General features: G+C 57.5%; 4 protein-coding genes across 4 annotated transcripts; 1 reads left to right on the plus strand and 3 right to left on the minus strand.

Moving 5' to 3' along the window:
* Positions 1–338: 338 nt before the first annotated feature.
* On the minus strand, positions 339–3604 carry LOC128329357 (succinate--CoA ligase [ADP-forming] subunit beta, mitochondrial-like). Its single transcript, XM_053260393.1, has 2 exons — positions 1734–3604; positions 339–1499 (listed from the first exon to the last, which is right to left on the minus strand). The coding sequence occupies exons 1-2, from the start codon at positions 2028–2030 to the stop codon at positions 642–644; spliced, it is 1155 nt and encodes a 384-aa protein (XP_053116368.1). The 5' UTR covers positions 2031–3604; the 3' UTR covers positions 339–641.
* A 24-nt stretch (positions 3605–3628) lies between these two features.
* LOC128329358 (succinate--CoA ligase [ADP-forming] subunit beta, mitochondrial-like) lies at positions 3629–6045 on the plus strand. The gene has a single exon (XM_053260394.1). It carries the CDS (start codon positions 3705–3707, stop codon positions 5085–5087), a length of 1383 nt encoding a protein of 460 aa, XP_053116369.1. The 5' UTR covers positions 3629–3704; the 3' UTR covers positions 5088–6045.
* A 270-nt stretch (positions 6046–6315) lies between these two features.
* On the minus strand, positions 6316–36771 carry LOC128331391 (zinc finger protein 628-like). The gene is made up of 13 exons (XM_053264736.1): positions 36506–36771; positions 35097–35223; positions 33310–33444; positions 31071–32112; positions 30191–30272; positions 23962–24056; positions 20444–20641; positions 19907–20040; positions 19518–19757; positions 18159–18275; positions 15865–15969; positions 14939–15040; positions 6316–12437 (listed from the first exon to the last, which is right to left on the minus strand). The coding sequence occupies exons 1-13, from the start codon at positions 36527–36529 to the stop codon at positions 11044–11046; spliced, it is 3795 nt and encodes a 1264-aa protein (XP_053120711.1). The 5' UTR covers positions 36530–36771; the 3' UTR covers positions 6316–11043.
* Positions 36772–42605: 5834 nt separating this feature from the next.
* LOC128329361 (high affinity immunoglobulin epsilon receptor subunit beta-like) lies at positions 42606–51334 on the minus strand. The gene is made up of 7 exons (XM_053260398.1): positions 50604–51334; positions 49515–49788; positions 48351–48464; positions 47707–47760; positions 46887–47087; positions 46251–46349; positions 42606–45065 (listed from the first exon to the last, which is right to left on the minus strand). Exons 2-7 carry the CDS (start codon positions 49767–49769, stop codon positions 44979–44981), a joined length of 810 nt encoding a protein of 269 aa, XP_053116373.1. The 5' UTR covers positions 49770–49788; positions 50604–51334; the 3' UTR covers positions 42606–44978.
* Positions 51335–56496: the final 5162 nt, after the last annotated feature.

The following is a 56496-nucleotide window of genomic DNA, read 5'->3' on the forward strand; positions in this document are numbered from 1 at the left end:
CCCTGGATGGGAAGTGACTAAAGAGTTAACCCCCTTCTCCCCTTTCCCCTCCCAATCTGGACCAGGCGTCAGCATCTGCAGTTTAACAAGGCAGGAGGAGCCACATGTGGAAAGACGATGGTGTGCTTTTTGAACATCAAATCTAGTTTATAGGAATTAACTGTTTGTACAAAGAGAAGGATGGATTCTGGTTTATTCACCCCTCTGCAGAACATAATCCTCTTGAATATTCTGCACCATTTTTTCCCATCAGCCTGTGTGAACCAAACTCTGCACCTGGGTCTTAGAGAAGCCCCTGTGACACTGTCACATCCACACTGTGACAAATACAACAAATCTCACCAACTTCAGATTTTTATTGGGAAGAAAACATGTTTCAGCTTTAAGCACTTTTTGACAAGGAACAAACCAATCAACTTAATTTCTGGAGCCGCGGACAGGAATAAATATGAGCAAGACAATACCTTAACAAGAACAGTGGTCATTTGGAATATCACCCTGAAAACAGAGATCAGATCTATGTGCAATTGTTGAGGCATTAAAACCTCCACACATAAAACAGAGAGAGAGAGAGATCAGAGGACAGTTGGTTACAGAAAGGCCCAGACCATGCGGGGCTGTGAGCCAGGGGACCTGTTGGGTCAGGCTGGCAGCTGGAACTTCACGTCCACTTGCACTTGCTTGGCCAGCGTCATGATCTCAGAGATTTTCACAGCCATTCTTGCAGCCGTGTCCAGATCGTCACAGGGAAGAATCTTCAGCTCACTCTCCCTGATGGCAGCTTTGGCATCCTCCACTCGGGTACCCTGTAACCGTATAACGATGGGGATTTTCAGCTCCAGGTCTTTGGCCGCCATGATTATACCATGTGCAATTACATCACATCGCATCAGACCTCCAAAAATATTCACCAGGATCGCCTGGACCTTTTCGTCTGAAGTGATCAGCTTGAAGGCCTCCGTGACTTGCTCCACGGTCGCTCCTCCCCCCACGTTCAGGTAGTTGGCTGGGGTGCCGCCGTGGAATTTAATGATGTCCATCGTGGCCATCGCCAGGCCGGCTCCGTTGACCAGGCAGCCGATGTTCCCTTCCAAGCCAATGTAATTGAGCTCAGCATTCACAGCCTCTCGGTCTCTGTCATCTTCCTGGGTCCAGTCCTGAAGTTCAAAGAGTTTCTTCTGACGGAAACCCGAATTGCTATCAAAAATTATCTTCGCATCAATACACATGACTCTCCCCGTTGTGTCTTCCGCCATGGGGTTAATTTCTAACATAAGGGCATCGTATTTAATAAAGAGGTTGTATAACTTAATTATATTTTCAGCAGCTTCATGTACCAGCTTAGGAGGAAATCCCATTTTCTGGGCAAAACTTCGGGCCTTCTCCTTTCTGATGCCTTCCACAATGTCAACAGGCTCCTTAAGGATCCCCTCCGGATTCTCTGCAGCGTCCTCTTCAATATTCATGCCACCCTGAGAACTGCCAATCAGGACGGGACCCTGAAAGGATATTTCCATCGTTATTGCAAAATAATACTCTCTCCTAAGAAATTTACGCTCACAGATCATGACTTGGTTGCATATCCGTCCCCTTTCTCCTGTCTGATCGGTGAAGAGCTTCTTCCCAATCATTTGGGAGGAGATCTCTCTGGCCTCCTCTGGGGAACAGACTAGCCTCACTCCTCCCTTGAGGCCCCCTTCGAAAGTGCCTTTCCCCCGTCCACCTGCTAACACCTGGGCCTTCACCACGAGGTCCTCCGTGCCGATTTCCTTGGCCGCCTTGTACGCTTCCTCCGGTGTCCTGGCAACCAAGCCCTTTGGGACAGCCACGCCGGCTTCCTTCAGGAGTTTCATGCTCAGGTATTCATGCAGCCATAAGTTCCTTTGCTGCTGCCACTGCTGCCCTTGAAGCCCAGGGCTGCTCCAGAGGCCTGGACGTCTGCCCAGCCCCTTGGCAGTGGCCCTCAGGGCAGCCGGGCAGCCGCTTCTCCCCACCAGCCTCACTGCTCTCACGGCCTGGCTGGAGATCATGGAGGTGGCCCTCCCTTCCGGGCTCCCGGTTCCTCTCTGGGCTCTCTTCTCCAACTGATCTTCCAACTGCCTGTTTTAGAAATAATCCCCCCAAGTTCCCGCTGCAACTGGCCTCCCCATTGGCCAGCGCCAAGATTCCGTGATGGCATCAGCACCCGGACCACCCTGCAGCCTTCCCCCATTTCAATCATCCATCTATTCATTTTCATCTATTTGTTTGTTTAATGGATTTTTATACCTCCCCATAAACAAATATCTGGGTGCTTTACAATGTAAAAGCACAAACCACCACCAAAACATCAAATCAATTAAAACATTTCAAAATATAAGAACTTCAAAACTTAGAACTATGGATTTAAAGCTTGATTAAACAGGTTTGTTTTCAGGCTTTTCTTTAAAGCCTCCAGAGATGGGGAGGTCCTAATTTTGATTGGGAGCGAGCATGTGCCAAAATTCTGGGGAAACCCTGGAAAAGGTCACCAAACGAGCTGGTGAAAACCACAACTGGACCTCCTCCTGGCTCAATATGTTCATAGGTAAATAAAGGAACCCAAAGATTAATGGAATCCAGTGTATACAGATTTATTAGAACCATCCATTCAATTAATTGCACACCCACAGGCAGGGGCAGCTGGGCCCAATGAGCTGGGGGGGCTCCATTTGCGTCTCCCTCTCTCGCCCCACTCTATCCCAGCATTAAAGAGAGCCCCATTGCCCACAGACTGGCCATCTGTCAGGTAGAGCGGCACAATTAACCGTGCAGCTCTACCTCTGATGAACAGACAGCCTGCAGGCAGCGCACAGGCGGGGGGGGGGGCGGAATGTGGGGCAGGAAGGAGAGGCTGCTGCACCTCTTTTGGTGCCCCCCACCTGACCCCGGTTCATTAGGACGAGCCGCTCTTGTCCTCAGGTGAATTCATTCAGGTGGGATTCATTGAATCTGCGGTACTAATCACAGTGTGTCCATTTGATTTCACTCATGTCTTGGCTATGTGCCTGTATGAATGTAGATGTAGATGACTTTAGAGAGGAAGACGGGTATGTTATTTGCTTTTAATATAAAGTTTTGTAACTCTATATTATGCCTTCCAAATTCTAAGAAACGGCAGTTTCTTATAAAAACAAAACCAGACAATTAAGACACCATGCCAATATGTGGCAACCCAAATGGAAGCAACCAGGAGAGTAAGAACCGGCTCAGCAGCAGACAGAGAGCCCCTGTGAAAACCAGCTCAGCGATGCCACGCCTGCACAGCAACCTCTCTACCCAGGATGGGAAACAGAGACCTACGAGGCCAGCCATGCCTCCCTGAATGGGGAGGGCCATATCAGGGCACCATTGCTGGGAAGGCCTCAACCCTCGCCTCAGTTTAGCTAGTGAGGAGACCCCCAGAGTGGGTTGCAAGGACGAGCAGCACTATCTGGATGGGCACAGCCCTGTTTTGTTGCATTAGTTGGGGAGCCCTTTGGGGCAGGGACCTGTGGAGAGAGCAATATAAACAGTGGTCATAAAACGGTGGCCGGGGTGATGATGTCACCATGGAGTCTTGGTACTGGCCAATAGGAAGGCCAGTTACAGAAGGGACTTGGGGAAATTCTTTTTTAAACAGGCAGTTGGAAGATCAGTTGGAGAGGAGAGAGTGGAAAGCAAGCGGGGCAAGGAGGGCCACCTCCATGATCTCCAGCCAGGCCATGAGAGTGGTGAGGCTGGTGGGGAGGAGTGGAGGAGGCCAGGCTGCCCTGAGGGCCACTGCCAAGGGGCTGGGCAGACGTCCAGGCCTCTGGAGCAGCCCTGGGCTTCAAGGGCAGCAACGAAGGAACTTGTCACTGCATGAGTACCTGAGCATGGAACTCCTGAAGGAAGCCGGCGTGGCTGTCCCAAAGGGCTTGGTTGCCAGGACACCGGAGGAAGCGTACAAGGCGGCCAAGGAAATCGGCACGGAGGACCTCGTGGTGAAGGCCCAGGTGTTAGCAGGTGGACGGGGGAAAGGCACTTTCGAAGGGGGCCTCAAGGGAGGAGTGAGGCTAGTCTGTTCCCCAGAGGAGGCCAGAGAGATCTCCTCCCAAATGATTGGGAAGAAGCTCTTCACCAAGCAGACAGGAGAAAGGGGACGGATATGCAACGAGGTCTTGATCTGTGAGCGCAGAGATCCAAAGAAAGAATACTACTTTGCAATAACGATGGAAACATCCTCTCAGGGTCCCGTCCTGATTGGCAGTTCTCAGGGCGGTGTTAACATTGAAGATGTTGCCGCAGAGAATCCTGAAGCCCTCGTTAAGGAGCCTGTCGACATTGTGGAAGGCATCAGAAAGGAGCAGGCCCTTCGAGTCGCCCAGAAGATGGGATTCCCACCACCGCTGGTAGACGAAGCTGCTGATAATATAGTTAAGTTATACAACCTCTTTATTAAATACGATGCCACCATGGTAGAAATTAACCCCATGGCGGAAGATTCCACAGGGAGAGTCATGTGTATTGACGCCAAGATCAATTTCGATAGCAATTCAGCTTTCCGTCAGAAGAAAATCTTCGCACTGCAGGACTGGACCCAGGAGGACGCTAGAGAGAAGGAGGCCGCCAGTGCAAACCTCAATTACATTGGCCTGGAAGGGAACATCGGCTGCCTGGTAAACGGAGCCGGCCTGGCGATGGCCACGATGGACATCATCAAACTCCACGGCGGCACCCCAGCCAACTTCCTTGACGTGGGAGGAGGAGCGACAGCCGGGCAAGTCATGGAGGCCTTTAAGCTGATTACTGCAGACAAAAAGGTCCAGGCCATCTTGGTGAACATTTTCGGGGGCATTATGCGGTGCGATATCATTGCCCAAGGTGTCATTATGGCAACCCAAGATTTGGAGCTAAAAATACCTGTCGTCGTCCGGTTAAAGGGTACCCGAGTGGAGGATGCCAAAGCTTTGATTGCCAAGAGCGGGCTAAAGATCCTGTCCTGTGAAGATCTGGATGCAGCAGCCAAAATGGTTGTGACCCTCTCCGAAATCATAACCCTGGCTAAACAAGTGCAGGTGGACGTGACATTCCAGCTGCCCAGCTGAGAGAGCAGACACGGCCGGCACCCGCCTGCAACGCAGCCCCCAAGCTCTCCTGCGAGGGGAGGAGGTTTCCGTTAGCTTTATTTCCATGTTGATGTTCTCGTGAAAGGACTCTCTCGCTCACATTTATTCCTGCCTGCAGCTTCTCTCCCTCCACTTTGCAGCTGCAGAATGAAGAGCTGAAAGGAACCGGTGTCATCAGGTGATGACACATGGAAGGACCTGACTTTGGAGCTGTCAGTCAGCAGGGTCAATGCTCAGCAGGGTGGGGCTCGCACAGGCACTGGCGAAAGGGCTCCAGGGACCACAGCCAACAATCCTTGTGATGAGCAGCACAGAAGAAGATGCCCCAAAGGGCTTTCCTGTGGGGATCTTTATTCTGCAGCAGGGTGAATAGCACCTGAGGATAGCCGCTACCATGCACGGCCTGCGTCCTTCTAGACTGAATGCTTTCTGGACCAAGAATTATTGGAATGGGGTCCAAGTGAAACACTTGAGCGGCATCTTTTCTGGTCCCTGTTGCAGAATGCCATCATGAGGTTTTGCATTTGAACAAATGAAGCATATTCTTCCATTGCTGTGCAGGTGTTAGGGCGTGAGGCAGGGGTGGGGGGGAGAGTAGAGCTGAGGAAGGCAGGGCAGACCGAGACGGGGAAGGGATGGTCCTCAGCTGACCCATGGACCTGCTGGAAACTTCACTTGGGGCCTGCAGCAAAGAGCTGAACTGAGGACCGTGAGTTGCAGGAGGGAGAAATGGTTCTTTTATTGCCAGTGTCGGATTTGTGGACCAGCTAGAGACGATCTGTCTTGCACAGTGGAGAGACATTTGCAAGGATTATTAGTTGGGGTGTTTTGGTTATAGTTTGACCAGGCTTCAATTGTATTAGAGCTGCAGATAAGAATTTGCAATAACCTCACTGCTTGTGTTTTGGTTCTAATAAAAATACCTCTGCATTGGTGACACCAACGACTCTTCCCTGTCCATAGCAAACCTGACCCCACAACGCATCACCCTGGAGTCGTCCCCTGCAGTCCTGGGCAATCTGTGGGCAATCTTGTGGGCTCTCTGGCCACCCAGGCCTGCTGAATGCCCAGTACCTGCCCTCAGGCGCCTGGGCCAAAGCAGAAGGCACAGATTTATTAAATTTTACTTATTTCACATATCTCTATACCACCCAAAACGTGCGCCTCTGGGCGGTTTACGATTAAACTCATTTAAACATTAAACTCATTAACATTAAAATCATTTAAAACCCAACATTAAACACTAATACAATTATAAGTCTAATTAAAAGCCTGGCTGAACAAATGTGTCTTCAGAGCCTTTTTTGAAGTTGCCAGCGATGGGGAGGCTCTTATTTCCCAGCAGGAAGCGCATTCCAAAGTCCAGGGGCAGCAACAGAGAAAGCCCGTCCCCAAGAAGACGCCCAACGAGCCAGTGGCAAACGTAGACATATTTCTCCAGATGAGCTTGTTGGGCGATGGGGCTCATGGTGAAGAAGACGTTCTCCTAAATACCCAGGACTAAGCTGTTTGGGGTTTTATCGGTTCTAACCAGCACTTTGTATTTTGCCCTGAAATGTTATCTGCAGCCCGTGTACCTCTTTCAATATAGGAGTCATATGGTCTCTCTCCCAATTGCACAGGCCTCCAAAATGGCCACCGCGCCGGAGGGGGAAGGCTGAACGGCCGGTGGCAACATAAAGGGAACTCAGCCGGGGAAGGGGGAACCTCCACAGACACACACACCCCGCCACCTCCAACAACTCCCCCAAAGGAGGCAAGTAAAAAAAAACAACCTCAAACCTGTTTGCACAACCCTAGAGATAACCCAGAGACCAGCCTGGCTGCTGCCTTCTGGACCAACTGCAGTTTCCAGACTACACACAAGCACAGCCCCACACAGAGCGCAATGCCGAAGTTCAGTCTGGAGATCTCAGTCTGGAGATCACCAGCAAATGTAGCACTGTTCTGAGGTCGGTTATCTCAAGAAACGGACGCAGCTGGCATATCAGCCGAGGCTGATGGGAGGCACTTCTGGCCGTGGCCTCAGCATGAGACACCAGGGAGAAGCTCTGATCCAGAAGCACCCCCAGACTGCGTACTTTCCAGGGCCGTGGGACCCCATCCAGAACTGGCAGACCAAAATCATCTCCTGAATTCAAACGCCACACAATAAGGTAAAGGTAAAGTGTGCTGTCAAATTTGACCCCTGGCGCCCACAGAGCCCTGTGGTTTTCTTTGGCAGAATACAGGAGGGGTTGACCATTGCTGTCTCCCATGCAGTCTGAGATGATGCCTTTCAGCATCTTCCTAGATCGCTGCTGCCCAGTATAGTACTAGCAGCGGGGATTTGAACCGGTAACCTTCTGCTTCTTAGTCAAGCATTTCCCCGCTGTGCCTCTTATCTGGATTGCTTGTTATCCCTCATCCATCCCATCACCGCCTCCAGGCAGGCATTTAGGGAGGTCATGCCTTCTCCCGATGAGGATGACATGGAGAAATAGATCTGGGCGCACCAAATCTCCTGGTGATCTCTCCCAGTGGCTTCATGTAGATGTTAAACAGCATCGGAGACAATATGGAGCCCTGAGGCTCCATGATGACCTGCAAATGCAGCAGGACCATTCACAGAAAAGTCTGGCTGCTGGAGCAGACCAAGGTGGGTCCATCTGGGCCAATGTCCTGCTTCCCGCAGTGGCCCGATAGAGTGTCCTGGAAAGCCCACCAGCAAGGCTTGAAGACAACAGCCCTGTGTCTTGTCCAAGAGCAACTGGCCATTCAGAGGCAGGCTGCTCCTGAACATGGAGGTTCTGCCAATAGCTACTCAGAGATTTGGTTCTATCCCTCTGGGACTCCCTATTTTGAAGAGGGGCTAAAAGAGCCCCTGCCTGGCAACCCCTGAGGAAAGCTTGGGGGGGGACCCTCACCTGAGGCCCTGGGGAGCTGCTGCTGCTGCCAGTCAGAGCAGGCCATAGTGAGCTGGATGGCCGAAGGGCCTGGCTCAGCACAAGGCAAAGCCTGATGTTCTAGGCATGTGGAGAAGGAGGCCCATCTGTTAGCCAGCAGCGTAAAACGTGTATGCAGGAAAGCTTTGCAAACTGTGTTGCTGGGCAGCCGGCTTTAAACGGGCGTTTGACTGCTGCCAAGGATCAGCCCAGGAGCTGGAGACGGGCTTGGGCAGGGCAGGTCTCTGAAGAGGAGGGGCTGCTGGGGAGCAGGCGGGCCACCCCTCCCACCCGTCCGGCTCCCTCGGCACAGACCTTGCCCACCCACCCACACACCCCGCTAGCTGCAGGAGCCCCTCCGGCCCTCTCCTCCCTGGCCTCGGAGGGGGCCCCCTGCCTCACCTGGGATCCCCCCTGCGAGGCGAGGCAAGGAAGGGGAGCAGCCTTGTTGGGGTCCAGCGGGGCCAGCTGCCTCCAGGGGGCTCTCAGGGCAGGCAGGCTGCAGCCCCCCCACCCCCGAGAAGCCTTTCACCATTTCAAAGCCAGCCAGGGTCACAGCACCCTTGGACACCTGCCCCCCCACTCACCCACCCGGTCATGGGAGCCCAGAGCGGTGTACTACATCCTTGAGTTTCTCCTCACAACAACCCTGTGAAGTAGGTTTGGCTGAGAGAGAAGTGACTGGCCCAGAGTTACCCAGCAAGTCCCACAAGGCTGAATGGGGATTTGAACTCGGGTCTCCCCGGTCCTAGTCCAGCACTCTAGCCGCTACACCACGCTGGCTCTCTACCACAGGCCTTCTGCCTGTGCTCTGCCCCTGAGCAGAAGCCGTTCCTGGGTGGGGGCCTTACATAGGAACCTAGGAAGCTGCCTTATACCGAGCCAGAGCAGCCCATCTCACTCAGGATTGTCTTCACAGACTGGCAGCGGCTTCTCCAGGTCTCTCCCAACCCAATCTTGGAGATGCCCCCAGGGAGGGGACTGGGAACCTTCCGCAGGCAAGCAGGCAGGGGCAATTCCCCCTTATCCCCTGCGGGGACCCTCTTCCAGGGCTCACACACGCAGTCTCCCATTCAAGGGCAAACCAAGGCAGACCCTGCTTGGCAAAGGGGACAATCTCCTGCTCACTGCCACAAGGCCAGGTGTACTCCCCGGCAGCTCCTCGGGGAGCAAGACTACATACACCCCAATCTGTGACGGGCAAACACATCCGCTCCGTTTATTCAGGTCTGCTAAGACACAGAGCGAGGCCATGGCGGCTGGCTGCTCCCGCCTGGGAATCCTGCTGGCCTCCGGCTTTTGCTCCCGCTTCAAGCCTGCGTGGCTAGAAATGCACCTGTTGAGCAGGTTTCACAGGTGCATAACCGCTGAGTACTCAGAGACCTTTTTCGTGTGCCTTGCATTGCCTCGCCCTCCTCAAGATAACCCTGCAAGGTAGGATTCTCTCCCTAGGATGGATGCGGAGGTGGGAGGGACCGAGGGCACCCAGGGAGTCCGTGGCAGAGGCAAGACCCCAACCAGGGATTAACCACTCTGCTACGCTACCTCCAAATCTTTCTTAAAAGTGAAAGCAGAGGCTGTTGCTGAATCCAATGCTTGGCCCATCACCGCCACACGCACAGAGGCCGCGATGGGGCTTCTCCAGGCGCATGCAGCCGAGGTGGCTGGTGGCACCCGCCTCTTCCGGCTCTCAGTGGGAGGGCGGGGAGGCGCTTTGGAGCTCGCTGCCACATGGGTGGAGGGAGAGGGGCTCGCGAGCAGATTCACCCACCTGGCAGAAAAAGAAGGCGGGCCTTCTGCTTCATAAAGAAGCCACAAAGCTTGGGACAAGCCGGTCAGCTTTGCTCGGGGCCCACCCAGAGAGCTCCATCGCTGACATGGGGAAGAAACAAGCGCTTGCCTTTCACCAGAGAGCTCGCTCCCCCCCCCCCCACCTTTTAAGGTCCGTGCGGACAGCGAGGGAAGCCTCAACTGAACAGCCACGGAGGAGACACTGCAAAACCAGAACAGCCCTGGGCCAGAGAGAGAGATTCTCTGCTGGCCCTTCCAGTCCGATTCTGAAAGCGGATTCGGCTCTGGGCCACCCCGGCTCCCTGCGCCCTGAACTCCCCTGGACGCTCAGTTCTGGTCTTTGTTGACACCCAGCTCTCAGGGGGCGACACCTGGAGCCTCCCCAGAACCAACCCAAGTCCAGTGGCCAGGGATCCCCCTCTGCCCGACGCGGCACCCCCTGGGCCAGCAGCAGGTCCCCTCTGCCTCTTGCCCGAACTCAGAGACCACATCCTTTGCTGCGGAGTCACTGTAGGTTTATTGGCGGCCAGTTCACCTTCCATGTTGTGCTAGGAGGGAAGTTGGTTTCGGATCGATATCTGCACTACATTTCCGGTCACTGGGCCGCTTGGCTGGACACCCTCCTTTTCGTTTTCTGCTGCACCTACAGATCGACGTTTCAGCCACTCAGTCCCTACACTGGTCTTTTCTCTCCTCTCCTCTGATGCACTAACATCTCATTTTCAGCTTTAAAGCTTTGCCCAGCTGAATCATCCCGCCTTGGCTGCTGCCTGAGTTCGTTCGAACGTCCTCTGGCCTCGAAGTGGGGTCACCCTTTCTCCCTCCCCCCCCACCCCCTTGAAAACCAGTGGCCTTCGCAAGGACCCCTCCAGCTCTGGCTCCCCCACTGGGTAAGTGCTAAACTACCCCACAAGGAGACACAGCAGCTCCGGCTTGTTAGAGTAGCGAGACCACCAGGGGAAACGCGGCAGTCCACTGGGGCCAGGCCAACGGCAGCAGCGGCTTCCTCCAAGCACAGGGCCACAGTCCACACATTTGCGCTTCAGAGCCAAGATCTGGGTCGCGGAGATGTCTCTCCTGCTGCGAGACCAGCCAGAGTCCTTGGTGTGCGCAAGCGCCGCTGTGTCTGTCTTCCCCCAGCCGGCCTGCTCCCCATCCCCAGGAGGTCCGTCTGGCCCAGCGGGCCAGGGAGAAGAGGAGCCTCCCTGAGGCTCCCCACGCTAAGGACCAGCCCCGCCGAGGTCCAGCTCCTGGTAGCCGGCCTCCTGCTTCAGCTTGCTCAGGGTTTCCAGGGGCACCTGCAGGGGGGAGCAGGGCAGCAGGAGGGGGTGCATCTGGAGGAAGGGGTTCACGTTCTCGCCGTCGTCATCGTCCCGGTAGCAGGGCAGCAGGCGGTCGTCGGCATGGGCCGCCTGGTGGGCCTTCAGCTCCTTCCTCTGGTTGAAGATGGCCCCGCACTCGGTGCAGGGGTAGACCCGCTCCACGGTGTGGGTCAGGTGGTGCGTCCGCAGGTTCCCTTTGTACTTGAAGCTCTTGCCGCACTCCAGGCAGGAGAAGGGGCGCTCGCCCGTGTGGATGCGCTGGTGCTTCATCAGGGTGGTCTTCAGGTTGAAGGTCTTGCCGCACTCGCCACAGACAAAGGGCCGCTCCCCGGTGTGGATGCGCTGGTGGGTGATGAGGGTGCCCTTGCGGTTGAAGCTCTTGCCGCACTCCAGGCAGGTGAAGGGCTTCTCCCCGGTGTGGATACGCTGGTGCTTGATCAGCTCCCCATTGTGGCTGAAGCACTTCCCGCAGTCGGAGCAGGCGAAGGGGCGCTCCCCGGTGTGGATGCGCTGGTGCCGGGTGAGGTCCCCGTTCCGGCTGAAGCTCTTGCCGCACTCCGAGCAGCCAAAGGGCCGGTCGCCCACGTGGATCTTCTGGTGGAGGATGAAGGTCTTCTTGGCGCAGAAGCCCTTCCCGCACTCGCCACAGACAAAGGGCCGCTCGCCCCGGTGGATCTTCTGGTGGGTGATGAAGTTGGCCTTGCGGTTGAAGGCTTCGCCGCACTCCTCGCACGAGTAGGGCTTCTCCCCCGTGTGGATGCGCTGGTGGAGGATGAAGGTCTGCTTGGAGCAGAAGCTCTTCCCGCAGACCGTGCACTCGAAGGGCTTCTCCCCCGTGTGGATGCGCAGGTGGCGCATCAGGTCCCCCTTCTGGCTGAAGCTCTTGCCGCACTCCGTGCAGGGGAAGGGCTTCTCCCCCGTGTGCACCCGCAGGTGGGTGATCAGGTTGCCCCGGTGCTGGAACCGCTTCCCACACACGCTGCAGGCAAAAGGCCGCTCGGCCGGCTGGCTCTTGGGGCGCTTGGTGGGCTCGCCGGCTGCTGGGGGCGCCTTCTCCCCAGAGGCCCCAGCCGGCCCCAGAGGAGGCAGCTTCCTTCCCAGCATCGGTGCTGGAGCTTTCTGGGTGCCTGGGCTGCTCTCCTGGCTGGCCTGTGGCCACTGGTCTGCACTGCTCCTGGGGGGACTCGGAGCGGGGGCAGCCCCCACCCGCTTCTGCAACCCTGCCGGGCCTGTTTTGCCACCGTCAGTCTCTGTGGTGCTCCTCCGCACATCTGGCTCAGCGGGGCCACCTCCTGGGGAAAGAGAGGAGAACAAACTAGATTTCTGAGTCCAGACAAGAGAAGGGCACAGGATTCAGCGGGAACCAAAAAGGGGGCCTTTTCAGCGCCACGAAGAACATCCAGGATGTGACCTTTTAAAACAGGGGATGATGAGAAGGAGAGTTCTCGGAGAAGGAGAATCGCCTTTTGCCAATCCGACTTCCCTAGACATGAACCTATTTGGTTCGAGTGGCAGAAAGAGAGCACACACTCCCCGGCAACTTTTGACCGAGGCACACACGCGTGACAGACAGAGAGTCACTTCTGGTTTAGCTGCTGCTCAGGAGGAAACATCTCGCGGGGCCTGCTGCCCCCGCGGCCCCCGCCCCCCCCCACACACACACACCTGAGGTACACAGAAAGCATCCTGAGCAGGTGCAATCTTGCCATGAGGCACAAGGCGCCACTGGGGTGGCAGATCTGGGATACTGTGAAGGGAGCCAGAGAGGGAGGGGGAGAACCCCCCCCTCCTCCAGGATTTGCTCCTGCAGATAAGCAGCTCCGGTTCACTGCAACGAGGTTTATGCAGGACGACGACAAGGCTTTCTGGGTTACATCAAGCTTCATATTAAGATCAGTATTAATATTAAGTTTGTGGGAATGTTGGTATTCTCACCTCAGGCACCAAGATCCCTTGGGTTTGTCTAGGACCCAGGGGTGTCAGACTCAATCGGAGGGTGGGCCAGATTCAATTCCGATGCACCCCTGCGGGGCCACACATAGCCTCACACTACCTTCTGTCTTCCTCCCCCTGCCACTTTCTTCCTCTCTCCACTCTTCCCCCCACCCCTGCCACCTAAATTAACTGAATGTACTACTTTTACACTAGATTATGCTCAGGGAAAGGAAGATATTTATTTATCTATCTATCTATCTATCTATCTATCTATCTATCTATCTATCTATCTATTTATTTATTTATTTATTTATAGGAAAAAAAATCTGAAAATAACCATCACATTTTAACTCTGTTCGCAACAGGTTTTTAACACTCAATAATTAGATCAATAATTCCAAAACAAGAAAAGCAGAACCCAAGAGAAAAGGTGCCCCACGCGGTCTTCTGACTTTGGCTTGCTCCTCCCCTCCTCCTCTGTCCCCCCCCCTCCTGGGCTAGTGCTTTGCGCCCACCACAAGGGAGGAGGCTGGCAGCAGGGGTGGGAGCAAGCAGCTCATGGCTTCTGCTTTGGCACATGGCGGGAGGCAGGGGGAGAGAAACCAGCCGGCCTATAGGGAGACATGCCTCTTCTTTGGCATGCGGTGTGGCAGGGGGGACGCAAGAGCTTATTTGAGGGCTGCTTCATGTGGGCCAGTCAGCCCTTGGGCTGGCACTCTGACACCATGGGTCTAGGCAGTGGGGAGGGAAGTGGAAGAGCAGGGTGTGGGGGAGTGTGTGAATCAGAATACAAAGCTGGGGAAGGATTCACAAAACACAAGAAATAATCGCAACTGGTGCTGGGTGTGTGTGTGTGTGTGCGCGCGCAACGTAGAGAGACACACACACATGGAGAAAGAAACCAGGAGATGCCTGACTTCAACCATCTATCCAGAGAGAAGGGGAGCCAAAGGAAGAGGGGACCAGTGGTCGCTCCAATTCTTTTCATCTGGGTGCGGAATGAGTTCTGTTCTGGGCGGCAGGATCAAGGCAGTGTGTGCGCACACCTGCAGTCAGAGTGGGGCCTTCCTGATTCAACCCGAGTGGGATCTAAAGTTAAATGAGCGGACAGCAAAACAACCTTCGGCACGTGCACACATGCCTTAGAGGGAACGCTGGAAGGGACCTGTCTTGGGAAGTCTACACCAGTGGCAAGAAGGGCTCCCAACCCCTTTCCACAGCCTTTCAGGAACTGCTGGGGGGGGGCACTGCTGGCCCAGGGGGTCCTGCCCTCCCTCTCAGCTGGAGTGTCACGGAACCAAAGCGGATGGCGTTGTGACATCGGCATATTCACTCCACGCCGCCCAGCTGGCCAAGATCAGCAGCCAACCTCCTCGCCAGCAGGAAGGTGTGCCGGTGCTACTGTCAGATCTCTTCGCTGCGCAGGGCGGAGGCTGGCGTGCAATTCCCTGCGATCCATCCTTCAACTGCAAAGGCCCCGCGACATCAGAAAACGTGTCCCGGGGGACAGACTTCTGTATTGCACACGGCCCTTCCAGGGGATGGAGGACTGGAGAAAAGGCCCAGCCCACCCTCTGTGCTGCATGCAGCACGGGACCCTCTTCCGGGCCCGAGCGCATCTGGCTAGCACTGAGCCACTATTCCCCGGAGGGGAGAGTGGTCCCGCTGAAAAAATAAAAACCCGGGCCTCCCTTGAAGCGTAGGGTTCGCTCCCGGGAGCTTCTGCTTGTCTTCCAGGCACCAGCACAGCCACACGGCGGCCAAGGCTCCCTCTCACGGCACGCAGCCCCCGCCTCTTGGAAAGCCAGGCTGCAAAAGCCCCCGCAGGGCTCTGCGGCAAGAGAGGAGCGCGACGCACCTGCCCAGAGGCTGCCGGGAGCTGCCACTCGGTCTGGGGGGCAGCCAAAGCCTTCGTCATCTTCCGGCTCCATCTTCACAATAACGTCGGGTCTGATGTCAGCTGTGGGGGGGTTAAGAGCGCAGGGTGAGCGGCGCACACAGGGAGGGGCCGAGATGCGGCTGCCCCGTCTCCAGCACTGCAGCCACACCGGAGGAGGACGGCAGGGGAGAAGAGCCTCCAGTGCCCCCAACTCCCAGCCATTTCTTGACAAAACTGCTTCGGGGTTGCGGGTGGGGGTGGTGGGAGAGGCGCCTTCAGCTGCCCCCTCCTCTGGGGATGTGCACAGAGCCGGCGGGGAGTGGCTCACACACCTTGAAGGGCGGGAGAGAGCCCCCTTCCCCTTCCCGCCACGCTCCCCCCGCTGGAGCTCCATTTTAAAAGTGTCTGTCGGGGCGACAGCGGACCTCTCTGCCGCCCCGCGTCCTCTTTGGCCAGAAATAACAGCAAGTCCCCCGTGCACGTGCCCAACATGCGCGCATGTGCCGTGTGCAAGCGCACCAGGTACTCCCAGTTACTCTAGCCAAAGAGGACGCAGGGCCGCAGGGAGGTACGCTGCCGCCCCCCCAGACATTTCTAAAACGGAGCGCCAGCGGGGGGAACGTGGCAGGAGGGGTAAGGGCACCCTCCCCCGCCTATGAACCGGTACAGATACCCTCAAAAGGGCCTCCAAACAGGTCCGTGCACATCCCTCCCCTCTGCCCCTGCGATCCTCCCGAAAGGGGCCAGGAGACAGAGTGTGCTCATCAAAAATGGCTGCCTGCCCAGCACAAGCAACTGCCTGGGCGCATCTTGCAGTCCATCCAGTGTGGGGTACACCAGACAGCCCCTCCCCTCCCCACCCCCCCACCCCAAGTGCCTCGCAGAGCCCCGGCGGCTCAACTCACAGGAGTCCGTGTCACGGCTGGATTCTCCATCGCTGAAATCCCAGGGCCCTTCCTCGTACGAATCATCCTCCGGCTCCGTCTTAATCACCACCTCCCGCTTCACGCCTGAAGCAGAATGAGAAGGGCTCTCGTGACCCACGGCTCGGCTCTGGGGCTGCAGGCACAGACGGCCACTCCTGCCTTCAGCAGCTCTCTCCGAACATGTTCTCTACTCCAGGGGTTCTCAAACTTGGGTCCGCAGAGGCTGCTGGGTTTCAGCTCCCACAATCCTTTAGCCATTGTGGCTGGAAGTTGTGGGAGCTGAAGTCCAACTACAATTGGGGACCCAAGAGTGAGAAGGCCTGCTCTGGGGAGGGCTGCATTCCTTCAGGCCATGCATGTGGGAGGCTGCAGTGTTTCCTTCCTGCTTTTTCATAGCCAGCCTGAGTTTAAAGAAGCTCCCCACCGCACTCAGATGAGCATATGAAGCAGGCCCACCACAGCCCATCTAGTCCAGCATCCTGTTTCGCACAGTGGCCCACCAGATGCTGCTAGAAGCCTAAAGGCAGGAGCTGAAAGGAGCGTGCCCGCTCTCCTGCTGTTACTGCCCTGCAACTGGTACTCAGAGGCACCCTGCCTTTCAGGCTGGAGGTGGCCCACAGCCCTCCAACTAGTAGCCGTTGATAGACCTCTCCTCCATGAAGTCATCCAAACCCCTCTTAAAGCCATCCAGGTTGTTGGCCGTCACCACATCCTGTGGCAAAGAGTTCCACAAGTGGATCATGCGTTGTGTGAAAAAGTACTTCCGTTGGTTGGTCCTAGACCTCCTGGCAATCAATTTCATGGAGTGACCCCTGATCCTAGTGTTGTGTGGGAGGGAAAAGAATCTCTCTCTCTCCACTTTCTCCACACCATGCAGGATTTTACAGACCTCTATCATTTCTCCCCGCAGTCGTCTTTTTTCTAAATTAAAAAGCCTCAGGTGTTGTAGTCGTGCCTCATAAGAAAGGTGCTGTAGGCCCTTGATCACCTGGGTTGCCCTCTTCTGCACCTTCTCCAGTTCTATAATGCCCTTTTTAAGATGTGGTGACCAGAACTGTATGCAGTACTCCAGGTGTGGCTGCACCATAGATTTGTATAAGGGCATTATAATATTAGCAGTTTTATTTTCAATCCCCCTCTGATTGATTCCTAGCATAGAATTAGCTTTTCTCACAGCTTTGGCACACTGAGATGACACTTTCAATGAGCTGTCCCAGCAGTGTATATGTGAAACTGGGGTTTTATGCCCTGATATGCATCACTCTACCCTTGCTTGCATTGAACCGCATTTGCCATTTTGTCGCCCACTCCCCCAGTTTGGAGAGATTCTTTTGGAGCTCCTCACAATCTGTTCTGGGTTTCACTACCCTAAATAGTCCACTGCTACGCTATGGATGGAGAGGCCTGTCACATTCCCAGAGTTAATGGCTCCAAGGTGTCTGAATCCCAAAGACGACCTCTTCTTGCATCTTCTCTGTATGTTGAGGGGTAAATATACCCCATTTCTTATTAGCCATTTAGAACAAATGCTAAGAACATAGGAAGTTGCCATATACTGAGTCAGACCCTTGGTCCATCTAGCTCAGGATTGTCTACCCAGACTGGCAGCGGATGCTCCAAGGCTGCAGGCAGGAGTCTCTCTCAGCCTTGTCTTGGAGATGCTGCCAGGGAGGGAACTTGGAACTTAGATGCTCTTCCCAGAGCGGTTCCATCCCCTAAGAAGAGGAATCTCTTGCAGTGCTCACACTTCTAGTTTCCCATTCAAGTGCAAGGCAGGGCATGCCCTGCTTAGCAAAGGGGACCATTCCTTCTTGCTCCCACAAGACCAGCTCTCCAAGTTTTTGTACTATTGTTTTTGCTTTTTGTACTATTATTGCTATTTTTTGTCATCATGGCTATAATTACTATTTGGTACTATACTGTACTAGTATGCTTTTTGTACTAGTATTCCTGGGTCTGTTTTTTTATTCAGTTGCATTATAGCTTCCCACAGCAGGGAAAAGCCCGTCACCTGCACAGCCCGTCTCTGAACTGTGCACAAGGAGCCACCCCACTGTTGGGAAACCCCCAAGTACTGGGGAGGGCGATCATGCTGCCCAGGAAGGCCAACGTCCCTGTCTGGCCCCACAGTCCTAACTGCTGCTGGAAGAAGGGAGGGCCCCGCCCCTGTGGGAGAGGAAATGTGGGGGGCCACAGCCTGGCCATGACTCTCCCCCTCCCCACTCCCTTCTCCACCCCACTCACCCAGAAAGAGAGGTATTGGTCCGGCTCACCTGCTGGGGGGCGAGGGGGCGTCTCCCTCTCCCCCTCTGGGCCCTCTGGACAGCCAATGGAGAGCTCCTCCTCGGGCTCCACTTTCACCACAACCTGGTGGTCGGGGGCAGCCCAGCCTGGGGAGGAAAGAAGCGCAGGCAATGCGGTCACCAGGCTCGCCTCCTGGGCCCACTTCTAGCCTGCAGGCAGGACACAAAGTGCAGACCCAGCCAGCGATTGAGCAGGCGTTAAAACCAGCAGCAGCCACCGGCTGACTGCGCCCCGTCTCAGCGACCTCCTGCCTGGCTTCCCAACGCCCAGGGTGGCAAACCTAGGGAACTGCCTGCTACCCAGTCAGAGCCTTGGTCCATCCAGCTCAGTATTGTCCGCACAGACTGGCAGCGGCTTCTCCAAGGCTTCTCCGGCAGGATTCTCTCATAAGAACGCAAAAACAACCTTGCTGCTGGATCAGGCCCTGCAAGGAGGCCCATCGAGTCCAGCATCCTGTTTCACACAGTGGCCCACCAGACGCCACTGGGAGCCTACAGGCAGGAGTGGCGGGCAGGCCCTCTCTCCTGCTGCAACTCCCATTACTCCCCACTCTCTCAGCCCTGTCTTGGAGATGCTGCTGCCAGGGAGGGAACTGGGCACCTTCTGCTCTTCCCAGAGTGGCTCCATCCCCTGAGGGGAATCTCTTGCAGTGCTGCTCACACTTCTAGTCTCCCTTTCACATGCAAACCAGGGCAGACCCTGCTTAACAAAGGGGATAATTCCATGGGTGGAAAGCGTCAGGCATGGAAGCAGCCACCAGCCTATCCCGGCTGGCCACAAGACCGGCCCTCCGCCCCTCCCACAGATGACCACAGAGTGTCCTGCTGCTGAGCCCCCTGCCGGCCACACGAAGGGCCAGCCTCTGCTCCTCCTCTGCTGGCTCCAAAGCCAAGAGGGCGGCGGCTCCATCGCCAGCTCAAGGTGAGGCCCAAACGGGTCACGGCTGTCGTCACCGGACCAGATGCAGCTGCAGGGGCCAGCGGCAAAGGGCAGGCGAGCCCCCCTCCTCCACGGCGGAGCATCCAGCCACTCCAGAAGCTGACAGTGAAGCTCTCTCCAAAGGCAGGGGGAGTAACGTGCAGGGGCAGAGACCGGAGGCACGGCCCCCCCCCCGACACACACACACAGATGCCCCGAAGACCGTCTTGCTGGTGGCCCCCACCTGGGCTGGAGGGCTCCGAGATCCCGTCTGCCATCTCTTCGGGGAGCCCCGCCCGCCTGCCTGCCTGCCTGCCCGCCCCACGGCCCTCTCTGGCTCCTCCGGGAAGGACGCCGGGAGCTCTACATCAGCACAGCCTTCCTGGGACAGGAAAGAGAGCAAGACTCACCGGACGGAAAGCGGCCGCCTGCAGCCAAGGCCAGGTCCCCGGAGCCAGGCCCCACGGACAGGGCGTCTGCAGCGAGGCCCAGCGCAGAAGCAGACCCCTCGCTGCCTCTGGGGCGCTTGCTCCCTCGTAAGCATCCAGAGGGCTGCCGCTTGCCCAGCGAGGCAGAACCCCGCTCACCTGACAAGGTGCTTTCCTCTCTGGCGGGGCTCAGAATATCCTCTCTCCCAGCTGGGGGGGAACCTGCAAAAGCACTTGGGTTGGGATCCGTCCTCTTATGTGTGATCCTGGGCCATGCGAAGGCAGAGCCGGCCGCTCAGCCCAAGGCAGCCTTCGAAGGCAGCCCCAGCCCAGACCCCTCGGCGCCTCCCGCCCCCAGCGCCCCCACTCACCAGGCAGGGCCAGCTGGCGAGAGCTCGGGGGCCTCTCTGGCGCCCCGGCAGCCCTACGCATGGCAAGCCGAGGTGGCCCTGGCCACTGGGGGGGCGGCAGCGGCGGCAGCAGGCTCTCTCGTGTGCCAGGACATCACAGGCGCCCTGGAGGCTGGCGGGGGCAGGGAGGCCCTCTCACGCGGCGGCTTCTTCAGCACGGCCCCACGGCATCCCTGCAAGCAAGGGGGAGACACAGGAGGTCCAGGCGCAGCCGTCCGGCTTCCTGCTCCCCCTTTGCCACCCTCATCCCCAGAGTGACTTCAGCACCGGGGGGGGGGGCAGGGGAGAGTGTGTGGGGCGCCGGAAGGCAGAGGCGGCAAGAGAAGCAGCCCGGCTCCCTCCCAGCAGAGTGGGGTCCGAGGGGGCTCGGCTGTGGCGGGGCAGAGGGGGGAGCCGCTCTCTCCCGCTCCCCACACAAGAATCCCCTCACATGGGGGGACTCGGACTTCGAGGCTGCCTCTCTCGCTTGCAACACTTCAGAAGCCCCGTTAAAAATACAATGCAGGCGGAAGCACGGCAGGAGGACGGCCCAAGGAGGCGAAGGACGAGGGCAGCTTCTCTGCAGCAGCAGCACCCAAACGCCAGGCCTTGGAATGGGCCAGGAGCGGCTGCGTTGCCCGCTTCACTGAGACCGGCAGACCCAGGCCCTCAAGGGCAGCTGGCTGTTGGTGGCGGGGTGGGGTGGGGGGGCTTTCTCTGCAGTGCAAAGCCGGCAGACGAAGGCCAGCAAGCGCTGGGTTCGAATCCAGCTCCACCTCCAGGAAGCTCACTGGGGGTTCCTTGGCCATCCACACACTCTCCAGCCTAGCCCAGCTTGCCGGGCTGCCGAGAAGTGGGGGAGGCCATTCCACCCCCACCCCCTTTGCCCTCGTCAACAAGCTGAAGACGCAGCCCAAAGGGTTTATAAACAACTTGCTTTAAGCACTTCGCTAGCATAAGCTTTACTGCTCTGCCCGCTTTGCAGGAGAGCAAGAGGAGCAAGATCCACGGGGGGGGGGGCTTTTCCGGGTCGGCTCTTTTGTCCCATGCTGGATGCTACAGCCTGAGGCAGAGACATCAGCCATCAACTGGGCCCCATCTGACACCGCAACGTGCAATTCGGTCACAGCATCACGTGACTTGACACTGTAGAGGTCAACGCGGCCCGTGGGGGTAGAGGACTCCAGGGGCCCCTTTGCCCAGGGGACCTCCATAACTCACACGGGCACCTAGGAACCCGGCATGGTCACCCTCCCCAAACGGAGCCCGCCGTGCTTCCAAAACCTGGATGCAAAGGCAGGTCAGAACAGGAGGGAGCCCCAGGGCATTTCCCACACGTGGCTTTCAGCGTGTTCACGTATCGGCCAGATTTGCCATGGAGTGCCTGCGAGCGAGCGGGGAGCACTTCACACACGATTTGGGTTTTTCGATCATGTTAAGGGTGTAGCCCGATTCATATCCAGGGTAAAAAAAAATCCACTTTTTGCATTGGTTGGGGAGGGGACAACTTTGAACTTGCAGTAAAGTCTGCTGTATGAACAACGCCCAGGGTGCATTCTTTCTATCACGCCACTTCACAGCAGGGGTTCTCAAACTTGGCCACTGTGGCTGGGGATGAAGGGGGTGGGAATCCAGCAACAACTGGGGACCCATGTTTGAGCCCCTCTGTGTGAGAGAACAGAAGGCAGGTCTGTGCCCCAGAGGAGCCTACAATCTAAACTGCACCAGCAGATCTATCAGGGATGAGTGCAGGCAGCACCCGGGACTATAGGACACGCCCGAGCTCCGTTTCAGGCAGGGAAAGAGGCAACAAAACAGGACGCGACAGAGACAAAAGCCCTCCCCCCCTCCAAAAAAATGGGGGGGGTCAACTGTCCAGACATAGGAATTGGGGGGAGGGCTGGCTTGGCAATAACAGACGTGAGAAGGAGCTTGGGGCTGCAACTGAACGCAAGTCAGCAAAGGACATGCAAAGAGCGATGCCTGTTATGTCAGCAGGTGTGCAATCTGCACACCGTGTACACACGGAGATCTGAACACATGTGCAACCACTCACACACCATGTCTAGCACATGCCTAACAGCACACTTCCTCTCTGCGCCCTGCACTGCAGGGGCTGGACCCAGGTTCCCTTTGAAACAAGCGCAGGCTGCATGGGCAAGCCCAAAAGAGCAAGAGCCCCAGGCCACATCTGCAGGAGCATGCCCAGTTCTGGGCAATCTGGAAGGAGGCCAGAGGCAGGCAAGGAAGCTGCCTTACACGGAGTCAGGCCCTTGGTCCATCCAGCTGAGTATTGTCTGCACTGACTGGCAGCAACTCTTCTGGGCTGCCTTACACGGAGAGGCCATCCGTGGGTGTGGGCTGCGGTGCCATCAACATGCTGATGACACCCAGCTCTGTCTTTTAAGCCAGCAGACACCAGAGAGGCAGCGGATGCTCTGAACCGGGACTTGGAGGCTGTTCTGGATGGGATGGGGGCAAACAGGCTGAAACTCAATCCAGGTAAAACGGAAGGTTGAACTGAACATCCGAGTAATGAGGCAATTCTGCTCTTGGACGGAGTCACACTCCCTCTGAAAGACAAAGTCCACAGCTTGGGGGTGCTTCTGGACCCAACACTGTCCTTGGAGGTGCAGGGGGCGGCAGTGTGCAGAAGCGCCTTTTACCAACTATGGCTGGCACGCCAGTTGCAACCCTACTTGGAGAAGTCAGACCTGACCTCACTCACTCACGTGCCAGTAACATCCAGATTGGACTACTGCAATGCGCTCTACATGGGGCTGCCCTTGAAGACTGTTCAGAAGCTTCAGCTGGTCCACAATGCTGCTGCAAGGATGCTCGTGGGCGCAAGTCACTTCAGGAGTGTCACAGCCATCCTTGGTTACCGGTCCACTTCTGGGCGAGACTCAAGGTGCTGGTCTTGACCTTTAAAGCTCTACACGGCTTGAGGCCGGGGTACCTGTCGGACCGCATTTGCCCATCGGAACCTGCCAGGGCCCTCCTTTCAGCCCCTGCTCATGGCCCCGCCACTAACAGGGTGGTGGGGACTAGCCTTTCTGGTTGTGGCCCCTCACCTTCTGAACACCCACCCTCAATGCTTTTAAAAAACAACTAAAAACATATCTTTTTAAAGAGGCTTTTAATGCTCCATCTTTGGTTATATCTGGTAGGTGCTTTAGTTCTTATGGTTCTCAATTTTTAGCTTTTAAAATAACTTTTAATCTGAAACTTAATTCTGATTGTGGTTTTTAACCTGACTTTTTTGTTTACTTAATTTGGTTAATTTTATTACTTTTATTGTATTTCCTATCTATTTTATGGTTGTGAGCCAGCCCAAGCCGTAGTTTTAAATAGATACAGACAGAGATACAGAGATGGCTGCAGGCCAGAGTCTTTCCGAGCCCACCTGGAGATGCTGCCGGGGCCTGACCCTGTCCGGGGCCTTCTGCGGGGGGGGGGGGGGGGGGCGGCCGCTGGAAAACAAGCCCTGCGAGGGGTGGCGAAAGGAGCCGAGTATGTTCAGTCTCGGGGGTGGGGGGGGGCATGAAGGGCGATGCTGCAGCCTGCAGGGGGGTCGCGCCAAGCCTTGAGATTGTTTTTAATGAAAGGCGGTATAGAAACCTAACAATAAAAGCCGGAGGGCCGAGCAGGCCGAGGGAGGAGACAGCGGCGGGCCGCAGAGCTCTGCCCCGGGGAGCTTGCAGCTCGCCTGGGCCTGGGGGCGGGGAGGAGGCGTTTTCCCGGCTGCCCCCAGGCGGTGACCCCCGCCAGCTCCACCCAGGGAGGGGGGACACTGCTGCTGTTGCTGCTGCCGGCATCCCTCCCGCCCCGGCCCCCCCGCCAGGACTCGCAGGGCAGCACGCGGCGCGCGGGGGGGGGGGCGGCTGCTGCTGCTGGCGGGGGAGACTGGCTGCAGCCCCTCCCCGAGGCCGCGGTGGGGCAGTCTGCGAGGTCGAGGGGGGGGAGCTGGGGGAGCCTCTCCGTCCGCCCTCCCCGAGGGGCCTGGGGGGCGCAGTCTCGGGCGGAGCAGCACCTACCTGGCCGGGCTCTCCAGGGCGGCGGGCTGGAGGCGGGGGGGGGGGCACACCAAGCCCTGGCCCCGGTGCTGCTGCTGCTGCTGCTGCGCCCGCCGCTACCCGGAGGAGGACGGGGGGGGGAGCCAGGCCGCCCCCGCCTGCCGCTCGCTGCCCGCCTTTGTTGTATGTGGGAGGCGGAGAGGAGACTACAGCTCCCGGCAGCCCCTGCGCTCTCCGCTCCCCCGCCCGGCGCCCGCAGTCCCCCCCCCCCCCCGTCGAGGAGAGGCGGGGCCTGGTCTGCGCCCCCCCCCGCGCGCCACAGAGAAGGAGAGGGGAGGGGCGCCAGAGGACCCCCTCGCCGGGGGGGGGCGTTCCTCGCCGCCGCCCCGCGCAGGATCAAGAAGTCGTCCCCCCCACCCAGCTTCACGCCCCGCAGACGGAGAGCCCCCGAGGGGGCGGAGCAGGCCACGATCCGGGCACGCACGGGGGGCCGCGGCGGGCGGGCAGGCGGGGCGCCCCTCCCCCTCCCGGCCTCCGCCTCCTCCTCGCTCAGCCCCGCGGCGGCCCCTCCGGGCTCCCCCTCCCGGCAGGGGCGGGCAAAGAACACACAGCCCCCCCCCCCGCTCCGACGGGGCGCTCTCCCCGCCAGGCGCCAGCCCTACTGCGGGCGGGGGGCCTGGGGGGGAGGGAGGGAGGCCCCCGCGAACTCCAGGTGCTGCTGCCTCGGCGGGGCGGGGGACTCGGCAAGCCCGTGATCCGCAGTCCCCGGCAGACGGAAGGCCAAGACCCAGCCTCGCCCCCCCCCCCCGCAAAAAAAGAAGAAGCCAGAAGAAGCCCCTCTTTCTGCGCGGGCGTCGTCTTCGGGGGGCGGCTTGGAAAGGAAGGACTCGCACAACACTAGAACCAGGGCTCACGCCAGGAAATGGCTTGCCAGCAGGTCTAGGACCAACCAACGGAAGTACTTTTTCACACAACGCATGATCCACTGGTGGAACTCTCTGCCACCGGATGTGGTGACAGCCAACAACCTGGAAGGCTTTAAGAGGGGTTTGGATGACTTCGTGGAGGAGAGGTCTATCAATGGCTACTAGTCGGAGGGCTGTGGGCCACCTCCTGCCTCAAGGGCAGGGTGCCTCTGAGTACCAGTTGCAGGGGAGTAACAGCAGGAGGGAGGGCATGCCCTCAACTCCTGCCTGTGGCTTCCAGCGGCATCTGGTGGGCCACTGTGCGAAACAGGATGCTGGACTAGATGGGCCTCCTTGCAGGGCCTGATCCAGCAGGGCTGTTCTTATGACTCCTGCTGCGGCATGGAGAGGAGGAGGATGCCCTGCTCGCCGCTGAGGTTTGCGCCCGCGGGGCTGCAGCAGCCCCAGCGCCGTCGTCTGGGGCGAGGAGAAGAAGAACTGCGCGCTGCGGATGGCCGGGGGCGCTGCTGCCTTCCGAGTCCAGCAGCCCGTCTCGCGAGGCCCCCCATCGCTCCGCGGAGAAGGGAAAGAAAGGTGTTTGCCTGCTGCAGACACCCTGAAGCCCCATTGTCACCTCCCCCTGAGCTCCAATATTTGGAGCTCCAATATTTATATACCTCCTTCCCACCATGAAAGCCCCCGAAGTGGTTTACACAGATAAAAATCAGTCTCATTTGCCCAGATGTGCCCTCAGGTCACCGGCTGGCTGGCTGGCAGGATCGGAGCCTGGGCTTCCAGAGGAGGAGGAGGGCTTCCACACGTGGTCCTTCCTGTACATCCACTAACATAAGAGGGGTTCTCTTACCCAAGAGAGCTGCCCCTGCCATATGAGGGGAGGGGGTGGCTGCTAGGGAGTGGGCCCTTTTGGTGGTGACACCCCCTCCATGGAACAGCCCCTCCGAGAGGCTCGCCTGGCGCAGAGTCACTTTGTTCTTTTAGACGCCAGGTGAAGACCTTTTTGTCCACTCAGCCTTTTAAAACCTGGTTATATACAGTGAGGGAAATAAGTATTGGATCCCCTGCTGATTTTGTCCGTTTGCCCTCTGACACAGAAACGACCAGGCTATAATTGGAATGGTAGGTTTATTGTAGCTGTGAGAGACAGAATAACAACAAACAAACCCTCAAAAGCCCAGTGCCCAAAAGTCAGCGATGGATTTGCATGGTAGTGAGGGAAATAAGTATTCGATCCCTTCACAAAAGATGTCTTAGTCCTTGGTGGCAAAACCCTTGTTGGCAATCACAGAGGTCAGACGTTTCTTGTAGTTGGCCACCAGGTTTGCACACAACCCAGGAGGGATGTTGTCCCACTCCTCTTTGCAGATCCTCTCCAAGTCAGAAAGGTTTCGAGGCTGATGTTTGGCAACCCGAACCTTCAGGTCCCTCCACAGATTTCCTATGGGATTCAGGTCTGGAGACTGGCTGGGCCACTCCAGGACCTTCATGTGCTTCTTCTGGAGCCACACCTTTGTTGCCTTGGCTGTGTGTTTTGGGTCGTTGTCATGCTGGAATACCCATCCACGACCCATTCTCAATGCCCTGGCTGAGGGAAGGAGGTGCTCACCCAAGATCTGACGGTACATGGTCCCGTCCATCGTCCCTTCGATGCGGTGAAGGTGTCCTGTCCCCTTAGCAGAAAAACACCCCAAAGCATAATGTGTCCACCTCCATGTTTGACGGTGGGGATGGTGTTCTTGGGCTCGTAGGCAGCATTCCTCCTCCTCCACACACGGCGAGTTGAGTTGATGCCAAAGAGCTCGATTTTGGTCTCATTTGACCACAACACTTTCGCCCAGTTCTCCTCTGGATCATTCAGATGTGCATTGGCAAACTGCAGACGGGCCTGTACATGTGCTGCCTTGAGCAGGGGGACCTTGCGGGCACTGCAAGATTTCAGTCCTTCACGGCGTAGTGTGTTACCAATTGTTTTCTTGGTGACTATGGTTCCAGCTGCCCTGAGATCATTGACAAGTTCCCCCCGTGTAGTTCTGGGCTGCTTTGTCACTGTTCTCATGATCATGATCACCTCCACGAGGTGAGATCTTGCATGGAGCCCCAGACCGAGGGAGATTGACAGTTATTTTGTGTTTCTTCCATTTGCGAGTGATCGTGCCAACTGTAGTCACCTTCTCACCAAGCTGCTTGGCGATAGTCCTGTAGCCCAGTCCAGCCTTGTGCAGGTCTACAACCTTGTCCCTGACATCCTTCGACAGCTCTTTGGTCTTGGGCATGGTGGTGAGTTTGGAAGCTGAGTGATTGCTTGCTTCTATGGACGGGTGTCTTTTATACAGGTACTGTAACAAGCTGGGATTAGGAGCACTCCCTTACAGAGGGTGTTCCTCATCTCAGCTCGTGACCTGCATATAGTGAAAAGACACCTGGGAGCCTGAAATCTTGCTGGTTGATAGGGGATCGAATACTTATTTCCCTCACTACAATGCACATCCATCGCTGACTTTTGGGCACTGGGCTTCTGGGGGTTTGTTTGTTGTTATTCTGTCTCTCACAGCTACGATAAACCTACCATTCCAATTATAGCCTGGTCATTTCTGTGTCAGAGGGCAAACGGACAAAATCAGCAGGGGATCAAATACTTATTTCCCTGTATATAACTGTATATAAACAGTTAAAAACACTTATACATATTAAGAGTTTAAAAACAAATTTTTAAAGTGTATTGTATTTGTTGTGTGTGTCTTGTGATTTGTTTGTCTTGTCTTAGGTATTTTTATTGGATGTTTTTTAACATTGAGCCACCCAGAGAACAATTTGTTTTGGGGTAGCTAACAAATAAAAATTTCCTTATTTTATTTATTATTATACTGCTTTTCCATAACTTAAATTGTAATGTGTGGTTGTACATTTCCAAAGAAACCTGGCCTTGTCACCTGAATTAAAACATAAGATCACAGCTAAGCCAAGAGGGCACCCAGGGTCCACTTTATTTATTTATTTATTTATTTATTTATCTATCTATCTATCTATCTATCTATCTATCATCATCATCATCAATTTATTAATTTGATTTCTATACTGCCCCACATGGCCTGGGGTCCTCCGTGCTGTGAAATGCCGTTCCTTCAGCGGGTGCTGCTGTCTCCCCAAGCCCAACAGAAGCCGGGCTCCTCCTGGCAGCAGGCACATGGGTGGGGTGGGTGGCCCCTCCAGGGCAGCAATGCCTTGGCCAGTCCCAGCACTGCACCACCCCCGCCCTCTCTCTTGCAACCAGAAGAGCCCCCTCCCCACCTTTAAAAAAGGCCACCCACAAGACAAGGGGAGGAGGCGGCCCAGTGGGAGGGGCCTGCTGAGACCAGGCAAGGACTGGCTGGTGGTGGCCTCTCAAGTTTGCGACCTGGAAGCCCAGGGCGGGGGCAGCCATGCCTCCTCCCCCCCAAAAAAATGCCAGAGGGGGCTTGAGCCAGTTCGGGTTAAAGCGTACCCCTCGGGAAGCAGCCGTGGGCCACTGCCCCTCTCCTGTCTCTCCAGGCATGGCCTTTGCCATCACCCTGCATGGGGAGCCAGGAAGGAAAGCGTCCCCCTCCCAAACAGGGGAGGGAGGGGGTTCCCCGTGGGCTCCCCTGGGGTGCTGCTTTTCTCCTCCAGGTCCTGTAGTTCCACCCGTGGGAGGGGAGCCGCTAAATCGGTGAGCACAAGGGAGCAGAGTCAGGGCTGGTTTCAGCCTGTGGGCGGGGGGGGGGGGTCGTGCTGGGCTGGGTCTGTTCAGAACAGCAACAGGAGGGGAGAGGCAGAGCGCGGTCTCAGAGGCCATCCTCCTGTGAGACAGGCTTTCAGATACTGAGGACGCCAGAGCTGCCGGACCGGGCCCTTTCGGTGTGGAAAGCAGGGGGTCTATCCCATACGTTGTCCCTGGACATAGGAAGCTTCCCTGCCCTGAGTCAGGACTTTGGACCACCTAGCCCGGTATTGTCTACTACCCTGACTGGCAGCAGCCCTTGCAGCTCTTCCCCAGCTCTGCTACCCAAGAACCTCGCAGCTGGAAACTGAACCTCGCACCTTCTGGATGCAAAGTGCACAGTGAATCCCTGGGGTTAATGCTACACAGTGAGAAGTTCCCCCTTTTCTCCATCCTAAATCTCCTGCCACTCAGCTTCATTGGGTGACGCTGCATCACCCCTGCAATGAAAATGAGGCAAGGAGAAGGGGCTTGGAGGCTTCCTTGTGGTCTAGATGGTTGCCAGCCCAGCTGAGGTCGAGGGGCAGCCAAGGGACCTCCCCACTCCTTAGCCCAAAGGCAATTAGCTGTACAAAAGGGCCCCCAAGCCTGATTTTGCAGGAGGCCCCAAGATTTTCTAGGGCCAGCCCTGAGCAGAGTAGTTTGCTTTTTGTGCAGGTTCACCCGGCACGTAATGCCTAGAAAAAGAACTGTTTTGAAAAGAGTTTGATTAGAAGGGGATAAAGCTTTATTAAACAAAGTGCACAATACTGCAAATTGTGCCTGCAGAACTCACAAGATGCGACTGCGGCAACATATCGGCAATACTGGAATTGGTATCATTGGAGGAGTGAGCTGAGAGGCTCACGTGTGGAGCTTTTTGCATTGGAAAAATTAAATGTCCCCCCCCCCGCAAAAAAAAAAAAAAAAAAGGAAAACACCTCAGCCACATATGCTACTATATATGTTCTATGTGTGGGAAAGGATCGATGTTTTTGCTCCAGGCATTTGTAAGATATTCCTTGCATCCAATTTGGTATTCCAAGCAATTCTGGGTTCAGGTTTCGCCAAAACCAGAGCAAGGCTTTCTGGAGAAACTGCATGACAGAGATTGTCGCCCTCCTCAGCCGTGCAGAGTGGTGGGGAGCAGCCCACCAGATTCACGTGGGGACACGTGGGCGGGGGGGGCACAGTAGCTCTGCAGAGACGCAGCGGCCGGGGCTGCAGGTTCCATCCCCGGCACCTCCAGGGCAAAGAGGCTCCATGGGGAGCTGCCGCCGCTGCCGCCACCGCCGCCGCCAGTCAAGGAAGCCAGAGAGCAGGGAGGCGCAGCAGTCCCCGGCCGCTGCTTACAGCCCTTCAGACACACACAGGGCACCGGGGCGCCGCTGGCGAGCAGAGCAGGGCTTTTGCAGGCCGGAGGTCCCCAGCGCAATCCCTGGCGGCAGAGCAGGGGACAGAAGGCCCCGCCCAAGGCAGCCGGCAGCGGGCACCAGACAGACCAGGCGGGCACCGCCAGGGGACCCATGCCCCCCTCCGCCTAAGGCGGCTCCAGAAGCTGGCGTGGACCACCTCAGAGGCGCCTCCGCAGACGGCCCAGGAAACGCTGCACCAGGGCCTCCACCAAGCAGGGGGGCGGCTGGCTGTCGACAAGGGGGGCGAAAGCCAGGAGGGGGGCCCTGGCCGGCTGTTGCCTTGAAAGGGGGGTGGGGCACGAGAAGAGAGAGTGAGTGCTTGCTTAGCGGGGCACAGACTCACCTGCCAAGAACCCAGAGGTGGGGCACTGAAGGGTCAGCTGAGCGGGAGGGGTGCAGACAGCCCACCCCCCCAACCCCTGCCCTTGGAAGGGGGAAGTTCTTCCAGAGCTCCCTGGCCCAGAATGCCCCTGCCCCTTCCCCCAGCCTCTTTCCATCAGCCTCCCAAAAGCTGGGGATTGCCAAGAGCGGCTGCGTTTTACCCCGGGGGGGGGGGTCTCAGGAGGGCTAGGAAGTCCATTCTGCACCACAGGAATGGTCTGGGAGGCCGGCCCAGAAGGGTTGGTCACTTCGAGTGGGCGCGGGGGGAAGCCCGCATCAGTCCTTTGCAGCCGCACAGAGGCCAAGAAGCGCACCCCAGCCCCACCGCCGGGGCCCCCCCGAATGGCACCGTGCCTGCCCACTGGCTGGCCAAGGAGGCCTGCCCCACGGCCCATGCTTGACGGCTGCGCTCGCCTCAGGAAGGCTGAGCGGAAACCGTGAGCAGGCGCAGGGAGGAGCCCCCCCCCGCCCCAGAGGAGCTCTGGGGCCGATGCCCTCCTCTCCGCAGGACTCCTCTTCTCCCAGGGCCCCTCGGACTGAGCCTCGCTGCCTTCCTAGGAGGCCGAGAGAGCGACTAGCCCAGGGAGGCGGGTGGCTGAGCAGGGACTTGGCCCCAGCTCTGGGGGGCCCTCGCCCGCCCCTCGGGGTGTCCCCGGGCCAGCCCAGAGCAGGTGCGGCAGGCGCGCTCCCTAGGGCTCCCCGGCTTCCTGCTTGACCTCCTGCTTGAGCTGCTGCTCTCCGCTGCCGCCGTGGGAGGCCTGGTGCTGGCGAAGCTTCTCCTGGGAGCGGAAGCCGCGGCCGCAGTGCTGGCAGGCCGAGGGCCGGGCGCGGAGGTGCAGCCGGCGGTGAGCCATGAGGCTGGCCTTGGTGGGGAAGCTGCGCTCGCACTCGGGGCAGGCGAAGGACAGCTCGCCCGTGTGCAGCCGCTGGTGGGCCAGGAGGTTGCCCCGGCGGCTGAAGCTCCTCTGGCAGGTGGGGCAGGAGTAGCCCCGCTCCTGGGCGTGCCGCAGCCCCTGGTGGACCTGGAGGCTCTCCTTCCAGCTGAAGCGCTCCCCGCACTGGCGGCAGGCAAAGGGCCGCTCCTCCTGGTGGGCCGCCCGGTGCTCCCGCAGCTCCGCCGGGCTGCCCAAGGCCGCGCTGCAGATGGGGCACTGGTGGGCCGGACCCCCGCCGTGCTCGCCCTTGTGGGCCAGCAGCTGCCCCCTGTGCTGGAAGACCAGCCCACAGAGCCCGCAAGGGTGGCCCCCCTTGGCCGTGTGGGCCGCCCGGTGGCGGAGCAGGTCCCCCCTGAGGCAGCAGACGGCGGGGCACCGGCTGCAGCTGTGCCGGCTCTTGCCGCGGTGCTTCTTGTGGGCCAGGAGGTTGAGGCGGGAGCGGAAGCACTTCCCGCAGGCCGGGCAGACCAAGGGGCCTTTCCCCGGCTCCCCGGCATGGAGACGGGCCTGGTGGCCGCTCAGGGCCTCGATCTCCTCGAAGGTCTCCCCGCACTCGGTGCAGATCAGCAGCTCCTCGCAGCTCACGGTCCCGGGCTCCAAGGAGCCCCCGCCCGCCCACGAGGGGCCCTGCAGGACGCTCCTCAGGTCCGTCAGCTTCACCTCACACCAGCTGGGGCACCTTTCAAGGGAGCGGAAGTCTGGCCCCGGGACGCGCCCCTCGGGGAAGGCGGTGGGGCTCCAGGACCCAGGGGCCACCGCCTCCTCCTTGATCACCTGCGGCTGGACGCTCCCGCCCCAGTCTGCTGTGGGGAGAAGGGACAGGAAGGCCACAGGTGAGGAGGGCGCGGCCAAGGCAGGAGCGCTAAAGCCCTCTGGTTGGGTTGCAAGGGTGGCAGCCCGTCACAGGAGCCGAAGGGCAGCCACCTCCCCAGGGCCTCTGGGGAGAGGCGGGGTCTGACCCTGGCGCTCGCTCCCAGAGGGGAAGCCAACTCCTCCTCCCTTGGGCCACAGGCCGGCGGTTGGCTTTCCTCTGCAGAAGCGACCCAGGCTCTCTCTGCACACTGTGCACAGCAGAGGAAACCCGGCAAGCACCCAATTCAATGCTGCCCCTCCCTTGTGCTGCCCCTAGACATTTTGCCAAGTCGTTTAATTGTACTTGGAGGACTGGGCAGCCAACTTTTCCGCTCCAAAGGGGCATCTGCACGTCAGCACCCAGGACTGCACAGGGGAGCAAGAAGCAGCCTTCTCTGCTTCTCGCCCCTTTGTTGCGGGGGGGGGCTCTGCCAGGGCTCCCCCCCCCGCAGGGAGAGATCCCCAGATGTTGTTGACTACAACTGCCATAGGAGGGAGTTGCAGCCAGCAGCATCGGGGAGCCCTGCAAGGGGAACACTCTCCAGGCTTCCCCATCCGATGGATCAGCTCATGACTAATGACTCCTGTTCCAACCGGCCTCCCGTGGCTCTTCTCCCACGTGGGAGACTCTGGGACCCCACTTGAAGCCAGCCGCATCTCAGAGCCGCCACTTCAAGGCAGCCACGGGTGAGAAGGGCCGCTGGGGAGGTCTCCGGACCGGGGGAGCAGCGCTGCTGGGGATCCAGCCGCAGGCCAGAGCAGAAGACGCGGCGTCTGCCCAGCACCGCCCAGAGTGAGACACCTGCCAGTTCTGCATCAGAAGGGAAGAGGCCGCCGGAGGCCAGTCCGAGAAAGCGAGGCAGGGGGGCAGCCGGCACCACTGGTCAAGGGCGGCCTGTGCAGAGGCTGGAGGCACCTGGGGAGGGGGCTCGGAGGGGCGGCATATGGGGCAGGAGCCCCACACCCAGCCGCGGAGGAATCTACCGCCGGCGGCCACCTGCTCCTCCTAGAGCAGCCAGGATTGGCCAGCTGGCCTCCCTCCCTGCCAGCTCCCACCTTCTTGCCTCCCACTTGCGTCAAAAGGCCCCCCCCCCCCGGCTCAAGCTCCTGCCCTTTCGGGGGGGGTGTTTAAGGTCAGCGCCACTCACCAGGACTGGGGCCCCCACAGGCTTCTCTCTCCTCCGCTCTGCTGCTGCTGCTGCTGGGGGGGGGATCCACCACGCACGGCTCCTCCCCTTGCTCCATCTTGCATAGGAGTGCCGGTTTGGGGGGAGGCACAGACCCTGCATGTGGGAGGGAGGGAGGGAGACGCCCGGCTGAGTCTGTGGCCGCTGCAGCAGCCCCGGGAGAAACCGGCCAGCAGTGGGCCTTGAGGGGGCCTTCCTCAGAGTTTCCAACTCAATTGGAGCCCCCAGCCTCCCCCCCCCCGCCCCCCCCCCCCGCGCACACACACACACACACACTCTTTGGCCTGAAGTGCCTGGGCAACACCTGAAAAACTGCCCTTGGGAGCCACAGCTGAGCATACCGGCACTTCTGGTTGCGCCAAAGCTCCCACCAGGAAGATTCCTCTGATCCCCACCCCCCACCCCACCCCCCATCCCGCGCAGCCCTGAGGATTGAGATCCTGGCCTTGCTCAGCGTCCCCAAAGTGCTTTCCAATGTGAGTCCCTCCAGAGTAGCTCACGGCCACTCCCATTTTACAGGGGGACAACTGAGGCCCACAGAGTGTGGCCTGCCTGCAGCTGCCCAGTAAGGGGTGCCCCCCCCCACATTTCTCGCCTCTATTGGGGATACATCTGAGGGTACCAATTCTGATAAGGGCTGAGGCCTTATCATCAAGTCACCATGGCCAGGAAAACCCTTGGGAAGCAGCCTGCAACGAGGCTACAGCAAGCTGCCCGCTGGGCTTGCATCAGACCCTTCAGATCGCTTTCCTGATTAAACCCGACCACAGGGTCACTACGGATCTCCCAAGGGTGCTTCCGTCCTTCCTGTGTTGTGACACGGCAGTCCCTGCGCTGACAGCAAAGGGCCGTCCACATTTCCGAAGCCTTCTTTCGGCTTTTCTCTTTGCGTTCTATCTAGTGCTACAACTTTGCCATGAACCTTCCCGCCTTTTACGATCTCCTGGAGAGGTCCCGCTACAGTTGCCACCGGCTCACTTGGTGGCGACTTGGGACTGGGCCTTCTCTGTGGCTGCCCCAGGGCTTTGGAATATGCTCCCTGCTGAAATCAGAGCATCTCCTTCTCTGTTTGTTTTCAGGAAGGCCCTCAAGACTTTCCTGTTCTCACAAGCTTTTAGTTAGAATTTTAATAATTTGTTTTATATTGTTTTTATCGTGTCTTATGTATTTTAACCTGTGGCTTTAATGCTGGGATTCGTACATCGCCTAGAGATTTATATTATCAGGCGGTATTAAAATATGATACATAAATACATAAATAAAATAAGTCCATTGCAGAAAAATAGCTGTAATTTCCTGTTGTAGGAGTTTGAGATTCTAGGGATGGTTTCCAATACGACCCTGCCCAGCCGAAGCATTTTGCCCCTGCTGAGGTGTTTTGTCTGGAAAGCGCCCAGGAGACCAATTTCTGCACCAATCTCCATGACTCGTTTGAGGACATTGTACACTGCTTTGGGGGCAGAGCGTGTGGTGTACAGAATTCAAAATAAATAACGACGGCAGTGGATTATACACAAACATCGTTATTTATTTTGAAATCTACCTCTTTGCTGTCTTAAAAGCTCTGTGCCCTGTGGCTGAAACAGAACTGGGCACCAGCCCCCAGCGGCCTCCAACATGTTGAGCCCCACCCAGCTCTCAGCTCTGGTCCCTCGAAACTGTTCTGCAGAGCAGGGCAGCCAGAGGACTCCTGGGCAAGGTCTGCTCGAACGGCAGGGCCGGGCAGATGCGCAGCCCCAGATCCTCACCCAGGGAGGCCACCAGCTCAAAGGTGTCCTCCATGACATCCTGGTAAAGCTCCTTCTGCCACTCGGCCAGCTGGGCCCACTCCTCTGGGGAGAAGTAGACGGCCACGTCCTCAAACACCACTGGGATCTGGAAGAGAGAGGATCGGGGCCCCTTCAGTCACCCGCCACCTGCAGGGGGGCAGCAGGCGCTGGCGGCGCTCACAGGCACCCCGGACCAGGACCCGCCTGTCGGGGGCTGCCTGCCATGCCCAGGTGCCGGCCCACTGCGCCTCTGAATCCCAGTTTCAGGGAGCAATGGGGGGGGCAGGCCCATCTGCGGCCGGTGGGCTTCCTGCTGGGGCATCTGAGGGGCCACAGTGGGAGACAGGAGGCTGGACCAGAGGGATCTGGCGAGATCGTCCAGGAGGCCCTTCTGAGGCTCTTCCATCCCTTCCAGTGTTTCAGGCAAGGTGGCCCCTCCCTCGGGGCTTGTGGGGAGCCAGAGCACCGCCCTGCTTTCCATGCCTGGGAACAAGGGAAGCAACCACCAAAAAGAGGACGCCTCTGAGCATGCGCAGAGCAGCTCCCCCCCCCATGGTGTCACCACAACCCACCCTATGTCCCTGGGATGGCTGAAGGCGGCAGAGCACCCCACCAGGGCAGCCACTGCCCTCTCTCGGCAGCCCCAGAGGGCGGATCAAGGGGCCGCTTCCGAGGAGACCTTGCTCACCAGTCTGACCCCACGGGGGGGGGGGGTGCCTATAAGCCCCAGAGCACCTTCCTTCCTCCAGCTGCAGCGGCAGGGGCTGAGATGAACTGCCCCCACCCCGCGCAGTTAGGGAAAGGCACCCCAGGGCGGGCCCCGGCAGCAGGAGGGCAGCAGCCGTCCTTTCAGCCCGGAGCAGCTTATGGGCTTGAATTACAGGAAGGCAGATTTGGGGGGGGGGCTCGGGGGGGCGCTCTGCGAGCAGAGGCTGGGCAGCCATCTTTGGGGTGCTCGTCCTCCAGCGCTGGATTTCCTTTCGGGAGCAGCAGCAGCAGCAGCAGGTGGGACTACTAGATGACCTCTCTGGACACCCCCGCCCGGTTCTGCGACCTCTCGGCTTCGTTCCCGGGAACCTGCTGCTGGGCGGCGGCGGCGGCTGCTCCACAAGAGCGCGGCTGGCAGGAGAAAGCAAAGGGGGCGGCGGCGGCGGCGGGGGGGGCTGTTATTCCGGCCCCATCCTCCCGGGTCGCCGGAGAGAGCCACGTGGCGCTCGCCTCCCCCACCAGGCAGGGCTGCCGATCTCCGGGGGGCCTGCGGCGCGACCCCCTCCCGCTCCCACCCGAGACAGCCCGCTGGACCGGGAAGCATGCAGACGTGGAGAAATGCACCCGTGTCGTCCCTCCGCCCGCCCGCCCGCCGACCGGCCAGGCGCCCCGCAGCAGACCTGGGAGGCGCTCTCCGCGGCCATCTCCCCGCAAGCCGGAGGACGCGGGGAGCCGCCGGCAGCCTCGCCGGCCCATCTGCCGCCGCGCGCCCGCCTCCTCCAGCGGCTGCTTCCGCTGCTCGACGTCGCGGGGTTGAAAGGGCGACGGGGCGGGCTCAGGGACCCCCCCCCGCCCTCCCCAACCAGCAGCCTGCGGCGGGCGGCTCTCGGCCAGAGGCGGCGGGGATGGGCGGCGGGGCGGCCACCGGAATGGGCGGCTTGGGCGCGGGTAGGCCCCCCTCTCGCCAGCAGCGACTCACGGCTCAGGCAGTCTCCTCTCTCCGACGCCAACCGGAGAGCCTTCCGGGTGGGCTCCCCAGAGTGCTCCAGTCGGCCCTCCTCTGGATAAGAGCCCGCCAGACCTGGCAGTTCGGCCGCCACGGGACTGGCAGCTGCAGACGGGCGGCGAGGGGGGGGGGGCCAAGACCGGTGGCCGGGGGGGGGTCCTTCTGGCATCTCCCGTTTCAAGGATGATTCCGGGAATTCAGGAGCCCCCTTTTGATCATGCTTGGAGCCCCCGCCCGGCGGCTACCAAGGTTGGAGTGAGCCGGGAAGCGAGGTGGTGAAATGCCCCCCCCCCACTGCCTTCCTCTCCTTCACCTTCTACTAGCTGCAGAACAGATGGGGGGGGCGCACTGGGACAAAAGAAAAAGCGGCTGCCCGTTAGTGACTCACTCACTCCGTTTGCTTATCGGGGTCTCCGAGAGTTGAACAACACAAGGGGGGGCGGGGGCGGGGGGGGGTTCCTCACCAGAACTGAAGCCGCCGGCGCGCAGCTATAGAAACAGGATCATGTCGGCCACAGACGCTGTTCTCCTGGGCGGGCTGTTTCTAACCCAAGTGCAACAAGGGCAACGGGTATGCGCGCCCAGAGACCAAGCAGGCGTGCACACGGGAAGGCAGGCAGGAAGCGGGTTGGGTTTCTGGTGCTGCTGCTAACTCCTCATGGCGCATCACGGAGGAGCCCCAGCAGCGCCGCGTCCGCCAATCACCGGGCTCGCTCTTCCTTCCCCCGCATCAAACTTCGACCGTCTCCTCGCCCCTGCCCGCCTGCGCTGCGAGCAGGGGCGGAGGGGGGGGGGAGCCACTCCTCGGCATGGCCAGGAATCGGGGTGAGGGAGGGAAACGTCCGCCCCTTGGGGCTTCGGTCGGAGGAGGAGACTCCGGGCTCCCGCTTCCCCCAGGGTAGCTGGGGAAGGAAGGGAGAGTTGGAGGACCCCTTTTCCAAGCGGAGCCCGCCTCACTCGCTTTGCGCCCCTCAAGTCCCTGCACCAACTTTAAAGGAAGGAGACCGGCGAAGAAGCCGCGCGGAGCAGGGCCGGATTAAGCTAGTGTGGGGCCTGTAGCATATGTTATGAAGGGGCCCCAAATTTTAAAAATGCACATAAATATTGAAACATAAATTATTTACTTGCATAGTAAAGTAATTCAATTATTTCATTTGCCTAGTGCACCCCCACCAACCGCCCCATGCCTCCACTCAGCTGAGCCAGCCAGTCAACAAACTTTGCAAAACACCCCCACACACACACACACACACTTTTGTGACTCCTGACCGTGGGTTCTCCTTTGGAGTTATTTTCACAAAGAGAAAGAGGGTGGGGAACAAAACCCTGAATGTTTAAATTAAAAGGTTCTCAGGAATTCTGTACTTTGAGAAATCTGAACCTATTAGCAATTTTGGCACACAACAGTGGATGTTTGATTCCAATGTGTGCAGAACATATTGGATCCCAGCAAGCATCACATTAAAAGGGCCATTTGACAAAAGAATATATGTTTAACCTCTTGTACAAGCCTGACAGGAAAGCGGATGTATATTTAAAATAGTTGATGCATTGCAAATGAATGTGATTATGATGAGGTGCATTAGCAACTTCCATGAAAACAGAAGTATCCAAAAGACAATCTTTTGGCAGGAGGCACAGCCTCTTTCAATCTAAATTACACTAACATGCTTAATATGAAAAGGAGGAAATGCACAAATCAAACTAGCTGATTGGAGGCGGGCTGTTCTGGGCCTCTTCGCTTCACAGGGCAATGACTTCCTGCTCCTCCCCTGGTTCAGCTTGCAGCAGAAACGTCTGTAACCACCAGAAGGCGGGAGCAGCAGCCTCAATAAACTGGGTAGGGTGGGCCCGGCAAACACATGCAGGAGAGAGGACATGCAGGCGCAGCAAGGGAAAGGGGCCCCGCCTATTTATTTATTTATTATAAATTTTATATCCTGCTGTTCCTCCAAGGAACTCAGAGCAGTGTACTACATACTTACACAACAACCCTGTGAAGCAGGTTAGGCTGGGAGAGAAGTGACTGGCCCAGAGTCACCCAGCAAGTCTCATGGCTGAATGGGGAATTGAACTCGGGTCTCCCGCAGTCCTAGTCCAGCACTCCACACCACTACACCACGCTAGCTCTATTCATCGTATGTACCGGCCGCCGGCCATTGCGTGGCCTGCCCAGGCAGTGGGCTGCAATCGGGTGGGCACTGCGGAGTCAGGATGGATAATGTCATGTGACTTGCCTCTGTGGGGGCCCTTTGAGGTGGCGGGTTGGGAGACAACAGTCTCCCCTTGCCCAATAGACGGTACGCCTGCTGCTCCTCCACACCCGTTCTTTGACTCCCAACTACTGCCCTTTGTGATGTCAGTGTCAGCAATCTGGCCACCAAGAAGGGAAGTCCAGGAAGATAGTCCACAATACAAACTGGGCTGCGGAAACAAAACATGGCTCAGAATAGTTCTTTATATCAGGCTTGGGCTGAAAGCTGTCGATACAAGGGTTAAACATAAGAACAGCCCTGCTGGATCAGGCCCAAGACCCATCTAGTCCAGCATCCTGTTTCACACAGTGGCCCACCAGATGCCGTTGGAAGCCACAGACAGGAGTTGAGGACGTGCCGTCTCACCTGCCATTACTCCCCTGCAACTGGTACTCAGAGGCATCCTGCCTTTGAGGCTGGAGGTGGCCCACAGCCCTCTGACTAGTAGCCATTGATAGACCTCTCCTCCATGAAGTCATCCAAACCCCACTTAAAGCCATCCAGGTTGTTGGCTGTCACCACATCCTGTGGCAGAGAGTTCCACAAGTGGATCACGCGTTGTGTGAAAAAATACTTGTTTGTTGGTCCTAGACCTCCTGGCAATCAATTTCATGGAGTGACCCCTGGTTCTAGTGTTGTGTGAGAGGGAAAAGAATCTCTCTCCACTTTCTCCACACCATGCATGATTTTATAGACCTCTATCATGTCTCCCCACAGTCATCTTTTTTCTAAACTAAAAAGCCCCAGGTGATGTAGTCTTGCCTCATAAGAAAGGTGCTCTAGGCCCTTGATCATTTTGGTTGCCCTCTTCTGTACCTTTTCCAGTTCAACAATGTCCTTTTTAAGATGTGGTGACCAGAATTGTACACAGTACGCCAAGTGTGGTCGCACCAAAGTTTTGTATAAGGGCATTATAATGTTAGCCGTTTTATTTTCAGTCCCCTTTCTAATGATCCCTAGCATGGAATTTGCCTTTTTCACAGCTGCCGCACATTGAGTCGAGACTTTCAACGAGCTGTCCACCACGATCCCAAGATCCCTCTCCTGGTCCGTCACCGACAGCTCAGATCCCTTCAGCATAGACTTGAAGTTGGGGTGTTTTGTCCCAATGTGCATCACTTTACACTTGCTAACATTGAACCGCATTTGCCATTTTGTCGCCCACTCCCCCAGATTGGAGAGATCCTTTTGGAGCTCTTCACAATCCGTTTTGGATTTCACTACCCGGAAGATTTTGGTATCATCTGCAAATTTGGCCACCTCGCTGCTTACCCCTACTTCTAGATCATTTATGAATAAATTAAAAAGCACTGGTCCCAGTACAGATCCCTGGGGGACCCCACTTCTTACTTCCCTCCACTGTGAAAACTCTCCATTTATACCTACCCTTTGTTTCCTGTCCTTCAACCAGTTAGCAATCCACACATGTACTTGTCCCCTCATCCCATGACCGCTAAGTTTCCTCAGGAGTCTTTGATGAGGAACTTTGTCGAAAGCTTTTTGGAAGTCCAGGTAGACTATGTCAACTGGATCCCCTTGATCCACACACTTGTTGACACTCTCAAAGAACTCCAAAAGGTTGGTGAGGCAAGATTTACCTTGGCGGAAGCCATGCTGGCTCACTCCCAGCAGGGCCTGTTCTTCTAGGTGCTTTACAATTTTATCCTTGAGGATGCTTTCCATCAATTTGCCCGGAACGGACGTTAGGCTAACCGGCCTGTAATTTCCCGGATCGCCCCTGGATCCCTTCTTGAAAATCGGTGTTACATTTGCAACTCTCCAGTCCTCTGCTACAGAGCCCGATTTCAGGTATAAGTTAAATATTTTAGCAAGGAGGTTGGCAATTTCACATTTGAGTTCTTTGAGGACTCTTGGATGGATGCCATCCGGCCCTGGTGATTTGTTAGCTTTCAGTTTTTCCAGACAGTTTAGAACATCATCCCTTGTCACTTCTATCTGACTCAGCTCTCTAGCCTCCATCTCTAAAAAGCCTGGTTCAGGAACAGGTATATGCTCAATATCCTCTGCTGTGAAGACAGATGCAAAGAACTCATTCAGCTTCTCTGCAACTTCAATATCCTCCTTAATAATCCCTTTCACTCCCTCATTGTCTAATTGTCCAACTGCCTCCCTGGCAGGTTTCCTGCTTCTGATGTACTTAAAGAAGTTTTTGTTATTCCCCTTGATACTTTTGGCTAAATGTTCCTCAAACTCTCTTTTTGCCTCCCTTATTGTCACCTTGCATTTCTTTTGCCAGAGTTTGTTTTCCTTTCTGTTCTGTTTGTTTGGACAGGCCTTCCAATTTTGGAAGGAAGTCTTCTTCCCTTTTATGGCTTCCTTGAAAGTACCCATTAGCCATGCTGGCATCCTCCTGGACTTAGTGGTACCTTTCCTCCTTTGGGGTATACATTCTAACTGGGCTTCCAGTATTGTCGTTTTGAGTAAACTCCATGCACTCTGGAGCAAAGTGACTCTCCTGATTTTCCCTTTCAGCTTTCTTTTCACCATACTCCTCATTTTGGAGAAGTTTCCTCTTCTGAAATTCAAAATGTCTGTGTTAGACTTCCATGGTGATTCTCTCCCCACATGTATGCTGAATTTGATGGCACTGTTGTCACTGTTCCCTAAAGGGTCGATGACACTGACGTCACGCACCAGGTCCTGGGTGTCACTCAGAATTAGATCCAAGGTCGCCTTCTCTCTGGCTTCCTCAGACCGATGTCCTCCTTGCCCAAGACCTTCATTCTCCCTGACAGCAAAGGAGCTACCAGCCCTGGAGTGGGATGCCTCTATCACGTCCCTGAAGGTCTCATCCACATGTCTCTCTGAGCTTCTCCAGATCCACCACCTTGGTCTCAAGGGAACGGATTTGTTCCTTGAGAGCCAGGAGCTCCTTGCACCGAGCAAACACCCATGACTTCTGCCCATGGGGCAAACAGTCATACATGTGGCACTCTGTGCAATACTCTGGGAAGTGCCCCCTCCCCTGCTGACTTTCTGTCTTCATACTGTCTTGTTGGCTGTTTACAGTATTTAGAGACAGTTTATTAGAAGTAGTTTATCTGTTTATTAGATAGTTTATTAGAAGGATAGGCCTCAGCTGTAATGGTCAGCTATTTAACTGTCCAAACAGCCTTTCCCAAGAATATGAGGGATATGAGGGAGGGATTTGTACTTACGTTCTCTTTGCTATCAGGCTCCTTGTGATCACAGGAGCTTGTTCCAGGCTCCCCCGAACACTTCCCGTTAAACTCCCGCAAAACTCCTATGTCCTGTTGGCTATCCCTGTGTGCTATGCTCTGTTCACTATGCTCTCGGGCCTGTACCTCTTATGTAGAGAGTATTCTTCCAACTGAAGGTGCTTGTTCATTAAGACAGACAGTCAAGAGATTATTTTGGTTATTGTTAGATTTTTTTAAAAAAATCCTGATTTCCCCCCAATAGCCAGATTTAGCGATGGGTTTATTGGGTCCTCCTGACCAGCTGTTTGCCCAGAGAACGAAGCACACACTCCAGAAATCAAATTAACCTTTTATTTGAGTTACAAAAGAAAACAAACTAGAGGAGCTATTCTTAATCATCTCAACATTTTAAAGAGTCTGCTCGATATCTTACCACTCCAGGTAAACCAGCAAATCAGTCTTGGCACCACAAAAGAGAAAATGCAAAATAGGAGATTCAATGAAAATCAAAAGAAAAATCTCAAACTTATAGAGTTTAAAGCTTAAAGGAAGGGAAAAATTAATAGAAGAAATTAAAGACTATAGCGAACGGCCAACACTCAGCCGAAAAAGCCCCTTCTGTGTTCTTGCGGTATGTTCTTTAGAACACAAGCCATCTTATAGTAATGAATTGGCCGGCATGTCCCAATGCCCGACGTACCCAACCCTGGATCTGACCTAAAGCCAGCTCCAGCTTTCTCTCTTCTGCTGAGAATCCTCTCAACACAAAACGGGCACAGTCATTTCCAAAAGAACAGCTACAGGCCTGTATGAAGTTCAAACAGTCCTGAACCGAAGTGAAATACACAAATCCATGATTTAAAAGCATAGAAGCCCTTTATGTGGTATAAATGTGACTGCATATGGGGTGTGTGTGTGTGTGTGTGTGTGTGTGTGTGTATACACACACACAGAAAAATGCAAGCCTCCAGTATGACCTTAGACCCGGGCCTTTGCAGAAATCACCCACAGCCATTTTCTCCCTGTACGGACCAGTTCAGCAGCAGCCTGGAGTGGGGTGGGGGCAAAAAAATGGCCAGGGTCCATCTGGACAGAATCCATACGGGCCTGTGAAGATGTGAAGTTGCCTCCTACCATGTCAGGCCCCTGACCTGCCTAATCCCACCTTGCATCTATGTATATACTTATTTTAGTGTTATACCTGTATACTGCGCTTTGTCCTAAAACCTCAGAGTGGTTACCAACAAGTTAAAAACAACAACAATAAAATTTCAGTTTAAAAACCTGACAAAAACAAAGGATGGCTGCATTCAAGAGAGAGCTGCAGGACACTCATTGGCCAAAAGCCCAATTCCTCCTAAAGGCCAGGAGAGAGGGAGCCAAGCAGATCTCAACTGTGAGCAAGTTCCACAGCCTGGGGGCAACCACCAAGAAGGCCCTGTCATGTGTGCTCCACAAATGGGCCTCAGCAGGTGTCAGCACACGGAGCAGCCTTCCCTCCCCAGTCAATCTGGTGAGGTGGGGGTGGGACCATGGCTGGGACCAAGAGGTCCCTCTGGTGCCTGGGGTGGGGGGCAAGCAGTTTGGGGCCTTAAAAGGCAATAACCAGCACCTTGAACTGCAGCCAGTGAAGTGCCTCCAGAATCGGTGTAGCGCGTGCACTGTGTGTGGCCCCAGACATCTGCCTGCTGGGCCTGGCAGCAGCTCAGAGGTCCCAAGCAGAGGAGCCTCCCTCATCATCGTCTCCCAGCAGAGCTTTTTCAATGGGAGGGGTTCAGCCTGCGTGGCCTAAGGGGGGGCCCCTCTGCCACTGAGCTCTGGCTCCACACCTGGACCCCCTCTCTCTGCGCATGCTCAAGGGCAACGCCTGCAGCTCGTCAGCCTCCCACCCCCGTCCCTGCCACAGAAATGCCTCCCCCCCCCCGCACCCTCTGCTGCAGACGTCTGCTCTGAACTCGAAGGAGCTGAGCTGCCTGGACTGGCTGACAAGAGGCTGGGAGGCTGGAGGGTGGTGGTCACAGATTCATGACAGAGACGGGGGAAAGCCCCTCCAGGCTGCTGTGGATGCGCACAGTGAGGTGCAACAGAGCAGTGCCACAAAACCCAACATCCACCGTTTAAGCCAGGGGCTGTCAAACGGAGGCTACTGCTGTTGGACTACAACTCCCATCACCCCCTGTCGCAATTGCCAGCACCAGGGCCTGATAGGAGCTGAGTTCCACAACAGCTGGGCTGTCTCAGGCTGGCCACTCCTGGGCAAAGTGATCAGACCACGTGGAGAGTTCTCTCTGCAATTCCACTCCCCAGCGCTGTGGGCAACTGAGAAAAGCGTGCCCCCCCATCGATTCCTCCCCCCTCCGCCCTTGCAGCTGCTGCCTGTGCCTATGTGTGTGTGGTGACTCTGCATTTCTGCGGCGCTGCTCTGGGCTCCCAGCCGGTTTGCAAGGACCACGCAAGGCACCCGCACCCAGTTCCAGAAGAGACACTTTAATGAATGGATGTGCACCACGGCACCCTGAGGAGGGGGCCAGCCCGCCCAGCCAGCCTCTTCTATTGGCGGGAGGCTCCAGGCAGACCAGCCAGGGCGCGGAGGAGGCAAGCACAGGCCGGTGGGCATTGGCTCACACGCGCGGGGTGGCCCAGTCAGCAAAGAAGCAAAGGCACTTAGCAAGCAGGACGCAGGATGTGGCCCCGGGGAGCGGGGCCATGCTCAGGCGATGTTCTCAGTTCTGGCCGCATCCTCATAGGGCGGAGGCACCTCCGGATCCCCCACGATGGCGTAGTTCTTATTCTTTGCCTGCAGGTGGAGCGGGGGGGGGTCAGTTTAATTCGGGAAGGAGAGAAGAGCTGGCGGGGCCACGGGGAGGCCAAATGCTCAGCTACAGCCGCTGTGGGGCTGCTGCTTCTCCCTTCCACGGTGGGACTCCCAGCCTGGACCACCTTGAAGAGTGGGCTGAAGGCAGACCACCAAGAGCACACACCCCGCGCCAGCGAGACTGTCTCCAGCCGAAGCGGAGGGCCAGGCCCGCTGCCTGCTCAAAGTTCTACCTTTTGGGGGGGGGAGGAGTGTGCAAGCCCATATGGCTTCCCAGAGCTTGGGGCAGGGGTCTCCCATCCAGGCACTGACCCCCCAAGACCTGCTTAGCTTCAGCAAGGAGGCTGTGTGGCATGCCCTTGGACCAGGCTCTGGGATGGTGCGGCTGGGCTTCGTACCCGCAGAAGACTCTCCGTACGGGATGTGCATGACATGGAGGAGAGGAGGGCGAAGACCATGGCCAGGGCCGTATCTGGATCCTGCCCATCTGCCCCCACACTGCCATTCTTTGCCCTTGGGTGCCAACGCTTGTTCTGAGCCCTCATGGCCACCTGGATACACTTGGGGGCCCTGCGGGCAGTGGCAACCTCAGGAGCCAACTGGGAGCTCGGAGAGCGAAGCCATACGCAGGACTCACTCGGAGGGTGGGGTGGGGGGAGCGGCAGCACTTCTCCTAGCCCCCCCCCCCAAAGGCAGCAGGAGCAAGAGGAAAACCAGCAGCCCCAGAGGCAACTGTGACCCACTCGAGTTGGAAAAGCCACTTTCCCCACTGGAGAATATGGCTGCTTCTAACTGACGGGTACAGCACTTAGAAGTCAACTGAGCCAGGCAGTTTCATAGGAGCAAGTGCAGATGATGCCGCCTCCCAGCCCACCTCCACGTGAACTGCCCAGACCTGCAATGAAGTTCGTGCGTGCGCGCACACATGCACACACACACACAGGCTTGACGCTTCAACATTCAAACCCATATTCTCAATTGGAAATATTGATTTGGGGAGAAAACTGCAGGAGACCCCTCCCTCCACACACACACACAGAGTACCTTGCTGTTTCTGGGAGGAATGGTGAGTGCTTGGTGCTCCCTGGGAATGTCAGGGATTGGGCCCAGCTGCTTGGTGAGGTCTCAGGGTCTGCACAAGCCGCTCCCTCCCCCAGCCCCAAGTACCCTCAGTCTGCAGCACAGCACGAGGAGGCAGGAGAAGGCGATCCCGAGAGCGGCCACCGAGAAGATGAGCAGCAAAATCCGAGTGGCGAAGGCGATTGTCTGGGGGGGAGGAATGGAGACAAGGAGTCTTGGCTGGGATCAGCATGAGGGAGGCCGGGCCAGGCCAGGCCCCACCCACGATCCCTGCCCCTCTATCTCCTTGTTCCGGGGCCCCTATCTAAGCGCAGCCACCAAGCGGTGGGTGCCACCTCGTGGAGAATCAGGGCCCCAGCCTGGACCAAGCAGCGGCGAGCCTTGGTCTTTGTCCAGCAGTCCTCTCCTCACGCGCTCCCTCCAGCCCCGCCCCCCACCCTAGTTCGGGGGTGGGGAGCCCACGGCTGCCATCAAGACGGCCTTCAGGCCAGAGACCCGGCTCCCGTTTCAGCAATTCTTTCTCTCTCTCTCTCTCCTGATCTTGCACCTCTGCTCGCCTCTTGCAGCTCCACTCTGAGCTGGTCCCACAGGAGCCTGAAGGGGACATGCATGGTGCCTCCTGCCGCCCGCCCCCCCCGACTCGGCAGCGCCCCCACCCGCTCCCACCCTGAGACCCGGCTCCCCAGAGGGTCTGGCACAGTCCGCCCCAGAGTGCGAGCTCACCAGGAGGCTCCATAAGGTGCTCTGGCACTGAGCCGCCCTCCAGTCGTAGCTGGGGGTGGAGGCCCAGGGCTGCTGGCTCTCACAGAGGTCTTTCCTCAGGCTGTAGGAGCTGCTCAGGTTCGGGATGCGAGCGATGCCTTGCGTCAGGGCCACGCAGCAGGCCACGACGCTGGCCAGGTGGAAGACCATGGCCGGATAGACCTGCAGGCGGAGGCGGCGGCGGAGAAGAAGGGGGAGCACATCACCAAGGAAACCTCGCGGGGGCGGGGGGGCATGGGGTTCAGCCAAGTCCAGGCGGGGGCGGGGGGGCATGGGCTGCGGGCCGGGCTGGTCCTCGTGGCTCACGGGTGCCGGAAGAGGGGAGGAGCCGCCCCAGGTGGCGGCAGCTGCTGTCAAAGCCGGGGGGGCGGCTGCAGGCCTGAGAAAGGCGGAGAGACGCTGCCCAAGCAGCCCGCGTTCGTTCGCAGCAGCAGCAGCACTGACTGCTGCCCTTGCCGGCTGGCGAAGAAGGCAAGCTGGGCCCGGGGAAGGCCGGAGGGCTTCAGGCACAGGCTGCAGCAGAAGACGGCGCCAAAGAGGAGCACTCGAGATGACTCGGGCAGGATGCTGCCTGCTGTGCTGCACACCTCCTCAGGGCTTGGAGCACAGGACTCATGGTTGCAGGGGCTGCATCATCGGGACGGCAGCCTTGCCCCTCGACCTCTTGGGTGGTACCCACCAACCCACACTCCTCGCTTGCCAGTCCCCGCCCGAGCCAGCCCAAGGACCAGGGACCCTTCCGCGCAAAAGCCGGTGCCCCAGGAGGAGAGGCCTCACTCACCCAACGGCTGCCGCGTCTGCCGCTCACCACGGCCGAGGTGCCGGAGGCGATGAACTGCGGAAGCAACCCCGGAGTCAGCACTGCGGCCCGCCTGGCCTCCTCCTGGAAGCAGCGTGCAGGCGCCCCTGCGGCTCTTTCAGTGACCGCTGCTGCGTCCAAGCAAGAGGCGGCAGCTCTCTGCCCGGGGCCCCTGGCAGGGGCCCCGCCTAGCTGAGTCCCCAGCCCCAAGTGGTGGCCCTGGCTGGCCGAGACCTTCCCAGCGCTGCTGCTGCCGGGCAGTCTTCAGGGTCCCATTTCTGCACAACGCCCACCGATTCCCTCCCCCCACCCCCGCTTCAGACTCTTGAGTAGCCAGTGCCCTTCTGCGCCAAGGCCAGGCTGCTCCCCCCTCCCCTCCCCTCCCCCTGTGGTTTCCCCCATGCCTGGGGGGGGGGTCAGGGATGTTCACTGTGGGCTAGGGAATTCTGTGAGCATTTCAGCCCCCAAGCCGAATGCCTCCTCATGCTCTCCTCCGCCCCCAGGAATACTGACCGACCCCACAGGCTGCTGCAGGCTGGCTATGCGGGCCAAGTGCTGGGAATGCTCCGGAATGAGCCCCTCCACGAGCCCCTCCCCCAGACCCAGCCGCTTCCCGAGAGACTTACCAGACCCCCCATCCAGAAGGGAGCTCCTGACCAAAGGCGTTCATGGAAAAACCTCTCCTGCTGGACGAGCACCCCAAGGCTGATGCACACAACTCCCAGCAGGATCTGGGCCCCCTGCGAGGCAAAGGCACCGGGGTTTTGCTTCCCAAGCAGGCACAGGACCCAACCGGGGCCAAATGCTGCTTGGACATCTGCTGCTGTAGGGCGCCCCCCCCCGCCCTCGAGCTTCAGGCTGTTTCTCTGCCTCCCCACCTGGCCAGCGGGGGGCAGGAGAGGGGCGGCGAAGGAGGAGGGGGAAATGGTGGGTCAGCAGGAGCAGCTCCAGGTCTGCAGAGCCCCCGCCCCTGCGGGGGGGCCTCTTTGGCAGGGGGGGCTGGTGGCCACTCCCTTGCTTGCCCTGGATGCCGTGCAGGGGACAGGAAGGTGGCCAAGGAAGACGGGGCAGCTGGGCTGGGGGTGGCCCCTGAAGAGCACTCTGAGCCCCCACAGGCGATTGGGGGAGGCGCTGTGGGGGCAGCGGAGGCAGCAGGGAGGCTTCTGGCAGGCTGCCATTTTTCCTTCCTCTCCCCGGCCTCGAGGCTGGCCGTGGCTCCTTGTTTGGGGAAGCGGCAACCTTTTCCTGGGAAGAGAGTCGCCACAGATGCCTCGCGCCCCCACCCCCACCCCCACTGCCCAGAACAGCACCGAGGAATGTCAGCATTTCTGGCCGCAGAAGGGAGGAACCGCAGCAGCAGCGGCCCCAGCTGGGCTCTGTCCGCCTGGATTGGGGCCCCTGCCTCTCCTCTCCTCCGTCCACCAACTGCAACCTTTCAGCGGGGGGGGGGGAGGAGAGTGGGGCGGGCCGGGACAGAGCGCCAGGACTTGCCTGATTGGGGCTGTTGGGGTGGGCATGGGGCGGGGGGGGGGCTGCCCGCTGTCATGGGAGCACCTGCTGCTTCGGCACTCCTGCCTGGGCAATGGCACCACTGCCTTTCACCTCCCGAGGGAAACGCACATCTGGACTCTGCCGCCGTGAAGAAGGCGCCTCCTCGGCATGCTTCCCCGGCAGTAAATGCGGAGGGCTCACCGAGGCCGTGCTCCCCAGTGGCTGTGCACCCCACTGCTGCCCCAGCCAGCCAGCCAGCCAGCCAGCCAACCCCCAGCCCACCCCACCGCGGCTCCTACCCCGAGGGCTTTCTCCTCCCCGCTGCCGCAGCCTTTGCCGACGACGGAGACGGTGGCGGCGGAGGCTGGAGCCCGGGGGGCTGGCTTGGGAGCCGCCGCCGCTGCTGCCTGCCGCCCTGCCCAGCACTGCCCCACGGCCTTGGCCAGGTAGGCGAGCGAGGACTCCTGGAGGATGGTGATGTCGATGCTGGTGTGTCCACCTGGCCTCTCCATGGGCCCCTCAGCCCCCTTCTCTTCCAGTGCGCTGGTGGACATCTTGGCCTCTCTGGAGAGTCTGAAAACAGCGAGAGAGACGCCTAGAGGGAGAGACAAAGCGCGCGGCGGCGGCGGGGGGGGGTGCACTTTGGAATAAAACGTGGGTCCGAGGGATGGTGGGACTTAAGCCTGCCACAGGGTTCCTGCGTTCCTAGGGCTGCCATTTTTAAAAAAGGCTCTGTGCCTTGAAAAACTTGGGGCTGGAATTCAGCAAGCAGTACATAGTGATGCGGAGTTGGAAACAATTACACCGGTTGAATTTCTGCCTACTTTACAGCTGTGGGAACACGGAACTGACCTTGCTTCGGAACTTACCAGCCTCCCTGTGTGCTTGCTTCTGCTCCCCTGTGATCCCTGCTCGGGATCGAAATATACAGATATAGGTACCCCACAAACCCCAAGGAAAGGCAGCTTTTAAAGGGAGGGATGCAGACCCTTTCCTGCTTCTGGAACGGAAAGAGGGTTTCCGCAGAAGACGCCCAGAGCCCAGTCGCCCTCCCTTGGCAGCCTGGGCATCTTGGCAGCTTCTGACTCCAGCAGGAAACAGGGCAGAGGTTTTCCCCGATCAGCAGCCAGGCTATGGGGCTAACAGGGGGCGCGGGGAAAGAGGGGCAACTGGGCGCACCTGCGCGGCGTTTGCCGGCCCCCGCCGCGGCTTCCCTCCCACGAACCGGGGCCAGCAGCAGCAGCAGCTAGCCGCGCTCTGCCTGCCCCGGAGCCTCCCGACGCGCTCCGGCTCGGGCGGGGACTGGCCTCGAAGGCCACGCTCGGCTCCGGGGGAGAGCCGGCCGGGAGCGCTGCAGAGGCCTCCGGGCGGCGTCTCTCTCTGCTTACCCCGCGGCGCGCGCTGCCTTCTCCTCCTCGGTCGCTCTGGACCCTCCTGCGCAGCAGCCCGCCCGGCGGAGGAGACGCTGAAGCTGCTGCTGCTGCTGCGGCGAGTCTGGGACCCGAAGCTGCTTCCTCCGAGTGGAATTTCCTCGGCTGCGGCGGGCGGGGCGGGGAGGGGAGGCGAGGCTGGAATCCCCCCCGGCGGAGCAGCCGTTCCCGGAAGAAGCCGCTTGGCCTTTGGCTGACCCCGCGCGCGCCGCCTCTGCCCAGCCGCTCGGGAGAGGCCCCCCGGCCTGCTGCCCAAGGCGGGTGGGGAGGGAGGCGGGGGCCGGCTGGCGCTCAGTCCTCCTCCTCCTCCTCCGGGTTCCAGCCCAAGCGCCTGGCTGGCCCTTGCCTGAGCCCCCGCTCCCCCCCCCCCACGCATGCCGGAGCAGGGTTGAACGGAGGCTCCCCCAGCCCGCCGCCCCCTGCCCAAGAGGCAGCCGGCGCAGCCCACCCCAAGACTCTCTGCGCGTCAGTCCGGGATGTTTTCTAACGGAAAAAGGCAAACTTCGCAGGAGGGAGAAGGAGGGGAGAGGAGGATCCAGCACGCGAAGGAGCCTGCCGGACTTCTTGGTTGGGGGAGGCTGGTGGTCCGGTGTGTGGGCCCCAGAGAACCCTGTGGGAAGTGAGGGTGGGCGGTGGAGTGGCTGGGAGTGGCCATAAGAGGAAGAACATCTCCCTGCTAGTGATGGGCTTCTATGGAGCCTGTGCCTGTACCCTAGGCTGGGCGGGGGTGGGCTTGGGATCGATTGTGGGGGCCTGTGGGTGTGCCCACAGAACGCTCTGTCTGAACTGACTGAGCTGGTTGCCGAGCTGGTGTCGGAGTTGCCCAGGCTTTTGGTGCTGCTGGGTGATTTCATCACCCACTTTGGGATTGGATTGTCTGGTGCTGCTGAGTTCATAGCAGCCATGACAACTCTGGACCTATTTCTTCTTCTTCTAACATTTCTATTCCTGTCTTCCTAGGGGCAGAGCCACCATTGGATGAACGGGTTCAAAGAACCCTGGCCATGCCCAATCAGGGCTCCAGTTTTGTCATTAAAAAGCCAGTCTGGAATTTGCTAAAATGCATATTGACAAGCCACAGTGCTTCTGGGAGAATGTCCTTTGGACAGATGAGACAAAGCTGGAGCTTTTGGGCAAGTCACATCAGCTCTATGTCCACAGACAAAAAACGAAGCTTTCAAAGAAAAGAACACCATGCCTACTGTGAAACATGGAAGAGGCTTGGTTATGCTTTGGGGCTGCTTTGCTGCGTCTGGCATGGGGTGCCTTGAGTCTGTGCAGGGAACAATGAAATCTCAAGACTATCAAGACATTCTGGAGCAAAACGTACTGCCCAGTGTCAGAAAGCTCTGTCTCCGTCGCAGGTCATGGATCCTCCAACAGGATCATGACCCAAAACACACAGCTAAAAGCATTCAAGAATGGCTAAGAACAAAACATTGGACTATTCTGAAGGGGCCTCCTATGAGCCCTGATTTGAATCCTATCGAACATCTATGGAAAGAACTGAAACTTGCAGTCTGGAGAAGGCACCCTTCAAACCTGACACAGCTGGAGCAGTTTGCTCAGGAAGAGTGGGCCAAACTGCCTGTTGACAGATGCAGAAGTCTCATAGAGAGCGACAGGAATCGCTTGTTTGCAGTGATTGCCTCTAAAGGTTGTGCAACAAAATATGAGGTGAAGGGTCCCATCATTTTTGTCCATGCCATTTTCATTTGTGTTATTATTTGAAATATTCTGTTGCATCAAAACTCTAAAGCAAAGTCTGATTTTTTGTTAAATGTGGAATAAACAATGGTGGGTGCCAATTACGTTTGTCAGTTTCAAGTTATTTCAGAGACAATTGTAGGTTCTTCTTTTTTCGTGGAGGGGTACCCACACATTTGTCCACGTGTGTACCTCTTGCCTGTGGGCTCCCCAGAGGCAACTGGTGGGCCACTGTGTGAAACACGATGCTGGACTGGATGGGCTTCCTTGGGCAGGGCTCTTTTCATGCTCATTTGGCCAAACAGCAGGCAATATTTAAAGTATTATTAATTTTGATGGGCTTCATTTTTCATTTGCAGCCAGATGTGAACCTATTGCAGCTGTGTGTGTCTATGGTGGGGGAACCCTACCTTCCCATGGTCCCCATCCACAGGGGCTCTGGTCTGATCCATGCCCCCTCCTGACCTGGCTGCTATTTACCCTGGAGAAAAGCTCCCACGGACACCAGAGCTCTCCTGCTCTTGATGGGGTCCCCATCTATGCAAGTCCTGAGCTGGCTGCTCCTGGCTAAAGAACAGGAGCAAAGGCAATCAGGGTTAATAACTGTTTCAGTGCTGCATGTGATGCAGCAGAGAAGGGCCTTTCCTATCACCTGCTACTTGAGGTACTTTCAGTGGGAAAGGCTGCAGGCTGAACCTGGGCCCACCTGTGTTTGCAGCACATGCCCTGTCCTTGAGTGGTGGCCTCCTCCCACCTTGAAAGCAGGAGAGGAGCATAGGAACCTAGGAAGCTGCCATATACCGAGTCAGACCATTGGTCTATCTAGCTCAGTATTGTCTACACAGACTGGCAGTGGCATCTCCAAGGTTGCAGGCAGGAATCTCTCTTGGAGAAGCTGCCAGGGAGGGAACTTGGGACCTTCTGCTCTTCCCAGAGCAGCTCCATCCCCTGAGGGGAATTTATTACAACGCTCGCACTCCTAGTCTCCCATTCATATGCAACCAGGGTGGACCCTGCTTAGGTAAGGGGACAGGTCATGCTTGCTACCACAAGACCAGCTCTCCTCTCTTTCAGTAGCCTAACCTACCTCACAAAGAGGTTGTTGCTAGTATAAAATGGGCAAATGGGACCTTCTGCTCTTCCCAGAGCGGCTCCATCCGCTGTGGGGAAGATCTTGCAGTGCACACACTTTTGTCTGCCTTTCATATGCAAGATCCTGCTAAGGGGACAAGTCATGCTTGCTGCTAAAAGACCAGCTCTCCCCCCCCCCCCGCTTCTGGAGGAGATGAGCAGCCTACCCCACAGAGCTGTTGTGAAAGCAACGGCAGGAGGGAGAGTAAAATGGTGACCCCAGTGTTTAGTGGTGGGCATAGAAGTGTCAGGTGAGTGCCTCCTGGTCCCCAGAGTCACAGGCAGCTGCAGCCAAAGCGGGGACTCTGAATGCCAGATCCAGAGAGAACCAGCTGCAAGCCGGCAGGAAGTCACAGCCGCTGCTTGTTGACATTGTGAAGTCAGCAGCTTGACGGGGGGGGGGGGCTATCTAGTTGCTCAGAGTGGAGCCTGGCCCAGTTCAAAGGCCCTCCTGAGCATGGCCGCCTTCCCTGGGGAAAGGCAGCGTCTCCATGCAACGCCTGCTGCTTCCGGCCTCACGGGGATAAAGACCCAAAGCATGCCCCAAGACAACAACATGCCTTCCATCCCCTTCGAATGTAGCACTGCCTGATTCCTGCGGCAAGGGATGGCGGGGGGGGGGGAGGACCTGGGCCCAGAGTTTGTGGAGACATTGAGGTGGGGGGCAGCTGGAGGGGACTGGGGGGGTGGGTGAGGCTCTGCTGGGTGAGGGTGGCTTCTTGCTGTGCTGCTGCACCCCCCCACCCCCACCCCAATACCTGCCTGAACATGATTCAATAGGAGAGTTTTCCCAAGGACCCCCTGAGAAGCCCCCTGTGGTGGCTCAATTCTCCTTCAGTTAGAACCTTCCCATCTCTGCTTGCTTTTTAGAAATGCCGGAGGACATACCTATTTAATCGGGCTTTGGGTTTATACGTATGATAACTTTTAAAGTTTACCAGCATGTATTTTTAAACTGGTTGAATTGGTTTAATGTTTTTAATTTCTGTGTTTTAAAATTGTAAACCATCCAAAGATCTGTGGGCCCTGCTCTTTTGACCCCCATTAGAATTAACTGGAAGGTGCCTCTGCACTGGCTGATTTGCCCCGGGCCCCGGGCCCCGCACCCCACCAAGGCCCTCTAAGGACAGCCCTGTATGGGGCGATATTGAAACTGAGAAACGAAACGAAACAAATAGAGAGAGAAACTCACCTATCATGTCATGACCCCCGCCCCCGAAGTAGTAGAGACAGCCCTGACTAGTGGGGGCCGATTGATGGATGGATGGATTGTTAAATTTGTATACCGCCTTTCATTAAAACAATCCCAAGGCGGTTCGCATAGAAAAATTAAAACAACACTGTAAAACTGACACAGTTAAAAATATATTAAGCTAAAAAATAAAAACAGAGATCTAACTAAAAAGATGTAAAAATGCATGCACAAAATAGCATACAAAATACACAGAAGCCAGAAGAGCCCAGGCCCACACCTAGCCCCAAGCTCTGCTATCCAGAAGCAGGAGTCTGCCAGCTGGGAGACCCTGGAAGAAACCAAACCAAACCAAATGTTCCACCATCTGGAGAACCAAGCAATACCTTTGGGGTGCGACTGACGTGCTGAAGTCATCATGAGTGGCACATGCTGCTTGTGAGTCTCTCTCTCATTCATGGCGCCCATTTCAGCCACTGGCTTTCACTTGGAGTATGATAGTCGTGCAGATAACACTGCAAAGGTAGAAAACCACAGGGCTCTGTGGGCACCAGGAGACGGAATTGGCACCCTTTCCCTTTCCCATCCTCTGGCTTTGATCTGGAGAGCAGGCTGCAAGCCCGCTGCAGTGGGTCAGGATCTGGCCCTGCAGCAGCAGCCACCCAAGAGCTGGCTGGTGGCACCCCTCAGGAAAGAGCAGCCAGCAGCATTATGGGGCTTGGGCTGTGCCTCCCTCCCCCAGCAAGATGGTCAATACAGCCCCGGACTCCCCAGCTCTGAAACGTCTGACCTTCTTCTCAGCAAGGTTCCCTCTAGCAGGAATCCCCAGATGCTGACTACAACTCCCATAAACCCCACTCAAAAGCCATTGCAGTTGGGGATTCTGAGAGTTGTAGTCAACAACATCTGGGAATCCCTGTTAGAGGGGCCACTGCTTCTCAGCACTGATGGGAGAAAGTGCCTTGCATCCCCTCAACGGCGTCTGTAGCAGTCATAAACCCGACAGAGGGGCCAGTGTCTGAGATGACGCTTGTCATGGGGGAGCAGCCATTCCCAAGGAGAACCTCCCACCCCTGGTGACCAGCTGAGTCACTGAGAACAGCAGCAGCCTTTAACACTCGAGAGGGTTTAACCCTGGCCTGCAACAGGGCTGGATATTGGACTGTGCCTGAACTGCTCCTCCTCTCTCTGGATATCCGAGGCTGCCTTGTTCTGACTCAGACCCTTGGTCCATTCATCGATGGGTCCACTATCCTCTGCTCAGGCAGAAGAGGCCTCAGAGGCAGGAGGCCTCCAAATACCAGCGGCAGGAAAGAGGGTGTGCCCTCACCTCTTGCCTGCGGGCTTCCTGGAGGCATCTGGTGCAGGACCACTGGGTGAAACAGGATGCTGGGTGCTTTCCAGATTAGACCCTACCACAGTGTCACCACGTCTCTGCTAAGTGTGCTTCCCTACTTCCTGTGTTGCGACACCGCAGTAGTCCCTACGCTGTCAGCAGGGTGCTGTTCACATTTTGGATGCCTTGTTTCGGATTTAGTCGCTGCAGTTTAGTGCCATAACGTTGTATGTGCGTTGCAAAAAGGTTGCTGTATTTTCCCATTGCAGGATTTTTTTTATTCTGGGGACTGTTGTGAATACAATCCTGCCAAGATGAAGCATTTTACCACGGTTCTAGCCAGTAATCTGGAAAGTGCCCTGGACTAGATAGGCCTTGGGCCTGATCCAGCAGGGCTGTTCTTAGGTTCTCTCCCAGCACCTGCAACCTGACCCTTCCTTCCCCTTCTGGGTGTCAATACTGGGCTTTGCCACTGGGCCACTGCT

This window comes from Hemicordylus capensis, chromosome 6 (assembly GCF_027244095.1).
Source record: "Hemicordylus capensis ecotype Gifberg chromosome 6, rHemCap1.1.pri, whole genome shotgun sequence".
Taxonomy (NCBI): Eukaryota; Metazoa; Chordata; class Lepidosauria; order Squamata; family Cordylidae; genus Hemicordylus; species Hemicordylus capensis.

Excerpts from the sequence above, each read along its gene's own strand:
- LOC128329357 (XM_053260393.1), bottom strand. The coding sequence starts at position 2,030 with ATGATCTCCAGCCAGGCCGTGAGAGCAGTGAGGCTGGTGGGGAGAAGC. Across the intron at positions 1,500-1,733 it reads ACCTCGTGGTGAAGGCCCAG|GGTCCCGTCCTGATTGGCAG; the intron begins GTGTTAGCAGGT and ends ATATCCTTTCAG.
- LOC128329358 (XM_053260394.1), top strand. The coding sequence starts at position 3,705 with ATGATCTCCAGCCAGGCCATGAGAGTGGTGAGGCTGGTGGGGAGGAGT.
- LOC128331391 (XM_053264736.1), bottom strand. The coding sequence starts at position 36,529 with ATGGCCGCGGAGAGCGCCTCCCAG. Across the intron at positions 24,057-30,190 it reads CCTGCTTGGTGGAGGCCCTG|CGGCGGGCGCAGCAGCAGCA; the intron begins GTGCAGCGTTTC and ends TCCTCCGGGTAG. Across the intron at positions 12,438-14,938 it reads TCCCGGCAGCCTCTGGGCAG|GAGGTGGCCCCGCTGAGCCA; the intron begins GTGCGTCGCGCT and ends CTCTTTCCCCAG.
- LOC128329361 (XM_053260398.1), bottom strand. The coding sequence starts at position 49,769 with ATGTCCACCAGCGCACTGGAAGAGAAGGGGGCTGAGGGGCCCATGGAG. Across the intron at positions 47,761-48,350 it reads CCTTCTGGATGGGGGGTCTG|TTCATCGCCTCCGGCACCTC; the intron begins GTAAGTCTCTCG and ends TTGCTTCCGCAG. Across the intron at positions 47,088-47,706 it reads GCAGACGCGGCAGCCGTTGG|GTCTATCCGGCCATGGTCTT; the intron begins GTGAGTGAGGCC and ends CTCCGCCTGCAG.